Below are 70,195 nucleotides of genomic sequence, written 5' to 3'. Positions count from 1 at the left end.
TGCAGGGGCTCCTGCAGGACAGGGGTCAACCCCAGGCACAGCCCTCAGCCAGGGACCCCCAGGCTGGGCCATGTCAGTGGGCAGCCCTAGGGAACAATTCCTACATTCCCATCGCTGTCCTTGTTCCTGCCCATCCCCATCCCAATCCCCATCCCCAACCCCATCCCCATCCTTGTTCCAGGCCCCATCCCCAGCGTGGGAAGCTCAGCCCTGGGGGAGGCTGCACGGGAGCATCCGTGGCGGTCCCAGGGTCTGGGGAGGGACACTCATGGAAGACCCATCCGTGGAGGGAATCCTCAGCAGCAGGAGGACCCCCAGCTCCAGGTGGGATGCTGATGGGAGCTCCTGCCAAGCAGGTTGCTCTGAGGGTGGGGGATGACCTGGGGTTGTCCACGTTGCCGGGAGAGATGTGCATGGGCATGCCTTCCCTGGTGAAGGGGGCATGCATGTGGGGATCCCAACTCCCAGGGACATGCAGCGGAATTGGGGCAGGGGTAACCTGGGGACCCTGCCCCAGGGCGGTGGCTTGTCCCTGCCCGGGGAGGTGCAGTGTGGGAGAGGACAGGCAGTGCTCGGAGCTGGAGCCTTGCAGGTGGGCTGCTGCAGGGCTCTGGCTGTGCCACTTCCTTGGCTGTGCAGGAGCCCACCATGAACCCGAGGGCTCTGCCCATCCCAGTGGGCTCCCCACTGGTGCCGTGCACTGGTGCCGTGCACTGGTGCCGAGGCAGCACACGTCGCCACAGGCACGGGCAGATGTGTCCTGGGGTCACACAGCTCCCCTGGCAGGGCTGGAGTGGGCACCCCATGGGCACTGGGGGGGGTGCGGGTAGGGGGCTCAGCCTGGGGGGCAGGGGTAGGGTCTGTGTGCAGGCAGCCCCCAAGGACGCATCTGCTTTTCCCCCCGCAGTACGACGTGACTGGTTGGTGGGAGAACGAGCTGGGCTCCAGGATACACGCGCCCGAGGCTGACAGCCAGGGCAACTTCTCTGGTGAGTACCACGCCGCCGTGTCGAGCGCCCAGAAACCCATCGAGCCATCCCACCTTGTCAGCTCCCAGCACTTGGACGAGGATGGGCAGTGCTCCTTTGGCTTCACCATCAACTGGAAGAAGTTTTCTGGTTGGTAGCTGCAGCGGCAGCTGTGCCTGGATGGGATAGTTGGACGGGGAGGGGAGCTCAGGCAGGTCCCAGCACCCACCCCAATCCCTCTGCCCCCTCTCCTGTCCCCAGTCTGTCCTTCCCCGATCTCTTCCCACTCTGGACAAGTGCCTGCAGGCAGCAGGATGCCTCCCGAAACACTGTTTGGGCTAGGCAGCATCAAGAGTTGCTTTGGCAGCACCTCTGCCGCAGAGCATTTCCCTGCAAACATCGGGACCCACCCGGGCTCCATGAGCTGGTGCTCATGAAGCCCCAAAAGCAGCTGGGGTCCTCCTGGGATGCTAACAGCCACTGCTCACCCAGACTCCACAGCTGTCTTCGTGAGCCAGTGCTTTGCTGGGGGCACTGGGGAGGAGGTCCTGCCCCTTTGCCGGCCAGGCACCGATAGGCTTCTCCTTCCCCCCAGGACTGGCCACAACAACTTCACTCCAATGGGCTGAAAGGAGGAGGAAGAACCCTCTCACCTCAGCTGGGCTTGGGAGACCGGGAAGCCCCTTAGCAGCATCGGTGTGTACAAGCACCAGGGCTGTTATCAGCTCTGGGGGAACATGTCCCCAGAAACCAAATAAATTTTTTTTCTTTTAAACCCAACCTTGTGCAGTCTGTGGCTATGTCCTGGGGAAGCTGCGTGGGTGCAGGGTGAAGCTCTCATCTGGTTATTCCAGGAAGAGACTGGCTCTGAGAAATCCCCTTTTCCAGCCCAAATGGGATGGTGCATCCCCAAAGTGACCCTTTGGCATAAAACACGGGCCAGCGTTGGCTTTTCCCTCCTTAATGCTGGGTGAGCATGATGGGATGGTAAGCTGGGGGGCCATTCTGCACCCAAAAAAGCTGGCTGGGAGTCCCCCCAACTCGGAGGCAGCCCTTGGGCAGTCAGGAGTGGCATCTCAGCTGTGTCCACAATCCTGGTGAGTGGTGAGGGCTGCTCCATACCGGCAGCACAGCGCTGGTAGCTGCAGCACATCCAGCCCCAAAACGCTCCCTAGAGAAGAGTGCGGCATTTACTGGAAAGCAGTGACCCAGCAAATCCAGCCCCAAACACCAGCCTACTGGATTTTGTGACTTACTGTAATGGGCAGTGCCAGTGCTGCCTGAGTCACCCCGCCCAGCCAAAATGAATGATTTCCAAGAAACTCAGCTCCACGACTGAATCTGAAGCTTGGTCCTCAAGCCGTCCAGTCGCAAATTGACCCCAGATGGTGCTGCATGCCCTGTGCTGGCAGCCTGCCTGGGGTCTGAGCATCCTAAAGAAAGGAGTGGGCTGGTGGGGCTGCCACCTCCTGCTGCTCCCCTGGTTTTCCTGCGATGAATGCCGTGGGAGAGATTTGCTAACAGCATCCTTGGCTTTAGCAACTTCTCCACCTGCTCTGTGTTTTAGCCCGCCTCATTGCAGACTTGCCTGTGATTTGCTTTTCACGTTTTTCTCCCTTGGGTCCACCTTCCGCTTCTGGATCGATGCTGCTGTTTCTTTCTCCGTGCCTCCCTGGAATTTTTCCAGCTTTTTCAGTTCCCTTACAGCCTTCCTAAGCAGAATGCCTTTATGCCAGCCCTCTGCTGTGGTGTCCTTTGGTCTGTGCAGCCTTTTACCTGCTTTAGAGGAACCTGGGAAATCGGAAAGAGGGTGGCAGAAGGACCACAGGACACTGCTCCCACCCCAAAGCACAGCCAGGTCAGTGACAGGGCGTCCCGCTAAGCCTGCAGCTTTACTGCATGCAGCCTCCTGACTTTATTATTGCCTTCATGCCAACATTTCTCCAGGGCAGGGCTCCCCAGAGGCTGTGCAGCAGTCCTAGGGTGCTCCAGCAAGGCAGCGGTGATGACCACACTTTGAGCAGTCAGAAAACCTCTGCAGGCAGCCACAGTGCTGGTGAGAAATGCAGCAGGCATGGGCTGGCAAAGCTGTTTGCAAGGCCAGAACCCCAGCAAGGCTGTGACGCATCGAGCACCTTGGTTTTGAGGTGGCAGGTGAGAGGACATGGTGTGCCAAGGGTGCCTGCAGGCGTCTGGGGAGGGGCTGTGACTGAGGATGGTTCCCTGTGGGCATTGGGCATTCATCAGCACTGGGTTTTACCCAGCTGCAAGACCTGCTCGCAGTGCTTTGCACACTGCTTGTGTCTGCTCTGCCTCTCCGAGCCACAAACCTGGCATTGCTTGCCTCCTTCCAGCTCGGGCTCATCAGCAAGGCACAGGTGAGCAGTGGTGTCCCCTTCAGCCCCACTGCAGACCTCCCTCTGGGAGGAAAGCCAGCCCTTGCTGATGCATGGCAAGCCTTGGTCATGGTCATTCATACACCATCAATGCCTCCGGGGGCACGGGGAGCTGGAGGAGGCAGGACGCACTTGCGATCACACACAGGCAGTGTATGGCTGCTGCCGTGTCGGTCTTGCACAGGTGCTCACACATAGTGTATCGGTTAAAAAAACCCAAACAAACTAGGTTATTGGGATCTTGGCATGGGGTAATGCTGATGTAGGGGATCAAATCCCTCAGTTAGTCACTGTCAGAAAGAAGAAGGAGTCTCCATTGCAGGCGTCCTCCAGCACTTACAGGTCTTAACCACATGCAGAAGACTGTCCTATGCGACTACTTCTGCAGGGACTGTTCCTATTGACTGTTTACAAATGTCTCAATAATGAACATCTCGGTGTTACAATTACAATACAATACAATTACAATACTAATTATGATAGTCAGATGTGTTTAGGTACAGTTATAAACAGATTTAAAAGACTTATTTGTAAGTGTCTAAGAGCTCTGCCACAATATCTGTAAAAACAACCACCTGGAGCAAATACGCATACGATGTATGTAGCGGTGCAACGCAAGATTTAATCTTCCACAGATCTACTAAACACTCTTTCAAGTGTTTGCCCTTGCTCTCCACCTCTCCCCCATCTGTTCTACTCTTCTGTCTAGACTGCTTCTTTACCTCTCCTGTCTGTTTGCACACAGAAAGAATTCGGGAATCGTGACCTCGCATCTTTCACTTTACGACATTTAATAGCGTTTGTATAGTACAACTCACTTAGTGTGTCCAAAAGAAAGGCCACAGAAGTATTTAGGCCACTGCTGCTCAGGGCCTCTGTTGCCTATCACAGGTGTCAGCCAGCCAGCTTCAATACTGAGATATTCTGCTTCTTGGAGTACACTGTGATTCATACAGTGTATCATATATATGATCACGCTACGATCTGGATCACATTTTAATATCTATCGGTGTATGCCAACAATTTATCTTCAGTCTCCCTAAACACGGACCACATCCCAGCTAATTAGGACATGCACCCAAAGGCACACATGCAGTGTCACCTCTGCATTAACTGACTTAACAGCATTTTCCGTCTTAATACATAAACACACTGATTGTAACAGCTAAGTTCAGGTCTGCTCTCCTGCCTCAGGCACAACTCCCTGGTAATCAGGCATAACTGCTTAAGCCCACAATGATCATTATTTGTGCTACACTAAAATCTGAAGCTTCCAAGTAGAGACATCAGTTATCTTCCAGGAGCTTGCAAGCAATCTCCTCTGCCCACAACTGGCAGGCAAACAAGCCCAGGTAGGGCTTCTCAAATCTAGGCCTCCAACATTGCCTTGAAATTCAGTTTCTCTATTTCAGACAGCCAGCCTCTGGCTCTGTGAAGGTCCGTGACAGATAACAGCACCGTGCTCCTCCACTGGTAGGGGCTCCCTCATGCCGCAACAACGCTGCCACACCACAAGCCAGCTCTAGGCTCACCCGAGCTTCAGTCCCTGCAACGTAACACAGTCCCCACCACCACCACCCGCCTGGGTTAGCCGACAGCTTTCAGCATCAGGTGAGCCAAACCTTTTGCTTTCATTCTTCACCGCTCTGCCAAGAGCAGGCTTTCACGTGAGCCTCGACTCACACCCTGCCCTCTGTGTGACCGTTCGGTGTGACTGAGCTCCCATGCCAGATTCGTGGCCGCTTCAATTCACAACCTTCAGGATAAACTGAGCATCACCCTGGGTAGCTGCAGTAGGGACCCAATGCACGTCCAAGGGCAGTGCCTTGGCACCAGCTTCTGACATCTCCCCAGGCAGGAGAAGCAAAGACACAGGGAGCACAGAGTGCCGCTAACCTCAGGAAGCAAAATCCATCATGTCCCCAAGCTGCCCTCAAAGGACGCAGCACAAAGGGGGAAGGAAACTTTGAAGCCATCGCTTTGCTAAGAAGTAATCCCTGTCCGCAACAGAAGGGGCAAGGGTCTCCTGAACCTTCACCTAACATATTATTTACTGAGACTGCTATTAGCTCAGAAAGGTTGGGGGGGAGGGGGCGCGAAATCAGAGACCAGAGTCACAACAGAAGGTAAATACAGAAATCTTTACACGTCACCTAAAAAATGTGAAAACCAGGCAGGCAGTAAGGAGAATTCCTTCATTCTCTTATTTCAAAAATATAATTCTGGAAGAGCTTTTCAGTGTGTTCTTGCACAAATCTTTGCATTCCCACCCATGCGGCAAGAGCCTAGCCTAATATTGCTACACACATAGGCAAGTTAGGCTTTGTCTGCCTGGCAGCACTATGAGTTTTACTGCTGCAATTCCTCACATGGAGGTATTTTCCGGGGAAAGATAAGATTGAAAAAAGCACCAGTCATAGAACAAAAATTTTAGAATTCTCCCAAATATAGAGAATTATCTTACACCTTGGAGCTTCTCCAAAAGGACAAAGTCTAAGGTGTTTCTGCAACTACCACAACCAGACACTGTGCCCTCACAGTTAATTTTTTTAAAAATGCTTCTTGAGATTGATACAGGCGACCCATCTTGCAAACCACGCCTTCTTGTCAGAGAAAAAACTGCAGCTATCGCCGCATTCAGTTGAGAGCGCCTTTAGGGATGTGCAACACTAACACCACTGGTCACTAACCGATTCGCTGTCCCAGTCCTGCCTGCACACAAGCAGTTAGGGAAAGGTGACCAAACACGCCAGTTTGTTTTTCTTGGCTTTAGCTGCACACTGAGGACAACCCGATTACACTTAACAGCAAGAAACGTTTCCTCAAGAGAGGCTTAAACGAAGACAGAAAAGCAGGGTTACAGGTGAGCTGTGGGAGACATTGCTTTTCAATAGCCACCGTATGAGAGGAAGTACAGGGACCTCTCAGCAACAGGAACCTACACGTAGGGGAGAACAGGAACACAGGCTTACGTTTCCACATTAAACTTGTTGCCGTGTGAAATCTGACTAGAAAGCTTTACAAAATAGGTAAAAACGTTTAGACAGGAATTCCACAGGAGGCGGATGGCCAACTGAAGTATGCAGAGAAACGTAAGCACCCCCTGCTTTAGACACTGTACTTTGTATCCTGGTGTTTTACAAAGCAAGGCTATGCAACCACAGCATTTGTCCCCGCTACATAAATTAAGCACGTGTGCAAGTTTAACGCAAATGCTGCAAACAAATACAGTTCTCAAATATTTCCAGTTGTAAGAGACCAAAGACTAGACAGACCCAAACGAATGGTCTTATTCACAACAAGGACAATCCTATCAGCTCATGACCTGGTCCGCACAGACGGCTGGCGGCCAAAGTGAACTCCAGCAGGTACCATCCTTTAGCCCACGGGTGGCAGGCGAGCTCTGGAAGGAGGCAGCCGCAGGCTATACGGAGGACAGGATGGGGGTCACTGTGCTCGGTGGAGATAAAGACACTAGACGCTGGGCACACGTATCGACTCTTGGAAACACCCGCTTTGCTGGGCGCACGTATCGACTCTTGGAAACACCCGCTTTCCTCAGTACACCCTCACTAGCGGAACAGCCGCCTGGTTTTGTACTGAATGCTTCCTACGGACCACAGGGAAAGGCTTTTCTAAAAACCGTAGCCAGGCAGGTGGATGCGAACGAGAGATTTGGCTGTTGAGCTGGAGGAGTCACGAGAAAAACACCCGAGGGGTGAAGTGAGGAAGCGAGGCAAGGGTGCGGAGCGAAGGAGCAGGAGGAAGCGAGAACGAGTCCTCTCCAAGACTCGGAGAGGATTTTCAGAACAGAGTGCTCTCCTCAGCAGGCGCTCCTCCAAACAGAGGCTTTACGCGACACACTGCACGAAAACACCTGCACCTTGGTGAAGGCTGCCGGGGCCGCTCCGAGGATAAAACCCGAGCACGCTTACTACACAAGTCCCTCGGTAATCGGCAACAGACGAACGAGGGGCGGTTAAGCGGCGCTGCCCGCTCCCCCTCTCCCAGCTCCGAGTCGGGCTCCCGGCCCCGGGGGGGGGGCGGGACGGGGACAGCCGCCCGGCAGCGCCCGACCGCGGGCTCAGCGGCCGCGCCCCCGCCCGCCGGCACCGGACCACGGCGCCGCCCCGCGCCCCCCCGCCCCTGCGCAGGGCGAGGGGGAGCCCCAGGCCCGCTCCGGACACGCCGGGCCCCTCCGCAGCCCGGGCATCGCCCTGGTGACTCCTCAAGCCTCCCCACAGCCCGGCCCCGGCGCCACGGCCCGGCCGCGCCCGGGGAGGCCGGGATCGCCGCCCCGCTCCCGCCGCTCACCAGCTGCTTGAGGTCCTCCTCGGAGAGCCCGGCGTAGCGGTACCGCTGCTGCTCGAACTCGTACCGCGTCGTCTTCACCACCACCGCCACCCGCGACGGCCGGAACCCGCCGCCCGCCGCCCCCAGCCCGCCGCAGCCCCGCCGCCGCGGCGGCGCGCACGGCCCGGCGCCGGCCCCGGCCCCGGCCCCCTCCGCCGCGCAGCGGAGGGCGAGGAGGCGCCGGCGGGCGCCGCCGAGCAGCGACAGCCCCGGCAGGGCGGAGGAAGCCCCCGCCGCCCGCTGACAGAGCGGCGGCGAACGGCGCCCGGCCGCCCGGCCGGCGAGGCAGAAGGAGCCGCCGAGGAAGCCCCGCGCGGAGGACATCGCCCGGGCTCGCTCCCCGCCCCGGGGCGGCAGCCTGCGGCCGGCGGGCGGGCGGGCGGGCGGGCGGGAGGGAGGGAGGGAGGGGAGGGGAGGGGCGCGGCGCGGCGCGGCGCGGCGCGGCGCTGCCCGGCGGCGGCCGCCCCCGCTCTGAGGCTGCCTCCCCGCCCGGGCAGCGCTCGGCACACATGGCACGGCCGCGCCGCGGCGCCCCGCCCCTCCCCGCACGCAGGCGCGGCCCCCGCCAATAGGGAAGCGCGCCGCGAGACTCCCACCCTCCGGGGGTGGGTGGGGGGGTGGGGCGGGGCAGGAGCAGCGGGGGAGGCTCCCGCGCCGGAGCGCATGCGTCCGGCTCGAGACCAACGGCGCCGGCCGCAGGGGGGGAAGGCGGGGACAGCTCCCCCTCCCGCGCCTCGGGAAGCGGGAGTTGCGCATGCGCCTGGCGCACCAAGTCGCCTGCCCCCACCCGCCCGTCGTCTCGCGGTGCCGCTTCCCCCGCCGCGCGGGAGGCGGGGCTCGAGGCAGCCAGGTGGGCGCGCGCCGGCGGCCGTCGTGAGGGGCTGGGTCCCCTCAGCCGGGCTGCCTCGGCTCCCCCCCGCCCCGGAGGGACACCTCCTGCGTCCCCTCGCCGCCTCCCGCCCAGCCGCCTCCTGCCCAGCCTCCTCCTGCGGCGACGGCTCGACAAATAAAGCCGCTTGCGTCCTCTGAGGTAGCTGGGGGAGGCGAGAGTTGGTAGCTGAGAGGGCTGTGGAAATCCTGAGGTGGCAGCTCCCGCAGGTGCCTCGCGGGGAGGCTGGCTGGCTACCTTGTTAAACTTGTCTGAGGAAAGGGATTCTGGAAGTTAGGAAAAAACACAACAGGTGCTTTGTTTTAAAAGCACCAAGTACCGCATCTTGGGAGGAGAAGGGTGTGATTTGAGAGGTCAATCTCTTATTCACGACTGTTCTGCTCTGTATTACGTTTATTCCACTGTCTGAGGAAGCGCAGAAAAAGGCAACGTGGTGAAAGCAGCAGGCTTGGGAAAAGACCTGTGAAACGGGCCTGTGAGTGTGTGTGTCTGCATTTTGCGTGTCCAGGTTTTAAAAAAAAAAAAAAAGGATCGTGTGTTACTTTTCAGTATTGTAAGCAAACTATCTAAAAAAATGGGGGGAGGGGGGCGGTTACATCATTAATAACTGCCTTTTCAGGTATTGACTTTCACAGTTGGGGCGGTGGTTACATCATTATTAATAACTGCCTTCTTAGGTATTGACTTTCACAGACAGTACTTCTGCACTGAAAGCCTCGTTTACGCACGTTTTTCTCATTACTCGCCTTGTGCCCGTTCTTTCCCTGGAGGAAGTCACAGCTTCTCCTTGTGAGGAGGGATTGAAAGCAGCAGCTTTTACCTGTCAGCCCAGCACCCATCTACGCTGCTCTGCTAGGAGAGCCTTAGGAAATGAGAATAGCTAAACCCATTCAGCTAAACAAAAGCTCCACCCAGTCTTTACTGACGGGGAGGAGGTTTTTCTACCTACCGATTAGCTTAGCCTTGAGGGAAACTACCACAAATCAGATTACCAGGAGAGTAATTAAACATAACTAATTCTCTTGCTAACCAGCTAATGCCTCGTTCTGTGTAACTATTAACTTTTGGATTGTACAAAGCAGTAGATAATACGAGATCCTGGAGACCAAAAGGATAAGAAGAGGTTTTGAAAATTTACAGCTGTGTTCCAAATTGTTATCTTTTTGATAGTTTATTTGACCCTTGAGCTGCACCTCTAGGATTCTGTGCTTCGTGTATTACCTATTTATACGGAACTGTTTTCATCCTTGAAAGGCAAACTTGAGTATGGAACAGTATTTTACTCTGAGGCCACGCAAGTATTCTGTTATGGTCTTTTGAATTAATGCCCACAGCAAGCATTATAAGCATAAAATATGAAATACTTATTTTAAAATGTAAATTCCAACCAGTAGATGATATCTTAAATGTTCTGGAGGTAGAGCTGCGGCACAGAGTAAGAAGTGATTCATCCAGGGTTCCCAGAAGGAAGTGTCTGACAGACTGACTAGCTGAAGAGCGCACAGATCACCATGCGACACCCCATTATCTACGTGGAAAAAGTTTTAAGCTTTCCATAACACATAAAATAGAGTTTGTGAAATGTCACTTACAGATCACATCTTACTTGTGAATAGGCCTATTTACTCTCCCTTACCACACCTTTTGGTTTGAATATACAACTGGTACACAGGAACAAGGCACAAGTATCTGTCAAATGACATGTATTTTGAAATATATTCACAGTTTGTGACACGACATGTCTTCACACCCCATCTTCAATGACTTCGGAGCAATATACCCAGTGCGTTAAGGGATAGATTTGTTCATACAGAATTAAATTAATAAGCACAGGCATTTTAGCCTGGTATTCCTACAGGATACAAGTATGAAGCACAGGTGAATTCCCACTGTAGTGACTTTCTAGACCCTTGGCTAACCATGACCAGCTTCATTCTGGGCAGAGAGTACTTAAAAATTCCTTATGGAAATGGACACCTCAATACTGCCTGCAGTAAGGAAAACTCTTCAGAGTAATGCACATTTTAGATGCCAAGGAGTTATCATACATGAGGTAAATTTCAAGATGCAAATCCGTAGAAAACCAGGCATCCTTAGCTCTACATTCTTCAAATTATACAGTGGACTTAAAAAAACCCAAAACCTCTGTGTAATAAAATAATTTATTCAGTGTTAAAAACCAATGTAACTGGAAAGTTTTGTATGTAAACACTAAATTAGGAAATTCCTAAGTTATTACACTAGCTGCAAAAGTGGCAATGCATGACTGTACCAGCCAGCAGTTTTACATAAGAAGGTCTCCAAATGCAGCCTTTTTGCATCCAAAGGAATTTACGTATTGCTTCTAGAGTAGTTACAGTGCGGGACAACTGTTCATTTCTACTCCTTACTGAAGTCTGTGAGTAACGCCTTCTTGTGATCATTGAATTAATCACCAGTGATAAAATTAATCCAATCATTCACATGCTCTATACTTTCTTTATATGCCCCTACGCACTACTGATACCTGAAAATGACAGTGCTGTCTTTCTGTTGAAAATGTTAATGTTGTCACTGTTGGTTGCATTCACACAGGGGGAGATGAACAGACCATCACGGTAACATTTCACAAAACTGAGCCCTCAGGTTTTGAGCCCAGCTGACCACAGCTGTCAATTCTGATTATCCAGAGGGAAACTCCAGACTAATGCTTAGAGAACACATCACTCGTGCAGCACATCAGAATCTTGACAGGACAGGTAGATGAACACATTAGCAGGTGTAGTCTGATTAAACTTCTGATCCCAGATTCTACCCATGGGTGCTTCCATTTTGCTCGCAACGTATGTACCCTCATCAGTGATTACATAGTTGGGTCATACGACTGCTTCATAAATTCCAAAACAGAAGAGAATACTTCAGAAAAAGCAAAATAAGTGCAGTTATTCTTACAAATGCAAATTGCTGAAAATTTGTCACACAAAACCAATGGGAAGGGTCAAGCTTTCTTGTCCACACGTTCATTAGAATATGTTTCAATTAACAGAAATCTACTTTTCTACTTTTCTTCCCACTCTTTGCTTATGCAAAGCAAACTACACTGTCCTGAAGTGGACTAACACAACTGACTTCACCATTTCAGAAGCAATTTGAATATGCTTGAACAGCTGCAGACACATTGTTTTGTAAGAGTAACTTTAGTGTTTGTGCAAGACGACTCGGTAATCTGAAGCCCACTTTCCAGACAGACAACTGCTGTAGAACAGGCAAGGTATGCTGCTTCTAGATCTTCCTGCCAGCATGCCCCAGTGGTAGGTAGGGAAAGAGGATGCTGTTTCCCTCCCTGACCATGTCATACTGGCTGTCGGCAGCATTGAAAGCAGGATCAGCTGTGCTAAAGGTTTTCCCTGTATTCATTCATTCAACAGAGACAGTACCAAACTCTTAACTTCATACAGTCTGCCAAAACTAATTGGGAGGTCACTGAAGATCATGATGTAAAAACCTGAGTGACAAGATTTAGAGAGATACAAACACCTCCAGAACATAAGCCACTTAGGCTCTCCCATCCAAGTACACTTTGCTAGAAACTCCTAATCTTAGTGGCAGATATCTGCATATGTATCCTTATATGAGGAATTGTTAGTCTTCCCTCCTTTTGAAAATTATTACTGTACTCGTATGTAAGAGCTTCCAGCTCTGCAGCCCTCGCATATATAAATTAATCACTGGGATTTGTTAGAAATAAGTAAGTAACATTCATCTGAAAGAAACATGGAAGAACACTTTGCTCCACAAACAGCAAAATTAACGATATCTACTTTCATATGGATTTGGGTCATATCCCTACACCCGTCTTCAGGACACAGTAATCCCAGGTATCCATCCTGCCATGGTTTCTTTCTCCTCCCTCCCAGCAAATGCTGCAGCTTGTTCAGAAGCAGGAATGCATCACTCAGCCCCACAAGCCTTACAGAAAATACCAAGCTTACTCTGAAACTTTTTCCTCAAAGGATACCTTCCTCCGAGTTCTGTCACTCAACAGTTGCCAATTTTCACGAAGAACTTAAATTGTCTTTGAGCCTTCTACCTCCCATCCAATTTTTCTGAAACTGAACAGTGGGCTCTAAGTGGGCCTGACAGATGGACAGAGTACGCAACAGTTTAAATCTTGTTTCCTTAGGAAAACGGGGTTGGAAGGAACTGTCTGTAGGAAGCTCTAACTCGGACACAAAATAAGACTAGTTAGATGGAAATTAAAGCTGTAAGAAAGTTGTTTATTGCTCAGGCATAGCAATCGTTGCTCTGGCTGTCATAAAATGACAATCTTCACATTTTTAACACCAAATTAATATATTATGTATTAGCATACTTTCAGTCTTGAGAGACAATGAATTTTAGTGCAATGAGACTGAACAGAATAAATAACTAGGATCTCAGGAGTAAAAATTCATACCATAAAGATGTCTGCACAGACACCTATTTATACGTCATCTATTACCACAGTATCCAAACCCTTCAAAACAGTTAAGCATCTCTTTTCCTCCTCAGCTTTTAGGAGATGTAGCTTCATGTTTGAGAGTGTGTGGTTGTGTGTGTGTGTGCGTAAGCATGTGGGTTTGCGTGTGTACTCGTGTATACATGTAACAATCCTAGGAAGAGGCAGATCAAAGGAGAGTTTATTTGTGAATGATCATAAGCCTTGTTCCTTATGCTGTGGGAGCAAATGGCAAAGTTTAAGTCCTGTGTCTGCAGAAGTTCTGTTGTGCCTGCCCTGGAACACTCCTTCATTTGACAAGGATTTTACAGCTGTAGTAGAATTTAGAGGGATATCGTGACACTTGGGTGCTTAAATCCTGTTTCATGGAAGGCTTTGATTATCAGGACAGACTTTGAAATTAAACTCTGCATTCAGTGCATAGCCAGCTGAACTCCAGGGCAAAGTTATCACCATGACCTGTTGCTAAATACAGAGGGCTGCTGTGTTTTACAACTGCTTTAGTTTCTATAACATGGAGCTTTGTTCCCGAGTATGAGTTGCAGCAATGAAATATGAAGGTCAGTGATGCAAATACTGTTGTGGTCAGGAGCAAGGCCGATAGAAAAGGACACAATGTACAGGTAGTTATGGAAAGACGTTACTCGCAGACTGAAGAGTGCAATCAGTGCTTCAGTGTTTGACACAGATGCTCTGTTGTGAAGCAGTCCCCTTTTCCTGAAGGCAAAAACCCGGTCCCACTTAAGCTTACTGTCATCCAGATGCTAAATCAATGTCAGACAAGTGCTAATTTTGGCAGGGTATTTAGGATTCAGCATAATCCAGATGCTTGCTAGTCCAGCTTCACCTGGATGCTAATCTTGACAGGGCACTGAGAATTCAGGAAGAAGCTGGTATTCTTCCAACTTCATACATGTTGTTCAGACAGGAAAACTAAAGTGTAATTTGACTCCTCGGGTGCGACGCAGCTTTTAAGATTGAAAAATTGTTACAAATACCTTAATTAAAAGGACTTCAGGTATTTCAGAACATTGTTTCAGCTCTGAGGATGACAAAGAAAGAGTATTTGGTAACCAACAATATACAAGGCAACAGAGAGTCGCAGCGGAATGATTACAGGCATATTTTCTTTCTCTTTTGACAGAATGAATAGAAAATACAGAGTATAAATGGTGTCTGTACTGTGCACAGGCTTATGAATGATCCAGTAACTCTTAATTCATAGGTGGCATTAGAGAGAATTGATTTTTCTAATTCCTCATGAGAATGGTTAGGTCAAAGGCAGTAGTTTGTGGAATCACTTTTCTAGAGTGAGTGGGTCTTTGGCACTGCTGGGATTATTGCACATATTAGGATGTGTAACATATTAATCTATTTCAAGGAACGATGCTGTTCAGGGATAGCTACAGCTAAGGCAGAAGTAATTTCAGATAATCTCACACATTTAAGAGAAATTTTTAGGCAGATATCCAGCTATACTGTGCATGCGTTTATTTGCGCATACTGAATGGACAAGTAACAGTGCAGGTGCTTGTTTTGTGCAACTGAAGAGGTGTTCATGAGTGCAAGTGGATATACTTTTAGATTTTAAAGCTCATATGCCTCTAGAACAGACTTGCAGTTCCTCATGCTGAATTCTCCTGGTGCTTATGGCTGTAAAGGCAGATTGTGGTTCTTTGCCCTTTAACAGAATTCTATAACCAGTATGCAACTCCAGGTATTTTCAAAACAAAGAGAAAAAAAAACCTTGTTATGAATGCTAGTTTCACAGGCCTTGGTTATGCTAAACTGCCATCCCCAGTTCTGCTTGTATGTACTTACAAACAGGATGCTGAATGTTACCACACAATTTTAAATGAATGTTTTTTCAGTGAAGCCTGATTTAAAGCTTTCCAAATGTATCTTTTAAATAACAGATGAAAAGTAACAAGTATCTCTTCACATACATTATTAGTTCATGGTTATGTGCTTTTATCCATCAATATGATGAATAAACATCTATTCCCTATAAAATTCCTTACTTTAATAATGCATCTAAATATATTTAATTCTAAAATCTGAAGCCTTGGTAACACTTCTTGAATATTGGAAGCCATTGTGTCATTGCCATCTCAGTGCAAAGCAGGCTGACTGGAATCCTCAAAAGTGCATCTGAAGTTCTTTCTCAATGTATTAAACTTAAGCTGTCCTTAAAATGAATCTTTGCTTAAAACTCATAAAGGAAAATGCATCTGATTTCCTCCCTCCTGGGACTAATGCGTCAGCTTAGACATTTTGGGAAGATGAGTTCCCAGCCATGTTGTTGTAACCTCTGGTAGGTGTCAGGAGCAGACTATGGACTGCCTGTGGTTCCATCTAGAATGATCTGAAAAAGAATTTGAAAAAATCCTGCTTATTTGAGCATATTCATGTTTTGAAACAATCTGGTATTTCATAATACCAGAGCACTAGGTTAGAGTTTGGATATGATCAGTTCCTGGTTTAGGTAAATATCTAACTAGATAACACAGGATTATTCACAAATATTTGAGCATGTGAATAGTGAATGAAGCCTGTGACCCCCCATGTCAATAAAGACAAGCACATAAGCACTTAAGGATTCAGATGTCCAGATAGGACATGTGTCTGTGATGCAAATCATCTCACTCTATACAGGGAACATTGTCTTAACACTTTGTAATAGATGCTCGCTAAGCTGTGAGAAAACCAGCGTATCTTCAAACAGCTCACTGGTCATGATAAAGTACCCAGGGGTGTTTTTGGTCTGTAATCTCTATGACTTTGACTCATCTGCAAAAAAGCAGATACAGCTGACTAATGCCAGCCATGTAACTCAGTATCGGTTTAAAAATTGCTACTACCATCTGGCTCCTGCTAAATACTAACTATAAGTTTCAAACTTCTTACAGGTGAAATGAAAGGTCTTGCGTTTGTCAGAACACTAATCTGATCCCCCCCCGCCCCTTTCCTAATATGTCAGCATTTAAAGCCAATCAGAGTTGTCTCTTCTTCTCTGCTTTAGATGTTACTGACTTCTGCTGCAAAGAATGCAGAAACTTGGACTCCAACAAAGAAGTTAATTCTTAACTTTTCCTCAGTTTTAATCACAATCAGGTATGGGAGTGTGTGTTTGAGATTTATGATTTGGAATCCTTAACAATTGGAAAGAATTTAAATTAAACTGACAAGAAACATCAAGCAAAGATAGCAGTTCTTCAGGAGTTCCTGTGGTGTTGCTGAACAGTAGTTCCTTTAAGAACTTTAGAAGTATTTTACTTAAAAATAAAAAAAGCTCTTGTAACATTTTAAATCTTGACCAACACCAACAGATGACAGTCCTAATGAGGCCAACATGGGAGGTATTTGTATAGTGGACCAGAAAAGGTCTGTAAAATAGAACAAAGGCTGCACTGTCTGGCTCTCCACACCAGTAGTCTCCAAAATCCATGCAATTCTTGTTGGATCCATACAGGACACACGATGTCTTCGCACACTGTGGTTTTCTCTTAAGGTCTATGGCTACATACAAGAGAGACCTCTTGGGACTTACCTAGTCCTAGACTCCAGCATCTTTGAATTCACCCTAACAGCTTCTAAAAGAAAATTCCATGCCAAGAAAGAGAGGACACCTCGATCAAAAGAGAGGATACCTCAACCAGGATGAAGTTAGGAGAAGATTTAAGAGAATTATTGGTGAGGTACGGTGTAAGAAACAATGCGTAAAGCATTTCTTTGCCTAGTGACACCGCCGTCCTTGTCCCTCACAGGTACTTTTCCAGCTTCTCTGTTCTCCCTTAGGGATACAAATAAATAAATTCCTGCAAAATCAGGAAAGGGAAAAGGATGGAAATCATAGGAACCATGCTACTTATAGCCCCATGCTACTCTACTACTACAACTGGCATTTCATACTCCCCTGTGAAAGAAATGCCTCATGTGTCTCGAGGCATAACAGTTCTTTCTATATACTAATGGGGTTACAGCACTTTAAGAACCTTCCACTATTTCTGATGACCATGACGGAGGCGTTTCTAAATGTGATCAAAATGCATTCCTTTGGAGCAAGGACAGAATCTCCTTATGCCTATGAAGAAAAGACGGAAAAACTCTCTTAGAAGAGTCAGAAACAAGAGTACCATTTTCAGAGACATCTTGGTCACTTATGGGTCTAAGCAGTGACTTCCAATCACCTGCTACCAATGGCAAGCTTAGGTGTTGGGGCTCTAACAGTTCCATGTTCTGGCAGGATGGTTTTTTGAAGCTGACACGGGTACCTGGTTTGTTTGTGCTGCCAAGTGGAAAGAGATGGGCAGCCTGCAAGAGTTGCACAGTGTCTGCGTTAGAGAACTGTCTATCCAATAACTACACATGGAATTTATGCATATTAGCAGTGCAATTCAATACTCCCATGTGCTGAATTTGTAACTGCCTGTAGTCAAGGTCCTTAAAAAGCCAGAGTCAGAGGACTTTGTCTGCACAGACACCTGGCACAGGTCTGCAAACACACTGGAAAGCCCCAAATCGATGGTTGAGATCTATTAGCAAAGCAGGAGGAGGTAGTGGCAACAGTCTGACATTATGGTACTCGTTGCAGAACAAGCCCCGGACACAGACTGATAGGGTGCCAAGTCCTCTTTATCCACAGGGGTCAGGAACAATTCGTTGTCTACCCGAAAGCAGTGCTCCCATACTAGGCTGTTCCATATGTCTGGCTAAGGGTAATTCTCTGTTCTGTTTGTTGAAGCAGATCTACCACACAGCAAAGAATGTAAGGCTTCCAAGTCCAAGGAGAGGAAAAACTAAAGGGGAGAGTCACGGAACTGTCTCAGGCCAGTGGCATTTCCCTCAGAAGGGAGCACTCTTGGTCCAATCACTCAATCAGCATTTTTCATTGTTTTATTTGTTATTTACTGAGAAAATTTTTCTTACGTGTAATAAAGAATTCTGCTGATCTGTCCTCACCTAAATCTAACAAAGACAACTGGAGGCAAACACAGTTACAATACTTAGCAGAGAAATGAACTAGCAATGAAAGAAATGGACGAAGAGATTTGCTTGACTTTGGTCAGCCTAGAAGTTTGCTGTCTAGTCTGAATTCATCTCCTCGGCTCACTCTGTATTCAGTGGGAAAAGATTAATACTTCCCAGAGAGTTATTGATCTTATCCATTCTCAAAATCCGCTTAAAGATTAATTGTTCTGTTTCTCTGCACTTAGGTTTACAGAGCAATTTGTTGGTAGAAATATCCAAGCTGTAACTGGTAAAATATTATCTGATAAAAGGAGCAGGTGCAGCAACTTATTCTTTATGGACTTTATGAAAATAGTATCTCTGCTTGAAAGTAAAGCAATAAAGAATTTAAAAAATGCTGGAGTAAATATCTATACTGAATTTGCAAAATGGTAGAGATACCTCTACTACCTTATACAGTGTCCTTATACATCATTAACATCCTGTTAATGAAGAATTCTGTGTAAAAAATTCTTACCAAAATGTCTTGCAAACAAACATAGGATCACTTTAGTGTTCATAACACTTCACTTACGGCATATATCATTTGCCTTCTTCCTCAGTCTCTAGCACTAAAGATAATTCTTATCTACTTTTTCATGTCTTTTACAGTGTCATGAAATAGATATCATAATCTAGGGAACTGTGTTATTCAGTTTAACAAGAAGGAAATTGCCTGTATTGAGAAAAGAAAGAACTATAATTGATTTCTTTTGAGACAAAACAGGTAGAATGGAAGGAAATAAAATGCAGGCATACTTTCTATTTATTGTAATGAAGCAGTCACTGAGGACTTAGCTTCTTAACATGTATGTGGTCTTAAGGAGAGGTAATCTCTGAAACAGAATTACATCAATAAAAAGAAGATGACTTATTCACACACATCCTTCAAAGAAAAAGAACACATGAAAATGAAAGATTTAAACAAATGCTCTTAAATATGCAGGATCTAATCTCTTGCATCCAAATGGATGCTTCTATGCTGATATTTAAAACTGACCTCACCCTGTTCTAAACCCATGAGGTATATTTTTCCTCCTGTTTTGGAAATGGGAGTTCCAGGGATAGGCATGTGTAAGAGGTGAATGTCTGCAAGTAAAGTAAGTGGGACTTGGATACCAGTAACTGACATGTATGCAAAATTAAAACCTTGTGGCTCTAAGAATAATAGAAGAGATTAAGATAAGCAGGAAATGCTAGAAGTCATCGAAAAAGCAGCTGAAAGGGATTGTTAGAATTGCTGTCAGTAACTGGACGTAAACGAAGGACAGATGCTTAAACTAAAAGATCAAGAAAAAACAGCACCTGACACTCATATCTCAGAATCTGTTTGCTGGCTGCCATCTGAATATTTGTATCAGAAGTCTCTGCAAATCAAAATAAATATTTAACTTGTAAATTTGTGCTCCTACACTGCTTTGACATTCCCTTTCCCCTCTTTTTTTTTTTCCCCTAGAAGAACAAAGAATTCTTATCAAGAATTCTGGAAAGGAATCAAGCTCCATCCAGAGTTTCCAAGTTACCAGTAACTCTTTGTAAAAGCCAATAGAGACTATTTAGGAATTACAGAGGGAATTTTGGATTATCTGGGAGCAATCCAGGGAGTTCTCACAGCTAACAATTTTCCCATTTCCTAAACAGAAAAAAGGTATTTGTGAGAAAATGTTGTATAAGAGCATCATGCTTTGCTTAGAGCACTGAATGCTACTGAAATGTAGTTAAACAACAATTAATAATGGGAACGAGCATTGTAAACTGCAATCTATTTGCCTAAAGGTGAAAAAAGACTTCCTTAAGGAAACAGTCACTTGTAGCTGTTACTCATACATGACTTAATTCTTGTTGAATAGTTGTTAAAAGGAAGAGTTTACAATATAAGGACAGTATGTTGCTCAGTTGCAGAGGGAAACTAATGCCATGAGCAACAACTCAAACATGCCCGCTGTAGTCCTTCTATTAGAAAATTGAATGTAATTGGCAGCTCCTGTATCCACTGTAGCTGTTTGGCACAAGCAAGTGAATTTGCCCCAGAAATGTGACTTGTCTTTTGCTAAGATAGAAGAGCTTTTAAGTCTGACAGCTGTTTCTGCCTTGCTTTCTGCAAATGTGACCCCAGCCTTGTTGTGAGCTGTATTAACAGCTTCTAGAGAAGGTTTAAGTCAGCAGCTTGCCCCTTATATCTTGTTTTAGTTGCATTCTTCCCTTTGAGGAGCCTACATTTTTGTGACGTTGAAGAAGGCTGGCAAAACCGGTGCATAAATCTTGACCTTCAGATTTCCTAATGAGGTAGTTGTTATAGCTGATCAAGAATCAGTCTTTTAAATCAAGTTAACCACTGCATAATAAATTATCTTAGTAAACACATTACACTTCAAGCCCTTAGTAACTACGTAAGCGCTGATGTGAATGGACTCAACTTTCACTTACTCAAGGAACACCTAGTATCTCAATACCTCTAGTCATTTCTACTGAAATATACTGAAGAAACTTTTAGGTAAAGCTTGACAATATTAAAATTTCTTAACCCTCAGCCTTTTGTCAAAAGAGTATTCCACTGCTATAAAGATGTGTAGAAGCTTGATCTGGCAAAACCTTGCATTTTAACAGTAGTAAGTCAAAATACTAAAAGGAATTACCGTCTTCTACGTGAAAAAGGGTATCTGTAACAGATGGCAGTTATAGTCAGCACGAAAAAAAAAAAAAAAGTAGTACAATTGTCATTGCTTGCAAGAAAATACCTTGAAAGGATTACAGCATTCCCAGGAAAATTTCTGCTTACCATATCCACTGCTGCTCACTTGAGTTATTTTTTCATCGTCTTCATCATCACTATCACAGTTTAATGGCTCAAAAGCTATTTCTGACTCTGCATCTACTTGATTGGCATCTGGCTCTTGCTCAGCAAAGCTTCGCAATGCCACAAGGCGGTGATGCATTGCTGCATACAGGTATTCGGTGTCTTTTGAGCTTGCCTGCAGAACATAAAATGCATTCAGTCCAAACTAACCAAGAAAAACCTCTGTTTGTCATAGAGAAGCTGACTGAGAAATTTTCAAAAGTAATGAAGGAGCTCTATTTTGTCCTTTTTAATCACAGCAATCCATTTAAGATTCACACTTAATAATTCATTTCAGAAAATAAATTTAAATACAAATAAGGTCACGTTTCTTTAAGTGGTCTGAGTTTTGCAATATATAGCTGTTGATTATTTTCCCTATAGTTACAAGAAACATAAGCTTAAAAATAATTTCCCCTGAAGAATGGCTCAGTTTGTACCGAGTACTCGATATTCCAGACAATTCCCGAGTATGATTCGAGAAGTAAGAAAGCACTGAAATGTTAATATATGTATTACATTATTTTGGTTTACAGAATGTAAGAATTTTAAAACCTAACTACAAAAAATTATTTGTGATTATAATATTTAAAGATACTATGAATTCTGCTGCTATTTTTGAACAGAAGATAAGCATCAAGAAGAGTACTGAGAACTAGACAAGGCAGCATTTTGCCAGTACATAAAACCTTCAAGCAGCCATGTCCTGAGTACTGTGTTCCGTTCTGGCCATCACATCTCAAGGATATAGCACAATTAAAGAAGGGAAAGAGAAGGCCACCAAAAATGATCAAGGGTGTGATGCAGCTCCTTAGGAAGAGTTGAGACACTTCAAGTTTGAAAAGAAGGATAAGAATGGGGTATAACTAAGGTTTTCAAAATTATAAAAGTGGTAGATAAACTGCATATGGTATGGCTGTTCATCAAACCACACAATAAATGCACGAGCGTACGCTTAATGAAAGCAGTAGAGGATCAGCATAAAAGAAAGTGCTTTTTCACAGAGTTGAGTAATAACTTCTACATTTGCAGTTTCAGGAGAGAGGGGGGAGAGACAATGTAAATTAAAAACAGCAGGTCAAAAATATAGTCACAAAAGTTTAAAAAAAGGAATTGGAAAAATTCAGGGGCAATCATTTCACAAAATAGATAGCAAAGGAAACAAGTAGGGGTGCATGTTCTCACATCTCTAATCCAGCACTGAAGGATGCTGGGGGTCAATGAGGTGAACAGACCATACAAAGTGGCCATGTTTGCCTGGGCTTCCTAAAAGCACTGCATTTGGGCATTGCCAGAAGTACCAGTAGAGTACTTCTTACATTGTCATGAAGCAGATCATCTACCAGAGGGTAACTACATATGGTCTTCTGTAGTCCAGCTCTCCACTTCTGTGCATCACATAGAGTAATTTCTATCTGTATCGCTTGGCAATAGGAATAAATACATGTTGTTTGGATTGGAATGACACCTTTCAGTGTGTACAGGTGGAAAAGCATGCGAATTGGGAAGCAGCAGCAGATCAGGGTTGCCTTCTGTGCCACCCAGACTTGCAGCAGCAAACCATTCTCTCCCTACAGACGGGCAAAGAAGAAAGCAATTCAGAGTTGTTGAGATGTCTCAACTGCAAACTGCAGCTCTCAGTGGACAAATCTGAGCTCTGAAGATAACAGGGCTTTTCAGGAAACGCAGGGTCATAAATATGAAAAAGGCAGCTATTCAGTCTGATCATTTCTATTGGTAGCTTTTTACTTATTCATTGAAAAGCCAGAGTTCCTTTGTCACTTTAATCTAGTATGAACTCTGGCTTCTGCCAAGAGGGGTGGACTCGCCTCCGTACATCCTCTGACCCTTCATTTCTACCCTCTCCATTGTGCCAGTACCACCGTTAGGGCAATCACAGGGTGAATAGAATCAAGCTGAAAACCGAAATTAGCAAAACCAAAAAAAGCCCACCCAGATCAGTTCTCTGATCTGCCTCACTCATAGCTGTATGAATTCCAATGCCACCAAAAGCAAGGAGGGAGAAACAAGCATGGGGGAGTGGGCAGGGCCAGCCCTCTGCGCAAACCTGGGTGAGTACTGTAGGATCAACCGAATGGAGTCTTGTGGACCGCCTACTTTGTAGTCAGCATCATATGACTCTTCTCCCTCACTCATGAGAAGCCCTTTGGATAATATCCCTGAACCAAATGTATCAATCATTCATGGGACATGGGAAAACCAAATTTAAATGGCAGTTAAAAATATCTGCCGGTGCCTTGGAGGAGTGGGCTCCACTGACTACTAGACCAGCCTACTTACATGCCGAGGCTCTGGCAGTGCCTGCTGGGTGTCTCACGCATTGACCAATCTGCCTTCCACACTCAAGAGTCTCAGTGTTAGTTTGGCTGGATACTAGCTATAGGGAAGGATACCAGCCGCTTCAGTGACGACTGTAGAAGTAGCTTCCTGCAACCCTTGCCACACACATGTACCTTGGTTTCCTAATACATGTCTTTTTTTTGCTGTCCAGAAGTGCCACAACAGAATTTAAGGGATGTTTACATTTATATACACTAGAAAAACTGTGCAGCACATCTGGCAATCCAGAACATTTCTAATTCTCACAGGCAGACCAGCTGTCCAGCACAGCCATACATAAGTCAATAACTGTTTGGAAGTGACAGACTTACAGTGCTGGCATATAAGGTGCATAGTGCTTTGCTTGTGTATGACATGTGACACTTCCTGGAAGTGGCGAGTTATTTTTCTTGCCCAGGAGGCTGAACCCTTCCCAGAAAGGTCTACTGGGGAAACCGGAGACATCCTTAAACTCAGGTGGATGCTCTCACTTCTTAACCTAGGACATATGTGCTATTTATTTGCAAGTTAAGTCCACCATACTTCCATCCTCAACTTACCAGCCCTTGCTAGAGAAAACCTGGATTCCCAAGACTATTGTCTTACATAAGGTGACATTGCAAAATCTATGTTCTCCTCAACTGAGAAATGGAGGTCCTACACTGGATGGATTACTGCAAGCACTGTGTCGAGAACCATGGCAGAAAGCTGCTGCCTTGTACCAAAGTAATTTACGAATATCTAACTACCTGTGTAGAAAATAGTGTTGCTTCTGTAAGAAACAGCAGTTGCTGCATATGACTGGAATGATATCCATTCCATCAGTGGCAGGTGAACCACAGTCTGGAAATGTCCGCCCTAAGGCCATATCCCATCTTCACACCTTTTTTTTGAAATACCAAGGGATGGCACTTTCTAACTCATTTCATATTAAAAGCCATGTAACAGCTAAGCTGAACAGCCTGACAGAGCATCAAAGGCCATTTGCTAAAACCAAAGCCTCAGCAAGTCTTCACAATCCTAGATGAAATGGGGATTTGGCTGGGGTTTTTCTCTCTTGCTTACCTGAATTAGAAATACTTGAACAGAGTGGTCCTCTTGGTCTGTTGCAGTGAAGCACAGGCTCTTTCTGTTTGCTCTTTTTATAACCATTTGATCCCAGAGTCGGGTGTTGAGAATCAGTCTCAGGCTGCCTTGATTTCGCATAACTAAAATAAGAAGGTTTATATAAGGCATTGGAACCATCTTCGTTTTCACTGCAGCAGTCTTCTCTAGCACTTGTATACAACTAATATTTTCATGAGTTATTCTTTTTAATTAGGTCTAAAACCTGACATGATGAGATAACTATTTTTTAAAATACCAAAATATATTAGTTTTTTCAATACATCTGGCATACAAAGCAAATAATCTGCTGAAACTGTGCAATACAGTACAAAAAATGACAGCACAGTAACAACAACATTCTAGAAGTGACCTGAAACAGTCACTTGGAAAATCCTGGAAAAGCAGAACCAAAAGGGAGTAAACTGTCAGACTGGTGACTGAGCTAAAGATACACTGCAGCACAATTACACAGAACCCAACAACATATGCAAGCGTGAGCGTACAAACAGTGAAAAATGCCCAGTACCTCAGTTTGTAACACAGGTAACTTTATCAGGCAATGTTAAAAAGATGGCCAGCAACTTGACTTAAATAAAACTAGCTACTCAGTTTTAAATGTTCTGAAATAAACTTATGCTAGCCAGCAATAGTACAAGTTATTTAGTGTTTTGTGTATGTGTTACTTCGTTACTTAATTCTTACTTAGCCTTGACTGCAACATTCCACATTTATTGCTGGAAGTGTCATTAAGCCTCAGGGATCCTCTGCCTCTTTCAATCCAGGTTAAAGAAAGCTTGTTAAATACAAAAAGCTTGCAGTTGATCTGAAAGAGAAATACATAATGGAAATTGCCAGCCAATGTTAATATTACTGGTTCTAAAACTTTATGTTTTCAAACCTTTTGATACGGCTTTTAATACATCCATATGCATGTATAGAAAGATATATAGATCTATCACCATTATTACTTAAAATGAAATGGCTCCCAGATGTGTGCTAAACTTTCTGCTAGTTATGGAGGACATTCAGCATGAATCCCAGTTTACTTTTTCAATTACTTCATCTTCAGTAACTCTTCACCTGCAATACCCACTACCACAGCTGAATTTGTTGCAAATGTTCTACATCTTATTCCCTCACTCATTAGAAACATTATGCAGACCAGGATACCAGTAGTACCACTACTAGGAGAGTACCACTCCAAAGAGAGTAAAACTTTCATGTTCTGACAAGACAGAAGATTGAATCAATGATAAAATAATGCAACTTTCAATGTTAAGATTTTTAAAAACATATACATCATTGGTATTTTCTGAGAAAATAACATTTTGAAGATGAAGTATAGCAAGATACATCCTGGAGGGCCAGAAAGATAATTGATATTTTAGATGAACTATAAAACTAACTACTTTGACAACACATTGCTTTTTTCCAAACATAGTTTTGTCAAAAAAAAAATCATTACCCAAATCAGTTCAAATTTTGAAGTTTTAGTTACTGCTGGTACACTGTGTAGATGCTTATAAAATACAACTGTAGAACGCAGTTCTGAAGCAGCCACTTACTGAAAGGCACTATAAAATGAACAAATGTAATATGAAAAAGAAAATATCAGCCTATAGAAATAATGGGTTAGTAGAGTTAAAGAAGTGAAAATTTAAAATATAAACTGAAGTTATTTTCAGATCTGTAATAGATCTAGATGATCTTTTCAACCACAAAACTGCTCACCATCAAGGCTTTATGAAATACATACCTGTAACACATTGTGTTCTGCTTCTTCTCCAGTTATAACGTCAACTTTATCTAACAGAATTTTCTCTACTGGCTTGCAAATAGAAGCAGCTGCTGATTCATTTAGTGTTGCATTCCTCAACAAAGCTGTTTCTGTAGGAGGCGGGGAAAAAAAAAAGGAAATCCTTTCTGTACGGGGAGTATTTTCAGAACAACAAAACTAGGACATAGGATGGCCTGCGACGTCAGTAAACCCTGTGGTATCTGATATTCTTTAGTGCTATTAACAAGTTTTTGGCCAAAGCAGTAAATACAAGAGAAAAAGGCTGGAATAATGCAAAATGTCTCACCTGTTCAGACTCATTTTGAATAGAACAGGGCTCTCTGCAGTTGCAGAGGTTTGCCCCAAGGGACAACTTGCAGAAACAAGCCCTAAATAATTAGAAGTTGATTTTCAAAATGAAACTTGCCTGTCATATTGCTGGGCAGATTAATAAATAATGAAAGACACACATCCTAGTATTCAGAATAGTAATACCTATACAATGAATACTTGACAGGAACACGAAAGGACAAGATTTGAAAGGAACATTGTTACAAAATTTTGTATTTTGCACGATCTAGATACGTTTTCCATAGGCTTTAATTTTTTATTTTTTTTACTTGTAAGAATCTTCATACAAAGCAAGAGGATCCAAGACATCCATTAGTAAAGAGGGCGCAAAATTTGGCAAGAGGGCTCAGGATATGGGCCTTCTTTGGATTCCCTCACAGCCTAGGTTTATGTGGCTTGCCTAGTAGAAAAGCTCACACCAAAGTCACAAACAAACCCCGAAATCTGTCTGTCTGGAAGTTTCAGTCCTCCAATTAGGATACAAATATGGCAAAGTAATTTATATGAACAGTCACAAAATACAAGCAGCAGACAGCTTAAAAAACGTAGTTCAAAAATGCGGTCCAAAAGGCATTCACAAAGTTCACCACATTTTTTTCAAGTAATAAAAAATAATAATCTGTAATAAATAATAATAATAATCCATAAAATCCATCCTTTCCTGAGTAACTTAGATCATTCATTCTGAAGTTAGTCCAGTTCAAATGTCATAAATCAAACTGTAGCTGCTTTCTGAACACAGATTTTTGGCACATGCTGCCAGTGTACTAGTGACTGGATAACTTGAGAATAGATGAAAATTATTGACCACCACTCATTTGACATCCTCTAAAATACAGTGAAACATAGTAACAAAGCTAACTGTACTTGTTTGCTAAGTACACTTACTTGTTTGTGGACTGACATGAAAAGGTTCTATGTACATGGATGTTATTTCTCCATTGTATGAATCAGCTCCATTACACGGCTGGGGATGCTTTTCAGGACTCTAGGAAAAAACAGGGGAAATAATAATTCCTATTTAAATAAAATGGCTATGTTACTTCATATCAGATACAACATCGAATCATTTAATGCATGCTAGGCTGAAGATTAGAAAATGGAGTATCTTCAGAGTAAAAACTGACCCAGATGATACAATTTCAGTCTCAAGTGGAAGTAACTTTATTGTCATAAAATCAGTATGTCTTTCTCCCACCAAGAAGAATGGCCTCTCTGTATGGATCCTGGACTAGGATTTAAATCCACTGAAGGACTTAGAGGTTTAAGTACCAGCTAATTTCCAGTTTAAGCACTTAAGCCCCAGAAGAATAGGTGAAAACTTTCAGACACCACAAACTTAACCTCAGAAGGATTAAGAATTTCCACGACCTTCAGTTTTTGCAGATAAAGTTCCTTAGGCATATCTAAATAAATGCTTCTGGCTCCTGACAATGCTCAGTGGCCCAACTCCTACCTCATACCTAAATCCTGGTCAGAAGTCATAACCCAGACCTATGGTTGCCAAGCTTTTTCACTGGCAGATACGCATACTGTTTTCATTCTACTTCTACTAGAAACTGAATTTCAATTCCCTTTTAAATGGTGCAGTCCTCAGCTTGGGAACCACCTTTTTGTCTGAGTTTCCTTCAGGACTTGATCCATTAAGCTATCTCACAGCACATACAACATAGTTGAACACGGACGCTATCTAGGATGGATGTTCGATTTTCCCCTCATACTAATTTCTCCCATCTCTTAACAGTTATGATGGAAATTATTAGAGCAGTATGGAGCACATTCTTTTATCTTGTATTTTAGTTGTCCCACTTTACATGGAATATAAAAACAAACTTTTTCGGGTTAAAAAATGAGCAAAAGAGAAGCGCGTACTAGTACAGGCTAGTAACTGGAGTACTTATCTAGGACGGGGAAGATAGAGATGCCTACCCCTTCTACAGCAAATATTAAGTTACTTTCTCCTCAGCAGTCATTGGAATCATATTTACTCACATCTTTAAAAGAACAGGATGACCTAAAAAGAATCAATCTCTGAAAAAAATTATACTCAGGAGTACATTAACATTGATAAAAAGTCTGCCAGCATTTACTGATCTTACCAAAACTCTCTCAACCATGTTTTCTCCAAACACAAAATCAGAATTGCTGCTGTTTTGTACACTTTCATCTTCAAACAACTGACTTCTGTGGGAACAAAATAACATAACAATGTGACTTAGAACTCTTTAGAACTTTGTAAAGAATACAAATAAGTTCACGCATTTACTTTTCCACACCTTACATTAAAGACAAACAAAAAATGACTACTTAAGTAATCAGACAAAATCTTTTAAGAGAATCTGAGAATATTCTCTCTGTAACATTTCACTAAAGGAACAGAGTATCACACTGTATTTCATGAAGGTTACTGAGGATGTTCCTTAAAAGCGAAGAATAACAAGCAAAACAACATGCCGCCTCCTCCTCAGGGAAGTGTCTTACTCCAGAAACTTTAATGCGTTACATTTCTTTCCCTGTTTCCTTTTGCTCCACCAAAAGACTACCAATGATTAACAATTATCCCTTCATGTTCCTACAGCTCTCATGCCCTTCAGAATACTGTCCTCCCCAATGCCTTACAGGCACTCCTCGGTCATCTACCTAATGTCTTGGAAAGGCAGAGAAGCAGTGTATTCTAATGCACACACTTTCAATTCACGTAAATACTGCAAAAATGTAAAGGCATGATAGCAGGTGGCTTATGAGAAGTTATAACTAAAACAAGAAGAAAGATCTTCTCTCCATTTTTCAATGACCTGTTCCATAGATATACTTAAAATAAGAAGTGAAGAAAACTAAATACTTGCAATCCTTTGGTACTGGCCTGCTATAGATGGGGGATACAGATTGAGGAGAAAATTTCATACAGTAGATACATCACTTTACATTTAGGATCTGGAATGTGACTGGTTCTGGCAGAAGATACATTAAAACAACACTTGTCCTTCTCCTCCTCTGTCCCTTCTTCCTTCTTAGTGTCTCAGGTTTTCCAGATAAAAAACATCAATTTTTTTTTGCATTGCCACCCTGAGTTTAACTACTCTCAGTTAGCCTCTTACCTCTCAGGTTTTAAGAGAAGGTAGCGAATGCATTTTTAAATAGTAACATACTCACAACTTGTAAAAAGTGTATTACTTGTGGATTACATTCAAGGATATTCTAATGTAAGTACAGCTGTGATTTGACCTGCTAATTACACAGCCACTTTAAATGTGACAGGATCCACTTTTTATAAAAGTCATTAGGAAGTCCTTGGAAACTTCGTGTGGAAGTTGTTCTTGCTGCTGGTTTGGGGCGGGGGGGGGGGTGTTGTTTGTTTTGGGTTTTTTTTCACAAAAGGCTTATAGGTGGTTCATGCAGTGTGCCCAGGTGGCCAAGAAGGCCAACGGCATCCTGGCCTGTATCAGAAATAGTGTGGCCAGCAGGAGCAGGGAGGTGATCGTCCCCCTGTACTGGGCACTGGTGAGGCCGCACCTCGAGTCCTGGGTTCAGTTTTGGGCCCCTCACTACGGGAAAGACATGGAGGTGCTGGAGCGTGTCCAGAGAAGGGCAACCAAGCTGGTGAGGGGCCTGGAGCACAAGTCCTGTGAGGAGCGGCTGAGGGAGCTGGGGCTGTTTAGCCTGGAGAAGAGGAGGCTGAGGGGAGACCTGATCGCTCTCTACAACTGCCTGTAAGGACGTTGTAGTGAGGTGGGTGCTGGTCTCTTCTATCAAATAACTAGTGATAGGACGAGAGGAAATGGCCTCAAGTTGCGGCAAGGGAGATTTAGATTGGATATTAGGAAAAATTTCCTTACTGAAAGAGTTGTCAGACATTGGAATAGGCTGCCCAGGGAAATGGTTGAGTCACCATCACTGGCGGTATTCAAAAATCGAGTAGATGGGGTACTTCAGGACATGGTGTAGTGGGCATGGTTGATGGTTGGACTCGATGATCTTGAAGGTCTTTTCCAACCTAAATGATTCTATGATTCTATGCGTTCTGTAGAGCTTAATCACTGCATCTCTTGCTGGCCACAAGGCAAAACCATCCAAGTTCTAGTCTCTTCCTCTTCCAGAAGGATGACTTGGCAGGAAGACAATCTGATGTTCTGTCACAAACTGCATACTTCAGCACCACTTATCTGCTCTTCCAGATCATTCATCACCCTTGAGAGGGCTTAACAGCACCTATGTCGTGCAGAGGATATTCCTGTTAAGAAGCTGGGTTTGTTGCCAGAACTTTGGCGGTTGCCTCTAAAACTTAGTTTCTGTGTTCACAAATACAGTGTGCTTGAAATCTCTTCACACAGGATGAAGGAATTCCCAAGGACAAGCTATCTCCATTTTACACTTGAAGAACAAAATATTCCTTAACATTCTCATGCTCGATGTGTTGCTAAGACTAAGAGCAAATAAGAAAAAGAAATCAGAAAATCCATCCCTTTTCAGCCTTGAAGCCTTCCATATGTGTTTTGGGCCATGAACAGGGAATCTAAAGTGTGTTTAAACTAATGAGTTTCTAATCCTTAAGAAAACTGCCCACTAAAATTGACTGAATTGTGATCAGTTTGCATCCCGAAATTTTGTCGGCTGCTTCTAGGCTGCTCCGGTAGCAACTTGGGAAGGATAGCAGTCTGGAAGAGTAAAAAAACCTGAAAGTAGAGGTTTGTCTCAAAAGAAATAATGTGGGAAATGGATTTTGATTATTTTTGGAAATGTAAGGAAGAAGTAACTGGTGCAGGATCTTTCTTCTTCCGGACAGTTAATTGGAAGTGCCAGCCTTAAAGCTGTATTAAAACTTCAATACCCTTATGTTGCTGCAGGGCAAGAACAAAGTGTGCCCGGGATGACATTGCCATGGAGATTCAAAACAGAGGCACTGAATTCAGGGAATGAACACTAACAAGGGAGAACAGGAGAAGGAGAAATGTGGATAAGATACTGGAAAGGGACTACGGAAAGGGAGTAGATCCAGGTACTGTCCTCAGAGTGTCCAGAAGGGTCTGAGTAGCTGCCAGTTCCAGTGCCGGCCTTAAACCCTGTCAGTTTTCCAAGCAAATCCTTGTGCAGAGCTGAATACATGACCAGAAGCCTGAGCTTTCCCAGCATTACATTTCTGTCACTTACGACACAATCTTCTCTCCAAGTTTTTAAGCCGACTTAAGAAACTGCAAATTTCTTCTTTTCAGTTCATTACTACAGCCCGTTCAGGAAACGGAACCATTGGTGATTTCCTGGGACGTGGACAGCTGCAGCAACTGCAGAGGCCTAACAAACCATTTTCATTCATCTCTCTACAGAATCATGTCACATAGAGAAGAGGTGGAAGAGGAGGAAAGCAAGAGGGACGTTTGCAGGCAGCAGCAATCCCTGCTGTTGAGTGTGTCTGCATTTTATTTTGTAAATAAACACTAGCTACATCTCGACTGATAATTAAAAACAAACTCAGAAAATTCTTTACTTAGCAATGAGCAGGTCTGGCTGCAATGTTTACTACTGTTTAGCATGTATACGGAGTTTATAATAAAGTTGTTTGTTTGAATACTTGTTGTCAAGCTATCTATGAGAAAACAGCTATGCCCAAAAGACTCTACTGAAGTATTTTAAAGCATCAGTCACTTAATACACATCGGAAGAATGGCACTTACACCCCCTGCAATCTCAGAAGAGCAGTAAGCACCTGGTTGTATTTAAATTAGTTTTCAACTTGTCAAATAAACCAACATTTACCACAACTGCGATATGCAGAATTAATGAGGCATGAATACCCCAAAGAGATTAGCAATTTCCTTTTTAAAAAAGAAAAGGAAAAGAAATACCATAAGCACTTTTAAGTCTTGTAACTTGTCAGCACTCAAACACTGCATTGCATTTCTGTGTCCATCTACTTCACAAAAGAAAGCCACTCACCTATCTTTTCCGAGATATTGTGCAGCTGACAGAAAGTAAATAGATTTGAGTAGCGATAGCAACTGATTTTGAAGTCAGTACCACCTTCCCTTTAGCTTTTCTGGTATATGCATTGCCATCATTTTGAATCTGCTAAAATTCCAGCATGCTCTGTTGGCTCCATGTTGTTCTCACAGGGCACCATCACTGTGATAGACAGCATTAACTGTGATAGACAAGGACAGGCTGGCTCTTCCAAAATCACAGTGAGCATCTGCCCTCTAATTATGCTCTTCTTGTTGACAAAGACTAAGAATCTAAGTTCTCTGTGCACCTAAACACTCCTTACTTCCTCAGAACCCCAGCACTGTGCATCCCAAACGTTGTGTGCAGGAAGCTTTATCTGTGGCCCATCCAGCCCTGAAGGAGACTGGACTGGACTCCTTTGCAGTTAAGACGTTCTCTGCCCTCTTTGGGTGGGAGGGGGAAAGGAGGCAACATCCCAGATGTGCTATCTGTGGCCCTAGCCATTTTAAAATGTCATTCTCTCATCACAACTGATCTCAGGCGTATTCCTGATGCTCACAACTTCCAGGCAAACAACCCTCATCAACCATCAGCAAGCAGTATTAATACCTACAAGATAACCTGCTGGCTAACCACAGACCTAACATTCTCATGAGCCAGTCTCCAGAGAGAGGCAATAGCCCGCTTCTGCACCGGTATGAGCTCTTTCAGTCAGAGGCAAGGGGCAACGTCCTAGCCCAAGCAAGTCAGCTTCCTCATGCAGACATTCAAGCCTGTTCTGGTCAACCCATGTCTGCACAAAGATGCCACCCTACCACAATCATCACAGCCAGCTGTTCATCCCAGAAACTCTGGCGTGTGCACGGAAGTAGAAGATCGGTTGCAGCACTGACCTTGTCTTCCAGATCAGTCCTGTATGGTCGTCTTCATGTCTTCTGTGTCCAAGATGCTCACATATTTTTGTAATTGCTGAGTTTCTCTGCATCTGTTTATGAGATGCAGCAGCCATGCAATCAGAATAGAGCTCTCCAAAGGGACACAAAGATGACTGTAAACATTCAAAACTGGGACATATTTTGAACTGCCAAAGCTGCATGACATGGCAAACCAAAATAGTTTCTGGCTTGGGGGTTGCTAATGAGAAACAATCTGTCCCACAGAGATTAATTTCCAGCAGGAGTCCATTTCTTGTGGTGTACGGAGCTCAAGTCAGTACCCACAAATTCTGGCACTACACACAAACACCACTGAGCATTGTGTGGGTGTAGATACCACGGGCTTAGTACCATGTTAGACATGTAGGACAAAAGGGCGTGCCATAGGCCAAATGACAAAATGGTGCAGGAATACAATAAAGAAAAACTTACTGTGTTGTTTTAGAGGTAGAAAGATTCATGGTAGTAGATGACCTCACTGCTGTCTTGGAACTCACTGAATTCTCAGCTGAGGAATAAGACCTGTCTTCAGATAGCTAGGAATGGTAAAACCCGATGAATTAATTAGACCAAGCTTATTTTCTGCTATAAACAGGTCTGCTAGAAGTCCAGAGTCACCGAGGCGTATATATATATATATATATATGCGGTAGTTGGCTGAGCTTCCTCCAGCTGTGTACTAAGCCAGTGCCCTTAATCAAAATGCTAAAATGTTGCTTTCTAAATAAACAAAATCCAAAAAATTCCCAAAGCTGGTTTGCCCACAGAACCCTGATATCTGAAAGCTGAGACAGCCTGCAGAGAAGAGATGTGTTTTCAAACACAGCCAGCACGAGCTTAACAGTTCACACCATGTCAGAGATCCATCGATTCCACTGAAACTGAGAGGGGAACTTTCTTGAAAATCAGGCAGTGGAATAATTAACTGCTTTAAGACAGCACTGGGTTTTTGTATTTGAGCTGCAAACATACATTAGCCAGTAAAACTACTTTTCTTTTTACCTGAACATATGCTTCTTTCTTAGTCACTGGAGATACTACAGGATTTTCAGGACAGGCCAGGGCTTGTGGGGGTTGTAAAATGGCAGGTCTAATGACATTCCGCAATTGACTTTGTGACAAGGATCCTTGCAAAATACAAAGACAAAATATTTAAACAGAGACTTTTTCTTCCCATCTAATTCATACCTATGTGTCTTGCCTCCTTCAACTGAAAGCTTCAAAGCATATTTAAATAGCATTTATTGTTTACTTGCTACACATTCTGAAATTTTGTAATCCATTCTAAAATGCACAACTCTGTAGTGACACCAACCCCATGATCCTACCAGAATTAAAAGATAATATGTTAAATAAAAAAAATAGTTGTTTAGATGTATAAAATATATTTGTATTTATGTATTTAAATACGTGTTTATATTTATACTTATATTTACTGCTTTGTGTTAGATCTGTCTTCTGCTATTTCAAATTTAATCCTGCACCTGCAGACGCCAAGACGGTTCTTCACTACCCTCTCCAGGAGCAGAGTTATTCAGTTAGGAATGTGGAATTTCACTATTCAAGGTTATATTCAGTCCACTCAGGAATTGAGTAGTCAGAGCAGCGGCTCAGAACAGAGCTCACAGGATATTTACACTGTCAAACAAATAACTTATGTCACAAAGATTCTTAGCCTATCACTCAGCATAGAGAAGAGTTGTCATTTTTATGTCTTTTTGGTCTGTTAAGAATGCCTTTGTGGAAGTACAGTGAATAAATATTGCATTGACAGTTACCTTCTTTTGTACTTCTGATCAAGTCAGGGTTTCTTTGAAGAAGAGCTGAGGTCATGAATATGTTATTCTTCTTTACTACAGAACAAGGAATTTAAACTTTAATAGTGAGTAGTAACAAATTTGAATTATTAATTCACATCTCTGTAACCCCTTCCTATTTTGGTAGTACATGAGCAATATTCAAACCTATTAATCTAAACAAGATCTCTGAGATAACTGTTACTGTCTCCATTTTACAGGTGGGTAGACTTAGGCACAGAAAGCACCATGGCTTTTCTGGCTATGTCAGAGACAGAAATCGTTGGATACTAATGGATGTTTTAAATTCATAAAATCCTTCGACAGCTTTGAAAACCAGGTGCTGCTGGTTTGCAAAAGCTATTGAAATGGCAATGCTATCTGGTTCAGTCTTAGGCATTTTTAAGATAAGTAAATGACGCCCAAGAACATGGGAATAAATAAATGTGCCCTGCCCTGTTCTGCTAAAAAGGCTTTCATAACTTACTATAATGATGGTGGTGCACGACTGATGCTTTCACCATTTTAATCAAGATAGCAAACACCAGCCAGAAAGTGATGGCAACCATGTACCACATCCTGTAAAATGACACAAGATAAGCACAACTTTTTCATTGCAAAAAGGGCACGGTGTGCTGCTAAAACAATCTTGTGTCCTCTTAAGATTGTTTAGAAATCCTTTATGCCAATGCCTGCCAAGGACCTGTAAAACATTTGGGAAACACATAAAACATTTCTTCTATTGAACTGCCAGTCCTCCTCCTAAAACATTCCTTTCTTCTGTCCAAATACCAGACTAGTCCAATGCACCCCAGCTCTGTCCTGCAGAAAAAGCATTTCTGTACACCTTTTTATTTTAGCTAATACCTGCTTTTCTACATAAATGTTTATTGGTTTTGTTTGGGGTTTTTTCAGTTACCTGGCTGGGAGGGAGGGAAAGTAGGAAGGATGGTAAAGGAAGATGATCTCCCTCTTTTCTGAGCGACAGTTGTATCTGAAAGGATAAAAGACTCAAATTATCATTTGCTCGGAGGAAAAAAAGAAGATTAATTTTAAGGTTAGCCAATTTGATGTCATGCCTTCATTGGCAGTAGAATAAGTTATTACCTGCTAACTACCAGCTTTCTGAAGTACACTGTTAGGTTATGCCTGTGCTGCTGAATCAGAGAGGTCTCTGAGGCCAAGCAGCACAGCCTGGCTTAGGCACGCTACTTACAGCTAGTCCACTCTGTAACAGCTCTGTCTTGGAGACTGCTAGTTTGGGAGGTTCAAAACAGAAGCAGAGAGTTAGCTATCAATTAAGCAGTGTGGACAATCAAGAGGTCAATCACTCAAGCTTCCTCCTATACCCCGCTTTGTTTTTTGGTATAGGCATACTCTAACATTTCTACCATATCTATGATTTTTTGTGTATGATCTCAGTATAATTTTCAGAGTAAACCAAACTTAGGTTCTCTTAAAGCCTCATAGCTACATTCAGGTATGTCACAGGACTACATAAAACAAAATACAGTGTACACATATGAATGCCTGAATTCAGAAATAACTTTCTGGTCCCATCTGTATGTTAAATAAACGCTGTAAAAACCAGATCAGCCCTTCTGCAGAGGCGCCTCAGTGACTTGTGTGCATTTCCCATGGAAGCACTACATAGTCCTTAAAGAGCCTTCCAGGTGAGCTGTTGGCTGAATGAAAGGAGGGGCCCTTCTGGAAACTGCTTTACATTTTCAGGGATTGCCCAAGGAACACTGATCTCTTCCACAAACCGGGGAATCTCATTCCTTTCCAGCCCTCCTCCTCCCTTGACTGTGTGAGCAATTCAAGGAAACAATATGAAATGTACAAGTTTTTCACTACTTTATGTTGTATTATGTTAGTACGGAAAATGAATATATTTTTACTTAAAAAGGGATTTATTGGAAATTACCAGCAAGTTTATATCAATGTTTAAGTTTTCATGACTTGCAGCATTTCTACAGTCCAGAAGCTTTTCTTAGACAGTAAAATTCCTTCTCTTCTTTACCAGATGAGAATACAGAACTATAGTAATTAAAACATGACTGTAGCTAAACATCATACCTGTGTTAGACTGAGAGTCAGACTTCCGCAAAGTAAAAGATGATGATCTTGCACGCTTTCTGGAACAACTAATGAAATCTAGAGAAAAGTACATATAACGTTCTGCAGGGACAGACTGGCAGGAGATTTCAGCACAATGTTATGATACGAAATTAAAACCTGAACACAATGAATTCTAGGAATGACTTACATGAACAGCTTTAAGGCAGTACCTAAGAGCACGAGGGCTTTGGAATCTCAGTCAACACCTGGCACAAAGGCCTAGGGAGTCTTCTTTATTTCCACTAGGTTCAGGGAACTTAAATCAAGGACTTAGAATCAGTTCATAGCCCACAGGCTCAGAAGACATTAAGCATATTAACTTACATGATAATGTAGCCTAAACAAATAGAAAAGGGCAAATAGGAACCCATACAGCTGATGAACATACTTGGCCACTTTTCAGGGCTTCTGGATTTTGACTTTCTGGTAAACATGAGAGGTAAGATGGAAGAATTCTTGAGGTAAGACAGGGACATATATATTAGGACATGGCAGGTGACTCTACAACCCACATAGCCTTAGTCTACTAACAGCAATTTGTCCCTGCTCAAGCGATCTGTCCCTGCTCATACAAAGTAAGGGTCCGAACACTATATTCACAGGCAACAGTCAGACCTAAGAATAACCCAGGGCATTATTATACTGTTTCAATGAGGTGGTTATTACCATTGTCAGCTTTGCAAACCAGGTCTTCTGCAGGCCGCTGGAAAAAAAAATACAAGCATGGGAAGGTCAAGGAGAACAGAACAGCCATTTTCTAGACCAGGACACAAAGTATATCAATCCAGCACACATGCATTGAAAGCAGTCTTGTTTCTAGTTTCTACTCTTCCCTGTTCTGAGACCATTTATTACAAGTCTTAACCTGGGCTAAAATCTTTTATTACTGCTAGGATTGCTGTCTACAGAATTCTCATTTCTCAGCATTTTTTCTCAATTAGGGGGGAAAAAAAAAAAAAAAAAAGCTTTTTACCTTCAAAGGACGGTCCTTCTTTTCAAAAACAAATGTTGGCTGGGCAAGCACTGATCTCTCTGGAAAAGGGAAGAGTAATAACATGTCATAACAGTTCTGTAATAGCACTTCTCAACCAGTTCGCAAAGTGCTGTACAGTAACAAACAGGACTTTATCCTTTTGTAACAAAGGAAGAAAATATAGAGCTGCAATGATGTACAGCACGGTCCAGAAATAAAAATAAAGATGAGTCCTCAAATTCCAGTGTGAGTTTTGCCTCACTACATGCCACAGGATTTGGCCTCATACTATTTCGCACTTCTTTTAGTTAAAAAGAACAAAAAAGTACTTTTAGCCTTTACAAACAACATCTGCCATCCCTTAAGCACAAGGGTAAACTGCAGCTTTTGCTCTCAGAAAACTGCAAGGACATGACATGCAAAATGATCCCAAAAGGAAAGCAAGGAAAGGTGTTACATTGGCCTCTCAGCTACATGCACACGCTTGCCATTCTTTAGGCTTCATGTAAGTGAATGCCTAGTGTCAGTTTTAATGTGTGAGTATGACATATAAACATCAAGTTCTATAGAGCAAATTCCGCTCTCGGGCGTACCTCTGCATTTCTTAGGTATGACTGAAAACAACTTTGGATCCATGTCTTGGGGTTTTTTTCTATGAAACATATTTCAGCATACAGTTGCCTCACATCAAATTTTATGTTGATTTAGGGTTCACTGCTTCTACATCTTACATGACTTCTTTGGGCTACTTACTTTGAAAGAATGAGACCTTCACAGCCTCTGCAACTCGAATGGGCTAACTTCGGTTGTCAGTGTGAAAGCAGAAGTTGTTTTCAGCAATACCACCAATTAATGACACATTTATTATGCCAATAAATGGCACAATTAATGAGCAAAGCAGCAGACACAAATAGATTTTTTTAGACCACCACATACAGGATTGACCTCATGCTAGCTTGAGCTGTCTGTAACGTGTAGTCAATAGAAACAATCAGCTTCTGAGCACGAGCATCTTTTAGCTGTGTACGTTGAGAGATGAACGAATGAAGAAGAATGAAATGCATGTATTTCTCTCTATGGGTGATAAGGACAGGCTAGGGTGACTACTGAGCTAAATATGACTGGCCTTTGGCCAGAGAAATCCCACACTTGATATCTTGTTAACTGACGGCTGACAGAATATTTATCATGTACACACCATCTTTTTCCTCTGTTTTATAGTAGAATATTTACCTGTTCGACAAAAACGTCGGTGGGAAAATACACGGAGTGACGTTTTTATCTTGGCTGCCACATCCATCTGTGAGCAAACCACTCCAGCATTGGTATCAATCGCTTAAAGGTTTAATAAAGCAAGTATCAACCTGTCATGGAGGTTTTAAAATTACTGTATAAATATATATATTCAACAATCAAGAAAAAAGGAAACATTTTTAAAATAAATGTGTGTATGTAACCTGGGGCAAGAAGCATGAACCTGTTACTCAAATCCAGTGATATACAGACACAGCAGTAAAAACTAATACAGTTTTGCTGTTGTTGAGGTTCATTTTGCATTTATTTGGGCATTATGTGTGCACAAATGACTGATTTTAGCAAACCTGGCATGCTTTGCAATGCAGATCTGCTTTGTCCTTAATAGAGAAAGCAGAAAAAAGTTCATATTGTTCAACTCCAAAAAAGGTAACTCTCTGTGACTGAAAGTTGAAGAAAATTTCCATAATCTGGTTGCAGCTGGGGGACCATAGCATCGCATGAGATGGGGTAATTCCATTTCTACTCACTAGAGGGGAGTGGCACACATAAACTATAGTATTTCACCGAAACGTGTTTTATTCAGTATAACAGCCTTTTTTCCGGTCTCCTTAAAAACAAAACAAAACAAAACAAACAAACAAAAAAGTCTTGTATTCTATTGAATAAAGGAAAAATACAAAAAAGTATGACTACAGAACCCTCCATATTCTCCACAGTACCTACCTCTCAAAGCTCAGAAGCTAGCACTATTTCTAAAAGTAGATTTACTGCTCCAAAGCATGGAGTTAGCAAAGAGTGAATTGCTGTGAAAAGGGAACTGCCCTTCTACCACAGAGTGAACTTTTGCTGGAGCTAAAAGGCTGCAGGGAGTTTGAAGGAATTAGGAAAGCTCACTACAATTTAAACAACAACAGAATTCCTGTAATAGTTTCAAAAAACCCAGAAGCTCCTCTAGAAAAACTGGTAACTGGTTGATCACCAACAGCAACATGTGAAGCTAGGGTATAATGGTAGCTCTTACAGAGAAATATTCCTATTTTGATATTGCGCTAGATACAAAAGACGTACCACATCGACCGCTTTTGAGCGCAAGGGGAAACTTTCCTTCCGTCTGCAGACGTAGTCAGAGGCTGCTGACGCTGCCACGGTTATTTATCGTTTTTGCGGTTCTGTATTGCTTCTACCCAGACGAAGAAAACCTTTTTTGTAATTCCTGAGCAGCATTCCCTGTAGCTCATCCGTAAGACCTTCACTCCTCAATCGGGCCACCCACAGGACGACCTTCCCAGGCGTGTTCGCGTTAACTATGCATGTGTCCTATAACTATGGATGGATCCTATGCCTCGACTCCCCCCTACGTTCTAAACCTCCCAGGCACGCAGGCCCGAGACACCTGCAGCCGGCGGCCACCGAGGCGGCGAGGCGGGATTACCCGCGGCCCTCGGACGAGGCCGGCCACCAAGGAGCGGCCACCGCCGTGCCAGCGCGCTGGTTTTAACCCCGGGAGGCAACTCCGCCGTCCTCGCCTTCCTTTTCCCGCTCCGAGGCCGCCGCCGCCGACAGGCCGCACGGCCGCCTGCGGGCAGCAGGAGAGGCGCCTCCGCACCCCCCTCCCGCGGCGGCGGCGGCGGCGGCGGCCCCGGCGACCCCGGCGGCCCCGGCGAGGGGGAACGGGGCGGCATGGAGCCGCCCGCCTCTCCTCCTCCTCCTCCTCCTCCTCCTCCTCACCCTCACCGGCGGGACACGGGCGGGCACAGGCTGGCTAGCGCCCGGTTGAGACTGGGCCGCTCCAGTCCCCAGCAGCTCGGTACTTGTGGGTGAGAGGGGCTGTTGGAAAAACGACCAGAAAAACCTGCCAAGTGGGCTGGCCACCCCTGGCTGCAGAGGCTGGACTCGCCTGCCAGCCTCAGCCAAGAGTCCGGGCACAGGAGCCGTCTGTCAGCCATCACCAGGACCCGTCTGTCTGTCTGTCCGCCCGTCAGTAACCACCACGGGTGGGGCTCTCTGTCCCTCACGAGCGTTCCCCTGACGCCGCTGAACTCGAAGGGTCCTGGCCTCACATTTGGAGACACATCAGAAGCGCCGGGTTCCCTTGTTTGAGACCTCGCCTGCACGGCCTCCCTGCCTCCGGCCTCGCGCCCCGGGCAGAAGCACCACCAAACGTGCTCCGACCTCCGCGCCGCGCCGCGAACGGCACCCGCCGCTCAGGCCTGCTGCCTGCGCCGCTTGGCTCGGATCGGACCGGATCGGATCGGATCGGCTTGGCTCGGATCGGATCAGATCGGCTCGGCTCGCCTCGGCTCGGATCAGCTCAGCACGGCTCGGCCCGCGTGGGCTCTGCCGCCCTGCTCGGCGCTCTGCCTCGCGCGGTACGTGCAAGGCAACCGGCAAGTGATGGTATGCCCCGACGGAGACTGCATTTACCGAGTTCCGTTTGAAAGAAAATTGCAGAGGTGCATTTGGGGAAAAGTGATCGCTGGCTGCCGCCCAAGCCCGGGAAGCACTGGTCAGAATGACATGCAAGAAAGGATGTAAAATTGCTTTCACCAACTTGGCTCGCGTCCCAAAAGCCAGCATTGTCCATGAGGTGTGGGGGTCCTTCAGCCTTTGCTGCGACACACCACCCTTCACTTTTACTGCTATTGCTTCTCCTAAAGCTGTAGAAACTTCACAAAACGTATATGTTAAAGAATAAGCGGGACGCTGATGGTTTTGAAAATTTTAGAGTTCTTGTTGTTATTGCTCCGTCTTGCCCAGAGGACGATCCTGTGAGGGCTAAGGGCCCAGTGGAGAAAAGATGAGCCCAAATCTCTCTCCAATCTTCAGGCAGTCGTATGCCTGAAGCTATATGTCAAGAGTGGCTGACAGTGCAAAGCAAAACAAACTCAAACCTTTAAGAGGATAAGACAGGAATTTGTGACCTCAATAAAAGTTTTTTGCTTCTGACTTTTAAACAGTTAATTTTGACATTTTCAGAGTCAAAAGAAAATCAATTCTGTTGCATCTTCACCACCACCAAACTTGCCAGAAGTCAGAAAGCATCTTAACTCATATTCATGGCAAATACTTTCACATTTTCCTATCGAAAAATAGGGCTAGGAACCCACAACTATAAAACATAACAGTAGAAGGTTTCACATCACTCGGGATGGCTGACTCCCATGAGAGGCTGTGAGGGCCCATCAAACCTAAAAATCAAACCGATTTTCATACGCATTAAAGTGCCAAAATGCAGGCATCGGTGTTTGACGGCAATTACGGTTCTTACACGTCAATCCTATTTTCCTCTTCCAGTCTTAGCAATGTATACTATTACAGAAAGGAAGTACAGAAACTCATTTTCTCATTCAAATTTGCGTTCTGTTCAAATCAATTTCATTGATTAGTGATCCCTTTGAGCTCATTACAAAACTGAGTAACTATTTAAGCAATTGGGCTTTCTGTGGTGTCAGAGGTATGCAACTTCACCTGGATTTTCAAATTCTTGCTCAGTGACTGGACAATACCTTCTTCAGGGACTAGCCAGTCAGCGTTGAAGCAAGCTGTAACTACTTTTCCAGTAAATTAACCTAGTACCTTACCAAATGTAAGGTTATACACTTTACATGGTGTTCTGCTTTTCTACTTTGTATTAAAGTTTTTAACTAGGGTCCACTGAAAGTCATACGAAAAACTGTAATTTAAATATTTCACCACAGAGCTGGCAGTAGGCATTTTTTATTCTATTTGTCAATTGAGTGCCACTGACGAGTTAGGGGGCAGGATTCTCATGTCTCTGTTGTTTCTTTCAACAGTTTCATCCAGAGAATTTCCATAAAGGCCTAATGCCAATCCAATGGATTTTGCCTGAGCTTCTACTTTTCCCACAACTTTATATATTATTTGTATAGCTCTTTACTACCAATCCTGCAATCAGGTATTTCAGATTGGCTTACCTACAAAACTGAATCCTTCACACTAAACCTGAAAAAAACCCCACCTGGTAGTTCATAACTGCCAACAAAGATCTAACACTGATAACAAAAGCTGACTTGTAAAAAATGACGTTTTTGTCATAATTCCTTAAATTAAAGTAACAACTTGAACCTCTTTGGGTTTGTAGCAATCCCATTTGCACCTCATAGGAAAACTTTTAATTCTGAAACAGAAACTACAATTTTCTACTTTTACACGGTAAAAAAAAATTAAAAAAAAAAAAAAAGGAAAGAAAGAAAATACCTTCTTAATCAAAGATCATTTTCTCAAATAGAATAAGATGCTGGAAAATTATATCATCTCCAAGCAATGTCACTGACTTACAAAACCTTTAACTGCATCTAGCTTTCCCTCACAACATCCTAGTAAGTGTTACACAACACAAAAACTACTACATGAAATTTTATAATCAGATTATAATTTTATCCTGTCAAAAGATAAGGCTACGACATAGTATTAGCAAGTTTCTGCACTCATAGCATGAATTTTACTAGCTTTGTATATTACTGCTATAATTTGCAAAAATAAAAGCAGAACACTACTGCATTTTTATGTTACTGCTTAGATTGATGGTTGCCAAGTCACAGAACTCACACCAAATGAAATTAAGAAATAACAACAAATTCTTGCACATAACATTGCCGTTTTGTTTGTTTTGCATTCAACAGGAACACGTAATTGCGGAAGATGTTAAGAAGAAAAGTAGGTTTACTGTGACTTTAGTTCCGACATCCCCGGAGGTAGTTTCACAATACTAAAATACTAAGGAAAAAAAACCAAGGGAGAGTGTTGCCTCTGCTATTTATGAATATATATGCTGTTTACAGCTATTACTTGAAAAAAACACTAAGACAAAATATTGTGCCTCGTATTTTGTGGTAAGTGAAGAAGGCAACAATGGACTAGCATGTAAGTGGAAGACATGGATCCAGAAATTTGTATCGTCACGTTAAAAAAAAAAAAAAAAGGAATTATCTTGACTATGCTAGCTGATGATCTGTCCCTTAACATGTTGTCTCAAGGAGCATCAGAGATAAACTATGTACTAATATGACCAATTTCTGTTCAATATGCTGCAAAACCACAGAAAACTACTTATACACAAGATAAACTGCAATAACAGGCAGAAGAGAAATACATACAGTGAAAATATGCAGTAGGATAAATTAACAGAATACTTTGCTATCCAAGCTCAGGTTCACGGTTAAATATTGTGTCTGGGTTTTGATACAAAAAAGACATCTGTCAGTATTTCCAGAGATGCCCCATTTTCATCTAAAAAGAGGTGAAAAAATAGTAAAAACCTTCTGGCTAAGAACAGGATTTGCCAAACCTGCAGTAGAACCGCGGTTTCTGTTTCCTAAATACTGAACATCGCAACATAAAATAGAGTCAGTTCACAGCCAAGCGAGAGTGCGGCAAGGCTGCCAGCCAACTTCTCGGGTCCCTCAGTGACCTCGCTACGTAAGCCAGGCTTTCCTCTGCCAAAACTTAAATAATGAAGGTGACATAAGGCAAAATGGGGATGTCCTAGAGCCGTACTTTAGGCACCCAACTTAATAAAATTGGCCAACTTTAAGAGATACAGAAAAAGCTTTTTAAAAATTTTGAATTGCTGACCCCGAGTAACAGGTCTGTTTGTGGAAGCGCTGAGCAGTTGAGAACTCAGGTGGAATTCACATGCATGACTGGCTGCTCAGCACCTTTGGAAATTCAGGTCACTTATTTAAGGCTCTAAATATGGACCTGGAAAGCTACTTTCAGGTTCTCGTTTATTACCCTTCACACTTTTGATTTCTGCTTATGAAGCATATTCAGTACTTTCTAGGACAACTCCATTAAAAATTAGTATCAGTTCTAATGCCAAGATGGCAGGATTTTCCAAGCAAATTTACCGTTCGGGGTTTTGGGGTTTTTTGCGAAGACACTGTGAAATAAGCTTGATTAATTAATTTGCATGTAAATCCAGTATACGTACATGGTAGGTTTTGTAAATCAATAACCACTAAAAACAAAATGGGAAAATAAACAGAGTCATAAATCAAATTAAATTCTAATCTGGTCAAATCTTCAATGCTAATCAGAAGAGTTCTCCATACGCAGAGACGCATGTTGCTATACAGGCCACAAATTTTTAAGTTCAGTATCTTAGTCATATTTCCAGGCTTGTAAGCTAATTGAATTTTTTTCTTTTAGAATACTCTTCTATTGAAGAGTGTCATTGGATCAATAAATTTGCAACAAGTTCTCATGAATCCTGATTTTCCAAAAATGTTCAATAGAAATTGTTCTGAATAATTGGTCCCAAACCACGCGGAACTGTTTTATGAGAAGAAATAGTTTCAGCATTATTAAAATAAAGTCCTTCAAACATATTGAGATGAAATTTTGGACAAAGCCTTTCATTTTCTGAAAAACAACATTCTTGAGAATTTTCTTTCTAGAGAACTCAAACCTACACAACAGACATTTGGCCACCTGGCTGTGATTGCTACAGAAGTGACTGTACTTCAGTGGCCCATGAAGAGACTACTGAACACAGCACTGCATGCAGCTCAAACACTGTATTAAATACAAAGAGTACGTTGCTTATCTTGGGTTCGGATGGCATCTTGTAAATACTGTTTGGGGAACTGATAAATAACTTCACAGATCCCTGTTTGGATCAACAGAGGGTGCATCATCAAAGACGTTTCATCGTACTCGGAAAGAGGAAAGGAAAAGTTCACCCAACTGACTATTGCAAAATAAAACTCCTGGAAGGATTTCTCCTAGGACAGCTTAACTGTACTGCTAAGGCTCCCGTCTTGCACGTTCTTTGTCATGCAAATAGTTCATAACCCACATAAATAATTTCACTGTCCTTAGTGAGACCAGTTATGGGAGCAAGGATTCTTCACCCAGGCACAGCTGTGCAGAATCAGCCTTAACTTTTTACGGCCCGTTCAGCCTCTCTTCAGCCACTCTTCGCAATGCTACAGATTCTAACTACAGTTTTCTTATCAGTGTGGAAAGGGTTCTTTTACCCCCAGATTCCATTTACTACTCCTAGCTTCCACTGCGGGTTTACAGCATGCCATATGAGATTGGAAAATGAACACACTTCTCTTTAGCCATGGAAACTCAGCTGACAGCCTGCAAAAGTGTTTATAAATACAGCATATATCACACCCATTTATCTCCGTAAAGCACAGTCCTCATCTTTGTACGGGCAAGACATAAATAGGCATTACAACGAAAAAACCCCTGCCCCAGCCAACACTTTAACACAATTCCTGAGAGAAATGAAACCTACTTGGCTTTATTTCAAACGCTAGAGTGAAGAAAGTATTTTTGGGAGTCTCATCACTATAATGTAATTCTAGCAGTGATGCAATGACAGAAGTAACCGTGTCACTAGATCAGCAGGGCTGTGCCAAAGTATGGAACCAAAACTTGTTTCCCAAGCACTGAAACTTCCAACAAGCCAGCACTCAGCATTTTTAATATATCAGAAAAGCCTGTAAAATACTCAATGGAACGGCAGTAAAATTCATAGGCATATAAAGCTTTACCATTTTCAGGGCATTGTACCAATATTAAATTTCATAAATCCCTACAAAGTAGCATGGAAGTAACACTCGGGGATTTTGTGCAGAGGTTGAACTACACAGGTAATCAAGCCGTGATCCAACAACGCTCACACCCCCTTAAATTTTAGGCCTGTAAGTTGGACTAGGTGTGCTCAACACTAAGCACAAGCTGAAAGGCTGGTTGACTCATAAATTAGCCCAAGCGCTCTAAACTGCATCAGTCCTAGCATCAGGTTTAGACCTTGAAAGCGCATGCCTCCTTTTGCTGTTTTGGGTTCATTCGTCAGCCTGCGTGGTAAAAAAAACGGTTGGTGGCATCACCTGCAAAATATCCTTGCTATTAGCCCTTGTTTCTTTGTGCATCCTCTTAGGAAATGTTACCATCACAAGCTCACATAAATCATTCTCAATTCTTGGCCCTCCTCACTACCGAGGTGAGAAAGGATTCTGCTGGCCGCCTCTGTAGTCAGGCTCCTCGCGGGGGAGCCAGGCTGGGCCCCTTTCGCTCTCCCTGCCCAGGTGTGCCGGGCAGGGAGGAACAGCCAGGGAAGCGAGCGCTCTTCCCACCCGCTGCCAGGGCCGGCCTTTTGGAAAGCTGCGGAAAGCTGAAACAACAGGGGGGGTCAAAGATGGAGAGACCACTCTGGGGTGCTCTGCAAGTAAAACCCCAAGCGTACACTACCTGGCCGTGTCTTTCCTTCAACTAAAACACAAATCGGAGATGCCTGGCAGATTACCACTAAAAACCTGCAGCAAAGAACCTACAGCCAGCCGAGCTCTTGCTCTGCATCACCCACAACGCTGTTACCCAACGGGCACGTTCTCTGTGTTCATCCCGTTCTCCAGAAACCTCCTTGCAGGGGGAACAGAGGAGACGCTCCAAAAACGTTACCCAGCAAAACCTACCTGTGCGGCATTCCTCCTTGGGATTGAACCTTCCGCTGCGGGAGCCGGACCTGCGGGCCGTCTGTTCTTGCGGGCGAGCAGCTTGGTGCGGAGCCCAGCGGTCACTGGGCCGGTCTGGCCTTTCGGGGAGGCCCGGCTGGGCTTTCGCATCGTGCCGGGATCTGACGGAACCGCCGCAGCCTGCACAGGAGCGCCGTGTACCTGCATGTAGAACATTCCCTTTGCAAGCAGGAATTGGCTGGTTTCTCATTATGAGGTTCTCGGAAGTACTACTTTTTTTTTATATATATATATATATATATATATGTATGCAGTTACGTAGGTATGTATGATGCAGCTGAGTCTGGAGCTTTGGATTTGGTCTCATTAGCTGCTGCCTAGGCCACCCCCCCCTCACGACTAGTCAGGCGAGGCCCCGCGACGAGCAGCCCTCGCAGCCGCCACCGGAGGGGAACGGCCGGGGCCGCGGGGGGACACTGCCCGCCGGGCAGCGCGAAGCCGGAGCCGGAGCCGGAGCCGGAGGCTGCAGCGGCGGCGGCGGAGCCGGCGGGGGAGTGAGGGCCCGCCGCTGCTGCCCTGACAGCTCGGGGCAAGCTCTTGGCGGGGGCCGGGCGTTGGGAGGGGATATGTAAAGCCCGGCCGATTAACATAAGAGGGCGGGCGGGGAAGCGGCCGTGCGCCGTCTTTACCGGCGACGGCTGAGAGAAGGCGGCGGGCGGGAGTTCAGCCGCGGGCGGCCCCCTCCGCGGAGAGGGGCGTGAGGAGCTTCCCGCCGAGCGGGGGCGGGCTGGCGGCCGAGGGGGTGGTTTGTGGGTGCCCGCTGGCGGCGGGGCACGGGTGGGCCGGGCCGGGCCGGGCTGCCGGCGGGCGCGGCCGTGGCGACGGAGGGGAAGCGCGGCCGGGGCTGGCTCGGTTCCCGTCGCGGTGAACCACCCCCCCCAGGGTTGCTGCAGCCGCTGTCCCGCGGCTCCGCAGACCGCCGGGGTCGCGAACGCCCGGCCGCGATCCCAGCAGCCGCCCGGCGGCACGGAGAGGAGGGACGCTGCAGGGCTTTCACCAGGCTGTGAGGGCTGGACGGCGGGCGGGCGTCCGCCGCCGCCTCCAGCCCGGGAAGGGTCGGCGGACGGTCGGTCGGCAGCTGCCTCCGGTGGCCCGTCGCGGCGTGGGCCGCAGCAGCTGGGGCCGGCAGCCCGCGGGCTCGGAGGACGGCGGCCCCGCGGGCAGCTTTGGCGGGCGGCGCCGGAGCCGGGGGCGGCGGGAGCGGCTGCCCGAGGACGCCTCCGGGCCGCCGCCGCCGCCGCCGCGACCTGAGCCGCTGTGCGGCCGGTGGAGACACAGCGCGTCGTAAAAATGCCCCCCGCGAAGCCGAACCCCTTAAAAAGGGCGGTGGTGCTGCGCTCCTCGGTGGTTTCACCGCGGAGGACCTCTGTTGTCCCCTCCAGTAGAACCGCGGCTTTTGCTTAGCAGCAGCCTCCTTCGGTAACTGCGCTTGGTAGTTGATTTTTGAGGCGTTTTGTTTCCAAAAGGAAGGCGAAACATCAAGCGACAGAGCCCAGCGCTGTGGTTATTGCCATGCTGACATGAACCCCGCGCAGTGTCAGCAAAAAAAGGTGCTACGGTCCCCTCCTTCCAGATGCTCTGTGCAGCAAGTTTATAAAGCCTAGCCTGTGTCTCCCGTTGTTCGCTTAAATGATAACGGGCCCAAATTCTTCAGTTCAAGTGGGAGCAATTTCAGGCCATTATGTTGCAGGCCTGGTGTTAAACTGCCTCTAATCCGAATAGTTCAAGACAAAAAGGAAGGAATTGGCTAAAAGTTCGTCGGAACCATGCATCCAGTCTAATGCAGTTTCTCTGTACCGCCAGTACCAGATGCTTCACAGAAAAAAAATGCAAGAAGCCCGAGAGCGGGCAGATGTTGAGTAATTTTCCCTCAGTAGAGCCCCAGTGTGTGTTGGCATAAATCCTGAAGTGTGCTGTCTTACCCCTACTGCAGTAGAATCATAGAAACACTTGGGCTGGAGAAGACCTTTAAGATCACCAAGTCCAACCGTTAACCTAACACTGCCAAGCCCACCACTAAACCATGTCCCTCAGTGCCACATCTACACGTCTTTTGAATACCTCCAGGGCTGGTGACTCCACCACTTCCCTGGGCAGCCTGGTCCAATGCTTGATAACCCTTTTGGTGAAGAAATTGTTCCTAATATCCAATCTAAACCTCCCCTGGCGCAACTTGAGGCCATTTCCTCTTGTCCTATCACTAGTTACTTGACAGAAGAGACCAGCACCCACCTCACTACAACGTCCTTACAGGCAGTTGTAGAGAGCGATCAGGTCTCCCCTCAGCCTCCTCTTCTCCAGGCTAAACAGCCCCAGCTCCCTCAGCCGCTCCTCACAAGACTTGTGCTCCAGGCCCCTCACCAGCTTGGTTGCCCTTCTCTGGACACGCTCCAGCACCTCCATGTCTTTCCCGTAGTGAGGGGCCCAAAACTGAACCCAGGACTCGAGGTGCGGCCTCACCAGTGCCCAGTACAGGGGGACGATCACCTCCTTGCTCCTGCTGGCCACACTGTTTCTGATACAGGCCAGGATGCTGTTGGCCCTCTTGGCCACCTGGGCACGCTGCTGGCTCATATTCAGCCGGCTGTCGACCAGCACCCCCAGGTCTTTTTCTGCCGGGCAGCTTTCCAGCCACTCTTCCCCAAGCCTGTAGTGCTGCACAGGGTTGCCGTGACCCAAGTGCAGGACCCGGCACTTGGCCTTGTTGAACTTCATACAGTTGGCCTCGGCCCATCGATGCAGCCTGTCCAGATCCCTCTGTAGACCCTTCCTACCCTTGAGCAGATCGACCCTGCCTCCCAACTTGGTGTCATCTGCAAACTTGCTGAGGGTGCACTCGATCCCCTCGTCCAAATCATTGATAAAGATATTAAACAGAACGGGGCCCAACACCAAGCCCTGAGGAACACCACTTGTGACCCACCGCCGACTGGATTTCACCCCATTCACCAAAGCCCTCTGGGCTCGTCCATCTGGCCAGTTTTTCACCCGGCGAAGAGTGCACCCATCCAGGCTACGAGACGCCAGCTTCTCAAGGAGTATGCCGTGAGAGACAGTGTCAGAGGCCTTGCTGAAGTCAAGGAAGATAACATCCACAGCCTTTCCCTCATCCACTAGGTGGGTCACCCAGTCATAGAAGGAGATCAGGTTGGTCAAGCAGGACCTGCCTTTCGTAAACCCATGCTGGCTGGGCCTGATCCCCTACTTGTCCTGGACTTGCCACATGAGTGCTCTCAAGACAAACTGTTCCATCATCTTCCCCAGTACCACGGTCGGGTTGACAGGCCTGTAGTTCCCCGGATCCTCCCTCTGACCCTTCTTGTAAATGGGCGTCACACTGGCACAGGAGAGACAGGCCTGTACTGTGTGATGGTCAGTGTGTCCCATTGTGATAGCAGAAGCTTGGAGCTGGTGAGTTTTTGACCCCTGAGCATTGCCCGTGCGTCCAGGGATGCTGCAGTAGTAGAGGAGTTCCTGGTCCCTCCTGCCCAGCTCAGCATTGCCTGAAGACACCCAGGCTTGCCACCTTGTTAATGTTCTTTCCCAGCCTGGTCTCTTCTGTCCCAAGACCCTGTCCCTAGTGCCAGCTGCCGGCTCTGTAGCCGTGGGACCCTGGCAGGCTTTGCCCCTCCTGGGACAGTTGGTGCTGGAAGAGTTACCCCTTTTTTCCTGTGCTTAGCTCTGACAGCTGCTCCTGTGCTTTGACTCTTTGTACTGCTTGTTTCCTGCCTTTGGTTTTGTCCTGTGACCATCCCAGCTCCCATCCACCGGGAATGGCAGGTCCAGAGCTGCGGCCTTACTGCCCGGAGCATGCGGTGGTAATGTTTTGGGAAGCTCTCAGCCTGTACTTGTGGGTTGGTTTGTCAGCTGTGTGTTCCTGAGAGTGTTTTAGCTGGCTTTTGCCTGCCATCCCCAAGGGAAGAGCTGCTTACTAGCTGGGCTTCCCCAGCTGGGCTTTCCCAACATTTCCGACATGTCTCCACTCAGTGATGCTCCCAGGCAGGAGGAACCCCGACAGCAATGCGGAAGCTCAGGATGGCAGCAAGGGATGCCTTGCCGCTCCTGCATGCTGCTCCTGCTCGCTCCCAGCCCCAGGCGAAGGCGGCAGGCTGTGCTGCTGACACACCTGACCTTCCTCTTACCCCAGCAAAGCACGTGAGCCTGTATCAACCTGTTGAGCAGATGGGTGGCGAGACACCCGTCGGAGCCTTAAACACTGCTTTCCATCTGTGCATTATCATCGAATGATCATCGAATGGTTTGGGTTGGAAGGGAGCTTAAAGATCATCTAGTTCCAACCCCCCTGCCATGGGCAGGGACACCTTCTGCTAGACTGAGCTGCTCAAAGCCCCATCCAGCCTGGCCTTGAACACTGCCAGGGAGGGGACATCCACAGCTTCTCTGAGCACACAGCCCCACAAACCGGTGTGGGGTTTGCTAGCCCAGTGTTTGTGATCTGAATGTTGTACTGCCTGGCCCCAGAATTCCTCTGCTCCTGCTGCTGCTCCCCAGCTTGGCAGTGGACTGTGAGACCGATTGTTCCTGGTACTCTTGCTCCTGCTGCATCCCATGTGGTCTTCCCAGCAGCGGGAGAAATGACGCTCTGACGGCTAACCATGGAGCACCAGCCCTATACGCAGTGTTGTCTGTCTCTGCCAGGACTCCAGCCTAGCGGTAGGAGTGTTCATCTGGGAGGTGGAGAATGGGAAGGATGAAGATGTGGATGTCTCCATCATGTTCAGCCTGCAGAATGGCACAGGAACGAAGGAGGACGGGAGCGGAGGGCACTGGAATGAGCCCTTCGCCTATGAGAAGGACGGCGAGCGGGTTGCTGGAGTCCTGCTGCACCACTGCACACGCGTGAACCCCTTCACCCTCGCCATCTCCGCCAGAGAGAAGGTAAAGGGCTGGCACTGGTGGTGTGGCTCTTGCTGGTGGGCTTGCACAGCCCTGCTGAATGTGGGGGAGCTGCTGCCAGGCAGCTAGTGAAGGATGGGTGTACAATGGGCTGGGGTCAGCACCGGTCCTCAGCGCTTGCCTGACTGCTGGAGCAGGAGTGGGGACATGAATTCCCTGAGGGCATCCTCTCTGGGGGTGGGTGCCAGGAGAGGAGCTATGGGTAAAGCTTGCAGGACAGCGGGTGAGTAGGTTTAGAGTTAGCATTGCTGGGCAGCATGTGGGGAGTGAGTGTGGGCTTCCAGAGTTGTTGGGGGCAGGGGGCCTGCATCTGCCCCTCAAAACTACCAGCCCCTGATGAGGCTCTTCCCTTCCCCAGGCAGGCACGGGAGTCACCCACCTCACGGCATTCAATCCCACCGGATCGGGTAGAGAGGTGTGGCAGGACCTCCTGCAGGACGGCAGGCTGGATTCCCCCGCTCGTGAGTCCCTCCGTCCTCCATGGGATGGGCAGAGGGGAGCAGGAGGAATGGGTTGCCACGCTGGTTGTGGAGCACAAGGCACCCACGCAAGAGTGGATTTCCCTGCCTCTGGCCACCTCGGTGCCTTCGCAAAAAGCCCTTCGTGGCGCTGCGGCTCGTTCCCAGCTTTAGGCTGTATCCAAATTTCTCTTTGCTAGTCACGCTGTCATTGTTATGGTTCTCCAAAAGCTGTTCACACCAGTATGGGGCTGTTCTCAGCTATGTTAGTTATACATGCCACTATCTTTTTAGTCTGTGTAGGGTTGCACACTGAGTTGAGATTTCTGCTGAGTAGTCAGGGTGATAGCCAGCCACGTTCCCCAGGTTCCCATTGCCAGATCTGTGAGCTGGGCGCTGTCAGATTCATTCTAGTGGGTGTTTAGCAGTCCTTGGGTTTGGTGCTGCCATCACTTGCTGTCCTCTTGTTACTCTATCAGTTCCCTGCAGGTCAGTGGTGTTCCCTTGATACTTCTACATCATCCTCAGTTGTCTGCTCACTACCTTGGCAGAAGCCTTGAAGTAGCATGGTGTCTCCCAGCCCTTGCTGCTAATCTCTTATGGCGATAAAAATTGACCATTTGCATTATGTCTCTGCCAGCTTTTGAACAAGGATGATCCTGACAAACTAGTGATGCTGGCACTGGGCCTTTGCAAGATTTCTTGAAGCTTAAATTATGTAAATAAAGCGTTTACATAAATATTTCCGGAAAACCAAGTTTCCTGCCTAGATGCACTCAGAGCTCACCGGGCTATTGGGATGTGGTTTTCCTTCATGAATACCAGCCATTATCATAGTTGGGATCTGTGCTTCTGTTCAAATTGTTGCTTTAATGAGTTTACGTGGAAAACATGTCAGAACCAGCATATAATTATCCAGCTGCCTCCGGGCTTTTCTTAAATATGGGCATAGTTCAAGCACCCTGCAAAAAGCTGGAGATGATGACTGTCACTAGAACTTCACAGTGTCTCTGAGTGCAACGCAGTTAGTCATGGGATGCCCTGTCCCTTCCACTCATGTCTGGTGGCTTTTCCTGCCTGATTTCTTCATCTGCTTTGATGACTTACTTTTTTAACCCCTCGCCCACAGCAGGTATTTTTTCCTGCTTGCAAAAAGCAGTTACTCATGTGCGGTAATGTCATCCCTTAAAACTCTGGGCATGTACCCTCCAGGTTGCAAGGAGGCTGGGGCATGCCCAAATAGTCTTGTCTGTCTTGGAGTGCATGGGAGCATCAGTTACCACCACCCCCACCTCCCCCCCCGTAGGGCTTCCTTGGTCACTTGTGAGTATTTTTTTTCTCCCAGCAGGTAAAAGCAGCCTGACAGAGAAGGGGGAGGTGACGGCAGCAGCGGTGCCTGCCCGGCGGCACAGGACGCTGGAGCTGGCCCTGGCTTGGGACATGCCCCGTGTTTACTTTGGCTCCAAGGAGAAGCTGCACCTTAGGTGGGTGGCTTGTCTCCAGTGGGCCTTGGCTCATGTCCCCGCAGCCCCCTTTTCCCTGCCTCCAGGCTTCAGTACCGCCTGGGGAGCCTTGTGCCACCCGCTCCCTGCAGCCGTGGCCCTGCCAGCTCATGGAGGGGACCCTCTCGCCAGCCCCTGCTCCTCAACACCTCTGCACTAGCAGTTGCATTATTAATCTGGTGTTCACTATAATCCAGCCCCTCTCCCACAGCCGAGTGGGCTTCCCAGGCTGAGCCCACGGCATACTCACCAAACCCCTGCTCGGCAGGCGGTACACTCGTTTTTTTGGTAGCGGAGGTGATGCTGCTCCTGCCCTGTCGCATCATGCCCTGACACACTATGAGGAGTGGGAGAGGAAGATTGAAGCGTGGCAGAAGCCCATCCTGGAGAACAGGTAGGGTAGGGGTGGGAGCACCTTCCCAGTGGCCTCCTGGGGCTGGTCAGAGCAGGAGCATCACCGCCTGGGCCACCGTGGTTGAGTTTCCCTCTTGCCCACAGCCAGCTGCCTTCCTGGTACAAGTCGGCCCTCTTCAATGAGCTGTACTTTGTGACGGATGGGGGGACCATCTGGGTGGAGCTGCCCCCGGACTGCCATGCCGAGGACCTGCAGGGGCCAGCGGGGGCTGGCCTCTCCCACCTCCTCCCTGTCCTGGGGGAGTATGGAAGGTTTGCTTATTTAGAAGGTAACTTGCAGGGACGTGATGGATGGTCCCAACTCAACCCCTTCCCATTGCTGTCACCAGGTGGTTTTAACCTGCCACGGGGATGTTCTTCACACCCTGATGGCTAGGGAGCAGCGCTGTTCCCAGGAAAACCCCTTGCAGGACCAAGCCCTGTAGGACATGTCACGAGACCTTTTTCAGACTCCTGGGTGCTATACATAGAGAATAAAAACCACTTCTAACGGGAGCCCTTGCCTGTGCCAGCAAAGAGCCTACCCTCCTGGGCTGTGTGGGAGGGAGGACCTGCCCCTACTTTGCCTTCCCCCTCACTGTCTCCCCGGTCCTTGCAGGCCAGGAGTACCGGATGTACAACACCTACGATGTCCACTTCTATGCCTCCTTTGCTCTCGTCACGCTGTGGCCCAAGCTGCAGATTAGCCTGCAGTATGACATTGGTGAGTGACCCAGGAGACCCTGGCTTGATGCCTGCTGCTGTCTTCGCCTAGAGAAGAGACGGAGGATCTGGGACAGCACCTGCCATAGAAATCTGTGCCATGGAGCCAGCATCCCCCTCCAGCTCCTCTGCTGGGCCCAGGACTTGCAAACCCCCCACATAGCCGCCTCTCAGCATCTCTCTGGCCAGCACTGGGATGCCTTCTTGCCACACTTGGGGTGCACGGCTGGCTCTGCCTGCCCTGGGAAGTCCCTGGTCTTACCATCTCTCCCTGTGCTCCTTGCAGAGGAGAAGCATGGAGCTGTTTGCAGACCCTGATGCTTTGGGTGGGCTTGGAGGCTGCTCGGCCTGGCCAGTGGTGGAGCACAGCCCTTTGCTGGGCTGTGGGAGGGCTGAGCCCACTGGGGTTCCCTCCCAGCCCTGGGTGCTGCCACCACCTTGCTTAAGGGGGTGGCGACAGTTGCATGTCCCCTGCTGAGGGGAGACTGGGAGCAGCCCCCTTTGCAGAGGGCTGTGATCTTGCAGCCGGAGCCCCAACGGGCAGCCTGGTGTGCTGGTGGCCCTGCCTGCGCTTGGAGCTTGCTGCTGCAGTGCCTGCTGCCTTTCTAATGCCTTTTGCTCTGTGTCCTCTCCAGCTGTCACAGTGGTGAACGAGGACGTCCAGCCCCGGCAGTACTTGATGTGTGGTCAGACAGCCCAGGTGAAGCTGAAGAATGTGGTGCCGCGTGACATTGGGGACCCAGGTGAGGTGATCTGGCCGGGCATGCTGGCAGGCAGAGGGGGTGAAGGTCTGCTCACATAACTTTCTCAGGGTAGTTAACTCCCGAGCTGTGGGAAAGAGGTATGATGCATGGAATACACTGTTTATTTTCTGGGAACGAAAAGCTTGGATGATTTGGGGTGGTGATGAGGACCACACTGCATGAAGCTTGCACAAGGGAGACAGAGGGAAGCTGAGCAGCAGCAGGAAGGCTGCTTTCACTAGAGGTGGCACAGGATGCAACATGTTATTTTAGTGCAGTTTAATCGCAGCACCCTTGGGACCTTGCTCCTGGGTAGGAGAGAGGACGTTCGTTGCTTGCTGCCCTGCTGCATCCGCTCTTTCCTTGCTTAGGTGATGAGCCGTGGCAGCGTGTCAATGCCTACCTGATGCATGACACAGCCGACTGGAAGGACCTCAACCTGAAGTTTGTGCTGCAGGTGTACCGGGACTACTACCTGACACGTGACTCCCTATACTTGCGGGACATGTGGCCAGTCTGCCAGGTACTGGGAGGAGATCAGACCATGGCACATCCCCCTTCCCCACTTGGGAGCCATGCGACATCCCAAGAGGATGGACTCTCCTGAGCAGAGTGTGAGGGGCTGCCAGCATACGGGGGCTGCGTGACCATCTCCTGCCTCTCTCGCAGGCTGTGATGGAGTCGGAGCTGAAGTTTGATATGGATAATGATGGGCTCATCGAAAATGGTGGCTTTGCTGACCAGACGTATGATGCGTGGGTGGTCAATGGAGCCAGGTGAGCAAGAGAGGCCGGTGGGGCCTGGAGATGGGTCTTGTGGGGTGGGAAGGTAACTCAGAGCCTGGACTGTGGTCCCCATCTGTTGTGGGAGCTCTGTGCAACCCATGGGGTGTCCCACGTTGCTGATGCTTCTCTCCTTTGGCTCCGACAGTGCCTACTGCGGTGGGCTGTGGCTGGCAGCTGTCTGCGTGATGTGCAAGATGGCAGAGGTTGTCCCGACCCAATATCGGGGAGGGTTGTTAAATGATCCCGAGAGCGAGATTACGACACAAATGAGGTCAAATGCTGTACAACCTTACAACTTTTATTCCCTACAACAACCAATAACTGCAATAGAACAGAGTGAGGAAGAAGGGAAAGAGACAGACCTAAGCAAGAGAACGGAAGAGAGGTAGCAAGACTAGTTACCACCACCACAAAGCCAGCAACGTCCTGCTGAGTCGGTTCCGACGCTGGTGTTGGAGGGTCGGGTTCTTCAGCTGCCAGTCAGGTGTCTGTCCTTCTAATCCAGATGTTACAGTCCTTCAGGCGTCTTCCAAGTCCAGGTTTTTTCACGCGCGCGAGAGGGGAGTACGCAGTTCTTTTTTATTGTTCCAGTCCCCACGATTTCTCAGAAAAGTCCACCCATTTCTTCAGAACTCATTATCCTGTGTGCCGCCCCCTGTTCCTCCATGGACGCATGCCCAGGTGCTCATGGTGGTTTTCTCACCTTGCTTGTGGGCAGGCACAGCTCGGCAGGCGCGGATGTGGTGGCTTCTTCGGGGACACCTTGTGCGTACTCCCCTACAGCAACAGGATGTCGAGGCAGCAGCGATGTCGAGTCAGCAAACCAACACAGTCTCTTACATCCACCCCGTGGCTTGACATTGCTGTCCTCGTGGTGGCGTAGAAAGTAAAGGGAGAGAGAGAGAAAGAGGGAAAAGGTGCATGCTACAACGATATAACCAAGTTAACAAATTTCCATAATAAAACAAAGACAAAAACCAAAGGTCAACATAAAATTATTTGGCTTTTTAAGGCTTATTCTATGTTATTACAATACTTCTACATTAGGCAACAATATGAATGACCAACGATATCATAACAATTATCTTATAACATTTCTAAATAGGTTAAACAACAACATCCAATAACCAACAACATCTACTTAACATCAACTTTTATTCTAAACTTAACTAACTCTACAATATTAAAACACATTTCAAGGTTACAGAGAGTCAATAAAAAAAAAACTACAGCCGTTCACACGAACAGCTACAAGGACAAAAGAGAAGTATTAAGAGAACTATTAAGATAACCGCCATTAAAGCAAAGGCTATATAATAAATTGGAATCAACACAAACACATATTCGTACTTCATCATCTTGCCGGCGCTACGCCACAAAATGGTCCCAGCCCTAACAGCCCACGCAGTCTGTCGGTGTTGGAGTCCGCATGCGCCTAAAGTGCATGCGCCGCTTGGGCCTAAAAGCTTCTCTCCCAAATTAAACAAAAGTACGTAAACAACAATCCTATATAATAATAATAATTAACCACTATTCTACTTAAACACATATTAAGATAACAACAACAACAACAACAACATTATCTACTTAAACGTGTCCCTGGCCGGGCCTAGGAAGGTGTTCCTGGTCTTTCGGAACGGGGAGGGGGAGAAGGTGGTTGTCCACATGAGCAAGTACAATTACAAGATGGTTGACGCGGACCCTTACAAAACCAACACATGCATACCACAAGGAGAAATGTAGCAAAGGCCAACAAAACAACTGCCACAAAATTCCAAAACCACCGGGGACACTTACAAAACCAAGACATACATATAGCAACAGCTAACAAACCAAGTGTCACAAAGTTAACTACAAGAAAAGTATACATTTTGGTTAACTACAGAGCCAAAAAATGGTGGTCTGACCAACCTGAGTGCGAGGGGGTGTTTATGCAGTTCCGCGCCCCAGCCCAGAGTGCATGTGCCTAAATGTATTGGTTTTGTCTGGCAAGGTTTTGGTCGCGGGGGGGGGTTACAGGGGTGGCTTCTGTAAGAAGCTGCTGGAAGCTTCCCCTGTGTTCGAGAGAGCGAGCCCATACCAGCTGGCTCTAAGACGGACCCGCCGCTGGCCAAGGCCGAGCCAATGAGTGATAGTGGTAACGCCTCTGTGATAACATTTTTAAGAAGGAAAAAAAGTTGGGACGGAGAGAAACAGCCGCCGGAGTGAGGAGTGAGAACATGTAAGAGAAACAACCCTGCGGACACCAAGGTCAGTGAAGAAGGAGGGGGAGGAGATGCTCCAGGCGCCGGAGCGAAGATTCCCCTGCAGCCCGTGGTGAAGACCCTGGTGAGGCAGGCTGACCCCCTGCAGTCCAGGGAGGTCCACGGTGGAGCAGATCTCCACCTGCAGCCCGTGGAGGACCCCACGCCGGAGCAGGTGGGTTCCCGAAGGAGGCTGTGACCCCGTGGGAACCCCGCGCTGGAGCAGGTTCCTGGCAGGACCTGCGGATCTGTGGAGAGAGGAGCCCACGGAGCAGGTTTTCTGGCAGGACTTGTGAGCCCGTGGGGGACCCGCGCTGGAGCAGTGTGCTCCTGAAGGACTGCACACCGTGGAATGGACCCATGCTGGAGCAGTTCGTGAAGAACTGCAGCCCGTGGGAATGGCCCACGTTGGAGGAGTTCGTGGAGGACTGTCTCCCGTGGGTGGGACCCCACGCTGGAGCAGGGGAAGAGTGTGATCAGCCCTCGTCCTGAGGAGGTGAAGCGGCAGAAAATAACGTGTGATGACCATAAACCCCCTCCCTGTCCCCCTGTGCCGCTGGGGGGGCTTGGTGGTGAAATCCGGGAGTGTAGTTGTGCCCAGGAAGAAGGGAGGGGTGGTGGGAAGGTGTTCTGAGATTTCGTTTTATTTCTCATTACCTTGCTCTGGTTGATTTGTAATAAATTGAGTTAATTTTCCCAAACTGAGTCTGTTTTGCCCGTGATGGTAATAGTGAATGATCTCTCCTGTCCTTGTCTCGACCCGCAAGCCTTTTGTTATATTTTCTCTCCCCTGTCCAGCTGAGGATGGGGGAGTGATAGAATGGCTTCGGTGGGCACCTGGTGTTCAGCCAGGGTTAACCCATCACACTAAACAATTGATACAGTCGCACGCTTTGACTGGCGAATGACAGGAATCTGTTTTACACCGTCGAGCAAAGCAACAGATACAAATTGCATATTCGATACGACATGTTGGATTAGCTGAATAAACCAAGGAATAGCACATGGCACAAACATCAAAGCGGCAAATGCACACAACAGGTAAAACAGAAGCCGTTTTACCCATGGTGCTCCAGGTAACCAAGACCATAGATCACCGTCCCAAACATTCCATGTTTGAATGGGGACATGGGTTAGTTTCTAACAAAACAGATTCGTTATACTTATAGGAACCCTATGGGATAAGGAGAGGTGGGGGAATTGGCTTCCCTTCACCTTCATAGGTAAATCTCCAACATAACATAATTAGAAATAACATCGTGTCTGCTTCTCTTCTTCTGTGGGTACATCTGTGTCGCTTGCTTCTTCCTGAAAGTTAAACAAGAACAACTTTGCTTCTCGGGTTAGTATGAATCTTTTCAATTTTTCCACAGGCATCTTTTGCCTCTCTCAAATGCAGGGGTTTACCCTCGGGCTTGTGCTTCACAACAGAGGTCTTCGACTCCTGAATGTTTCCGTTTTACGTGTAGCCATTCCAACAGGCATTCCCAATTTTCCACTGTCTGGGTGCTTTGTAGGAGAGCTAGCCGGGCCAGCTCATCCACTTTAGCATTCCATTGGCTCACCGGGGCATCATCTGGTTGGTGAGATGCTACCCATGCTACTGCAAATTTCCTTTGTCTGGCAATGGTAAGAACATCTTGCCATTTTTCCTTTTGCCACACAGGTATCCTATTGACCTCCCACCCGTTTTGTTCTCAGAATGGAAGCCACTCAGTGCAGTCCTTAAACACAGCATAAGAATCAGTATAGATATAGAGGAAGCAGATTGAGCCTCGTGCTGGAAGACGCTCCACACAGCAATTAGTTCTCCTACTTGTGCACTACCTATCCCTTCGGTAATGATCTGTTCCTCGGTATCTACTCGAAGTGCCACAGCTCGATATTTCCAAATTTTTCCCTCTCGCTTCGACGAGGCATCCATGAACCAGACATTTTGCAATTGTCCAGAAAACGGAGGAGCTACTTCTATTACAGGCAAAAGCTCGGAGGCGTCTCTATCTGGGTTCACCTCGTCTTGTATATTTAACACTTTGGCGGCTCCTTCTGATACGGAGAAGGTTTCACAGTAGTGTTCTGTCTGTGCATACCACTCTCGCACAGAGGCTCTCTGGGCCACCCCGTCGGGGGGTGGAGTTCCTGCCAAAACTGCTTTGATCACTTTAAATGGACCTCTGAGCACTATCGATTGTTGCCGGGTGGTCCGTTCGGCTTCTCTCAGAGCTAAACTAACTACAAATAGACCCTTTTCCCAAGTTGTAGACCTTTTTTCAGCATCTTTAAAGCTACGAGAATAAAACCCAATGGGCTGAACAGGTCCCTCTGGACCCTTTTGAATGGGACCAAGGGCCTGATAGGCATTCACTTCAAATACCAACAACTGTAAAGCTTCGTCATGGACCTGAGTCCATTCCCACTGAGCTCTCTTTCCCAACAAGTCATACAGGGGTCTAGCAGTAATTGAGAGGTCAGGAATGCGTTTCCTCCAAAACACAAGCAATCCTAGTGCATGCTTGAAGTCTTTCTTTGACTCTGGCATCTGGATCTGATCGAGAGAGGAAAGGGTATCCGGTGGGATACACGTCATGTCTCCCTTCCACCAGATTCCTAAAAATTTTACCTCGCTTGAAGGGGTTTGGATTTTCTCAGGTGGAATTGTCAACCCTATACTTTCCAAATGGGTGATGATGTCGTTCGGGGTTTCTCTAACTGCTTCTACCTGCTTTCCTCCTATGAGCACATCATCTATATACTGATAGATCTTTACCTCTGCTTTTATGGGAGTTGTTTCCAACTCTCACGCTAGAGCATGGTGAGCCAGCGTGAGGGAGTGCTTGTATCCTTGGGGCAGTCATGTAAAGGTGTACTGTTGTCCTTCCCAGGTGAAGGCGAAGCAATCCTGGTCCTCAGGTTGTAAAGGGACCATAAAAAACATATCCTTAACATCGATCACTGCCATGACAGGGTGGGATTGTTCCTGAATGGCAGCAATCAATTCACCAATGTTTGGTACAGCAGCTGTTAGTGGACCTGTGTTGGCATTGAGCCTCCTGTAATCTACCGTCAATCTCCATTTGCCATTTGGTTTTCGGACTGGCCATACTGGGGAGTTGAAGGGGGAGTGAGTAGGAACTACAACCCCTTGTTTCTTTAAATCCTCCAGAACTGGCGTAATTCCTTCTCTTGCTCCTAGAGGCACTGGATAGGGTTTAACATTTGTCAGCTTGGAAGGGGGAAGGGTAGGTGCTGCTTGCAATAGACGCACCTCCAGGCTGGATGTTTCGGCTAACTGCCTAATCTGAGGGACACCAAAAGACCATGAGTTTCCCTGGGTGTCCCGCCACTGTCTACCCTTCAAAACATCTATACCTAAAAGGTTCATCTGGAAAGATCCTACGGCCACCATGGTATTGACCGGGTTTTCTTCCCCTGGCAACCATAGGGTTGCCGGAGTCATGGGCATGGATTGGGTTTTCCCAAAAGCATTTAAGACAATCAGATTTTTAGATGGGGCCGAAATCCCGCATTGTTCTGCTTTAGTCCGCCTTAGCGCAGGAATTTGTGCCCCAGTATCAATTAAAAAGGTCACCGGTCTTTTCTTTGGTCCTACAGCAATAGTAATCAGTAAATCTCCTTTTGTATTGCAGGTGAGTTGTCTAACAAACATCCACCCTCCGCCTCCCCCCTCGCCTTCAGGGGGTGGAAGATCTAGTTTCCTGCCACCTTCTCCTCCTTAGTCGACTCGTCCTCCAGGCTTATCAAGGGTGGGGCACTAGGGGTTGGTTTGGAAATGGCCTTTTGCCCTGACCAATTCTGCACAAGCTCCTCCAGTCTTTGGGTCGAGAGCCCATCCATCAAGTCCCAGGGAACACCTTTTGAACCCCTAGTTGCCATAGTCCCTGTCGACTTAGGGGCCTCTCTCTTCCAGGGGCTAATAGCCGCCCACTAAGTCGCCGTACGATCTTGTTTTCAGTCCTTTGAGACGATCCACCAACAGGGCCGTATTTTCTCTCCAAGTTAATCAATTCCTGAGCTACCTCTCCCCATGTCCCTGGCCATCGATGGTCAGGGGACATTCTCCCCTCCAGAACGGACATAGTCCTTTCTCCATTGGGGGTGTTTAGAATTCTCCCTTGCAATTGGATCCCAATTGGTCTCAGAGAGTCAGGAAGCCCCCATATCAGAATAGTCATCCTCTCTGGGTCCACAGGCAGCATTATCGGGGAGCCCTGATGGGGCTTGAGCTCCCGGTCATACATCATCCTGATACATGCCGCCTTTTGCACACTTTCTAGCAGCTGATCCACCGTATCGGTTATGGCAAGGGGATCTCCCCGTTCCATAGGGTTCAGCCCTCCAGCCCAGTACGCAGCTCTCTGAGTCAATGACCATGGGGCCCGGTGATCACCAGTTGTTAGAAACACACCTGGACCCCAATATTCTTCTGCTTCTTTCTCTGACAACAAGATTCCATCTCCTCCTGACAAAGACACTCTCCACACGTACTCCGTCTCAGATTCCTTTGCCATCCTTGAAAAACCTTTTCTCAATTTTGCTAATTCAGTTGCTGTATATGGGGCTTCTTTAGTGATAACCTGAGGATGGTCGTCGCTACTGTCCTCATACACATACTCGGTTTTAATCACTGGACGCACGTCGCGGGGGGGCTCTCTACGGTCTCTTTTGCCCTTTGCAAATCCCTCTGAGGATAGATTTGCTGTGTCCTTTTCTCCACAGGAGGCGTGTCTACCTCCGTCTCTCTCGAAAGTTGATTCTTTAATTCTCTTTTTAAAACCCTAACAAGTTTCCTTTCCTCCTCCAACAACTGTTTACTTTCTTGCAGTTGCTTCTGCAGGCTTCTGATCATGTCACTTTGACCAGACTTCTGCTTCCTCTCTTCCATCGCGGCTGCCAGACTCACTCCCAGCACTGCACAAATTATTGCTTTTCCCTTCCCTTTTTTAACCTTAGCTTCCTTCTGCAAGATTCTTATCCGATCCACCACACTCTGTGGTTGAAACCAGTGGTTTTTCACCCCGTCTTGTCCCTGGACTGAGGGGCAAGATCGGTAGTCCTCTAAAAGATCATATAGTTTCTCTATTCCTTCAACCCGTGAGGGTGCAGAATCACAAACACCAACAGTTTCCCGAGCATCCATTTTTCTCTAACACAAATTAGGGGGTCTGCGTTCTGAGAGGGTCTCTCTCAGAAGGACACACTGTACACTTACAAATCAACACAACTAGAAGGGGGTAACGTCTTGAGAGGGTCTCACAATAGTTCCGAATTCCCCCCTTCTCCCTCTCATGAGCACAACCTTCAACGTCACACACTAACTTGAAGGAGGATTACGTCCTGAGAGGGCCACGCGTGAATATACTAGTTCCCCCTTCTCACTCTCAGGAGCCAGACTGCACATTAACCCAAAAGTTCCACAACAAAGTAGTGCAGCACTCTCATCTCTGGGGATCCTGTCCGTGACGCCAATTTAAAAATGTCCCGATCCAATACCGGGGAAGGTTGTTCAATGAACCCGAGAGCGAGATTAAGACACAAACAAGGTCAGATGCTGTACAACCTTACAAATTTTATTCTCTATAACAACCAATAACTGCGATAGAACAGAGGGAGGAAAAAGAAAAAGAGACAGACCTAAGCAAGAGAACGGAAGAGAGGTAGCAAGACTAGTTAACCACCACCACGAAGCCAGCAGCGTCCCGCTGAGTTGGTTCCAACGACAGTGATGGAGGGTCAGGTTCTTCTGCTGCTGCCAGCCAGGTGTCTTCCCTTCAGATCCAGATGTTACAGTCCTTCAGATGTTTTCCAAGTCCGGGTTTCTTCAGCCGAGAAGGGAGTACGCAGTTCTTTTTTATTGTTCCAGTCCCCTCTGTTTCTCTGAAAAGTCCACCCATTTCCACAGAACTCATTATCCTGTGTGCCGCCCCCTGTTCCTCCATGGACGCATGCCCAGGTGCTCATGGTGGTTTTCTCACCTTGCTTGTGGGCAAGCACAGCTCAGCAGGCATCATGTGGTGGCTTCTTCAGGGACATCTTGTGTGTAGTCCCCTACAAAAACAGGATGTTGAGTCAGCAAATCAACAGAGTCTCTTACAGATGTGTAGGCAAGGAGGTGCAGTTCCAGCTGGTGCTTCTGGAAATATTTGCCTGCAGCCACCTCTCATACAGGTGGGAACTGCAAATTTGCATAATGCCCTGGCCAGAGCTGCTACTCACAGATCTGGCAGCAATAAAAAGGCAAGAGACCAGGCACATCAGCAGAGCCCTGCAAGGAGGACATCCCTGTGTACACCTGCTCTCTGCCTGCTGTCGAGATGGTGCAAGTGACTCCACTCCTCCTGATACTCGGCATGGTGCTGGTGGCTCCTGGCTACTCTGCAAAAAAGGTAATGGCAGGGCTGGGATCCACGGGGCAGGGTGGGAAGGGTTGCCTACGCCTGCCACCATGCCCGCACTTGGGCTGTGCTGCAGCACCAACTCTGAGTCCCCTCTGCTCTAGTGTGTGCTGACTGGGCGCTGGATGAATGAACTGGGCTCCAACATGACCATCATGCCCGTGAATGGAAAAGGCGAATTCTGGGGCTTCTACCATACGGCCGTGAAAACCACCACGAACGAGATCCAGGTGTCACCCCTCCGGGGATCCCAGCACCGCCCGAACCAGCAGAGGCATCCCACCTTCGGCTTCACTGTCAAATGGAGCTTTTCAGGTACTTCTCCTTTCCCAGCCTCCCTGCAGTGTCCCCAGAGCTCCCCTGCCCTCCACTGTGATGTCCCCAGACCTCCCCTGCCCTCCCTGTGATGTCCCTGATGTTCTTCTGCCCTTCCCTGCAGGGTCGTTGTTGATCCCCTGCCTTCCCCTGTGGTGTCCCAAATGCTCTCCCATCCTCTGTGGTGTCCCTCATGCCCCCCATCCTTGACCCCAGAGCTCCTTGGCTGGTGTCACCTCGCAGTACCAGGGTGCAGAGGTTGTGCTGGGGGCTGAAGCCCGCTGCTGTCTGCCCATCTCCAGATGAGACCCCAAGCCCCCTGTTGCCTTCTGCCTCCTTTCCCCATCACCACTGTCCCCAGAGGGCAGGGACAGCCCAGGTCTACTGTCCCCCTGTGCTGGGGCAAGCTGCAGGGCTATGGGTTGGCACTGACTGGCTTTTTCGGTAACGTGACCACTCTCCCCTCCATCTCCTACCCCATCCCTGCAGACTCTGTCACCGTCTTCACCGGCCAGTGCTTTGTGGATGAGAAGGGAAATGAGATTTTGAAGACCATGTGGCTCCAGCGGTCACATGTGGACAACATCAAGGACGATTGGAAGGCCACCAGGTGAGCCCCCCATTCCTGCCCTGCGCAGGTCCCCTGAGCATCCCCAGAGGGGTTCGGGACTCTCCCACCCCGTGGTGCTCAGCGTCTGGCAGAGCTGCTGCCAGTGCGGGGGTGGTTGAGGATGGGGTGCTTGTGCACGGCCGCCCTGCGGGTCGCTCGGAGGTGCAAATGCTGGGGGAGGAAGCAGGGGGGCAGGGACGGGCAGGCGTTTGGCACAGCAAGGCTGCATTTCTCACTCTTACATCTCCTCCCTTTGTGTCCCCACAGGGTCGGCACCAACGTCTTCACCCGCCTGCGCCCCCGGCAGGAGTGTAGCTGGGAGCAAGGGGATTCCCAGGCCAGTGACGACGACGACGACTCTGCATCCTGCTCCTTCTGCTCCGCCGACTGCTGCTCTCAATAAAGCTTTGCAGCAAACACTCACCCGTCTCCTGTCGTGTTGCGCCTCAGCGCCCATGTTCCCCTGTGTGTCCCCCACAGCATCTCATGCCCTCTCCGGGCTCCATCCCCGAGGCCCGGTGCCTGTCCCCCACCATGACCCCTGCCATGGCCTGGGCTCCTCCGTCGCAGCCCCAGTTTGCCCCACTGTGCTCCCTCGGGACCTCCGCCTTGCCCGGAGGAGCAGGACCCCACTCAGTCTGGCGTGGTGGCTAGTGGCCCGTCTCCCACCAGGGTGACCCTTGGCAGGAGGCCCAGCACGGGCGGCCACTGCCTGTCCGCGGGCCCCTCCACCATAAAAGGGGCCGAGCGGGCAAGGGGCAGCAGCGCAGGCAGAGCCCGGGCACCGCACACGGCCACCGCCGCTGCTGCCACGGGGAGCTTCGGCCGCTGCCTCCCGCTCACCCTGGCCCTGCTCAGCCCCTGTGCCACTGCTGGCAGGAAGGTGTCGAGGATTTCTTGGCTGGGCGAGGGCATGCGAGCAATCCAGCCGTTAGGTGGGAACGAGGCATAAGTTGACAAAGTGCAGGAGCAGACAAGGACGCTGTGCCCTTGTACGCTGGGAGAAAGGAAGATAAGAAGAGCCTGACAAGCAACTCCTGGATGCCGAAGAATGAGACAAGTAACTGCTGGACACCTCGTGAAGAAGCTTGCACAGCCAATGGAGGATAAGGTAGTGTCGCGTGAACCGGGGTATTGGACCAATTAGAGTATTGTACAAGGCGCGTGCACAAGCACATAAGGTATAGAACTGTGCTAAAAGTTGTAGTAAATGGGCTTCACTTGATCACATTGGTCTGTGCGTGATTTCCCCTGTGGATCCTCCGCAACATTTGGCGCCCGAACAGGGACCCTCAGATCAGCACTTTATCGTCTCTATGGGAATTTCTGGTGCAGCTGAACCGACGAGGAAGCGGAGGAGCCGGCCGAGAGTGTTCCTGCTGCCCCGGCAGGACGGCAGAAGCTTCAGCCACGCTGGGAAGCACGACGTGAGCTTCAGCTGAGCTGGGACGCGCCTAAGTGTGAATCTCGCCCTGAGCTGGGAAAACGAGGAGACGCGCGGAAGCTTGAATCTCGCCCTGATTAGGTGAGCGGTCGGAGAAGGAGATGGGGTTGGACAAAAGGCAGGAAGCAGTCCTAAAGCTCCTTCGTAATTTTCTCTCTGAGAGAGGACTGAAATTCGATAGTTCTGTGTTAAAGGGGTTACTTTTATGGGCCTGGGAGAAGGAACTTCTCCCGAATGTAAATGTCGCATTTGAAGAAGCGACCTGGGATAATATAGGCAAGGCACTGTGGGACGCTGCTAACTGCAAGGGGGGTAAGGTGAAGGAGATGAAAAAATACGCAGCGCTCGGGAAAGTAATGCCAGACATGCTGGAGGCGATGAGGGCGGACCGGGAGGCAGCCGCCGCTGCCCGCGCGGCCGTGACCCCTCTGCTGCCTCCACGGCTGCCGCGTCAGCCTACCCCGCTGGAGTTGGGGGGACATTCTCTACACAGCTATCTCCACCCCCCGACATCCATTTCTGTTAACACTGAGACGCCTGCACAGGCGCAGCCTTTGCCTATACCCAGCCAGGCCGTTGGCGCCGAAAAAATTCCCCCGTCTGTTACTCCACAAGAAAGAGGGGAATTAGGGGGGGCCGACTGTCGCCCGACAGATCCGAACCCGACAGACTCGGGGGTGACCAATGCGGATAAACAGGTTGCGGGGGTGAGGGAACCATCTCCATCGGGTAGTGCGATGGAAGAGCTCCTAAGGGAGGTGGTGAGCCAATTACAAAAACGGACAGTACGGTCGGAAGAGCTCCCAAGGGAGGTGGTGCACCAATTACAAAAAATGGCAGCACGGTCGGGAGAGCCAGAAGTGAGGGAGAAAGGATCCTCCCGAAAGGATGAACCGAGAAGGCAAGAGCATGAGGATTCTGGCCGTGTACCAGTCCCGCTCCCTCCCCTGCCTTCTCGCCACCCCCTCCGCCCCCTCCCTCCTCCCCTCCCTCTCCGCCCCCCCCCTCCGCCCGTTTGCCCCGGCGCGTGTCAGCCGGCCATGGAGCGCCCGCCGCGGCCGCGGCCGGACCCCGGGCAGAACCGTCCGCGCCCCCGCCCCCGCCCGTTCATCCATCCCGCCTCTCGGGACCGGAGACGGTGACACCAGCCGCGCCCGCGGTAGACGCGGAGCTGCTTGTAATAGCCGCTGCAGAAGAAAGGCAGAGACGCTGGAGGGGTGTAATAAAAGATGCCGTTACAGAAGGGACTATGCTCCAAGCATTCCCAGTTATTGCATCAAATGGACAGAAAAAATGGGAGGCGTTTGACTGGAAGGTCATTGAGAGATTAAGGAATGCTGTGAGCCAGTACGGAATCAAATCTGCGTTAACTCACCAAATACTGCACTTCATTTTTCTGCTGATACGCTGATACCTCAAGATATTAAACAGCTAGCACAGTTGGTTTTGACACCCACCCAAATGTCAGTGTTCTTCCGGCAGTGGGAGACGTTCTGTGATAGGGAACAAGCAACACCACGACAACAAACAGATCCCTTATGGGGAGTAACCACGCAGATGCTGAAGGGTACTGGACCCTTCGCATCAGGGAACGCTCAGTTACGGTGTGTCCC

The 70,195-nt window shown here is 47.2% G+C and overlaps 4 protein-coding genes across 4 annotated transcripts; 2 read left to right on the top strand and 2 right to left on the bottom strand.

Annotated features, from left to right (window-relative positions):
* Positions 1–14,856: 14,856 nt before the first annotated feature.
* On the bottom strand, positions 14,857–48,239 carry LOC126036559 (ran-binding protein 3-like). The gene is made up of 15 exons (XM_049796498.1): positions 47,977–48,239; positions 38,267–38,325; positions 37,960–37,996; positions 37,252–37,329; positions 36,092–36,166; positions 35,155–35,229; positions 34,379–34,503; positions 33,809–33,912; positions 28,604–28,688; positions 27,393–27,492; positions 26,133–26,263; positions 25,079–25,199; positions 24,335–24,477; positions 20,873–21,065; positions 14,857–15,448 (listed from the first exon to the last, which is right to left on the bottom strand). The coding sequence occupies exons 1-15, from the start codon at positions 48,224–48,226 to the stop codon at positions 15,405–15,407; spliced, it is 1,620 nt and encodes a 539-aa protein (XP_049652455.1). The 5' UTR covers positions 48,227–48,239; the 3' UTR covers positions 14,857–15,404.
* A 3,570-nt stretch (positions 48,240–51,809) lies between these two features.
* LOC126036247 (non-lysosomal glucosylceramidase-like) lies at positions 51,810–58,415 on the top strand. Its single transcript, XM_049795777.1, has 12 exons — positions 51,810–51,854; positions 52,696–52,935; positions 53,312–53,414; positions 54,760–54,895; positions 55,182–55,307; positions 55,412–55,596; positions 55,926–56,030; positions 56,665–56,772; positions 57,144–57,295; positions 57,442–57,548; positions 57,703–57,760; positions 58,341–58,415. The coding sequence occupies exons 1-12, from the start codon at positions 51,810–51,812 to the stop codon at positions 58,413–58,415; spliced, it is 1,440 nt and encodes a 479-aa protein (XP_049651734.1).
* Positions 58,416–63,053: 4,638 nt separating this feature from the next.
* Positions 63,054–65,079, bottom strand: LOC126036551 (uncharacterized). The gene is given in 3 exon segments (XM_049796485.1): positions 63,054–63,681; positions 63,684–64,469; positions 64,472–65,079. Coding segments are annotated over 3 exon segments (1,446 nt in total). The 5' UTR covers positions 64,959–65,079; the 3' UTR covers positions 63,054–63,508.
* Positions 65,080–65,840: 761 nt separating this feature from the next.
* LOC126036571 (avidin-like) lies at positions 65,841–67,541 on the top strand. Its single transcript, XM_049796511.1, has 4 exons — positions 65,841–66,204; positions 66,318–66,528; positions 67,018–67,138; positions 67,406–67,541. The coding sequence occupies exons 1-4, from the start codon at positions 66,133–66,135 to the stop codon at positions 67,539–67,541; spliced, it is 540 nt and encodes a 179-aa protein (XP_049652468.1). The 5' UTR covers positions 65,841–66,132.
* Positions 67,542–70,195: the final 2,654 nt, after the last annotated feature.

The sequence above is a fragment of the Accipiter gentilis genome, chromosome Z (assembly GCF_929443795.1).
Source record: "Accipiter gentilis chromosome Z, bAccGen1.1, whole genome shotgun sequence".
NCBI lineage: Eukaryota > Metazoa > Chordata > Aves > Accipitriformes > Accipitridae > Astur > Astur gentilis.
This window is presented reverse-complemented; position numbering and strand designations above follow the sequence as displayed.

What these genes read in the sequence shown, in the direction of transcription:
- LOC126036559 (XM_049796498.1), bottom strand. Translation starts at nt 48,226, where the DNA reads ATGAGAAACCAGCCAATTCCTGCTTGCAAAGGGAATGTTCTACATGCA. An exon ending in TCTACCTCTAAAACAACACA is followed by an intron (nt 28,689 to 33,808) that starts GTAAGTTTTTCT and finishes TTGTTCCCACAG; the next exon opens with AAGTCAGTTGTTTGAAGATG. An exon ending in AGTGAGCAGCAGTGGATATG is followed by an intron (nt 15,449 to 20,872) that starts GTAAGCAGAAAT and finishes ATTCTTTTTCAG; the next exon opens with ATCATTCTAGATGGAACCAC.
- LOC126036247 (XM_049795777.1), top strand. Translation starts at nt 51,810, where the DNA reads ATGGCAGGTCCAGAGCTGCGGCCTTACTGCCCGGAGCATGCGGTG. An exon ending in CAGGCTGGATTCCCCCGCTC is followed by an intron (nt 53,415 to 54,759) that starts GTGAGTCCCTCC and finishes TTCTCCCAGCAG; the next exon opens with GTAAAAGCAGCCTGACAGAG. An exon ending in TGATGTGCAAGATGGCAGAG is followed by an intron (nt 57,761 to 58,340) that starts GTTGTCCCGACC and finishes ACTCCCCTACAG; the next exon opens with CAACAGGATGTCGAGGCAGC.
- LOC126036571 (XM_049796511.1), top strand. Translation starts at nt 66,133, where the DNA reads ATGGTGCAAGTGACTCCACTCCTCCTGATACTCGGCATGGTGCTGGTG. An exon ending in CTGGCTACTCTGCAAAAAAG is followed by an intron (nt 66,205 to 66,317) that starts GTAATGGCAGGG and finishes CCTCTGCTCTAG; the next exon opens with TGTGTGCTGACTGGGCGCTG. An exon ending in TGTCAAATGGAGCTTTTCAG is followed by an intron (nt 66,529 to 67,017) that starts GTACTTCTCCTT and finishes CCATCCCTGCAG; the next exon opens with ACTCTGTCACCGTCTTCACC.